Raw genomic sequence first — 72,089 nt, 5'->3', positions numbered from 1 at the left:
ATGGAGTAGGATCTCTAGCAAAGAACAGGAGCAATGCAGAATTAAATTGGCACAAGCATTTAAATTGACTGTGCGGTTTTTAAATGTGAGATGGTAGAGATTAGCTAAGGAAGTTATCATTTTCTTAATTGGATGATTGGCAAATGTTTTGCTGGTTGGATGCTAATGACACTCTAATTGAAAAAAACAGAATCAATAGTGTAGGTATCGAAAAGTTTGTACTCATTAAACTTGAGATAACTATGATCTACATAAGTAAATGGTGAAGTAAGTAGCTGAATATATACATATATATTCAAAATAGATATAGTCATCTCAAATAAAGGTCACTCTTTGAGAATTATTCCCTAAATACCCTAAAGAGAAGAAAGAAGAAAGGAAGGGTGGGGCCGAGTCCTGAATAACACCACTTTTTGGAGAGAGAAAAGTCCAAATCTACAGAAGTTTGGAATGTGGCTAAAAAACCTCTAAAGAGTGGTAGCAAGCCATACAAAAGAAGAACAATTTCTTGAAGGAGTGATTAATTCAGTTAAGGGCTGCTGAGATACGTAAATTTAAGTCAGTTCGTACAGTCAAATGGTGGTGACTGGATTCCATGGAAAGACAGTCTTGATGGAGGGATAGAAGCATCACCAAGTTTGTGACATCTACAATATAGAAGGATGATATAGGAAATAGAAACAGTGTGTAGAAGAGTAGTTTAAGGGAATAAAATAAAAATAATGAATGAAATGGAACAGTTGTAGAAGAATGTGGGATTAAAGGGTTTTCGTTTTATTTTGTTTCCTTTTGAAAATATAGGAGTTATAATCTAGGCCACTGATAAAAAACGCTGCAGAAATGAAAAACTTACAATAAAAATGAGAAAATATCTGAAAAAGAGAAACCCTTGAGCATGTGAAGTGGGAGAAGAATTTGTGGACAAGCTGGCAATTGACAGGAAAGGAAACTTTCCTTCCTTTTAACGATTGAGAAAAAGGAATCAATAACAAATGCAGGAAGAGTAAATTCATTGATTGGCAAATGAAGGACTTCCTTGTCAATTCCCAAAAGGACTGGAAAGCAGGAGAAAATTTGAGAGGTGAACTGATTGTTGTGGAAATGTGAAAAGCAGATCAGAATGGACCAAAAGAATGGAACTTAGTGGCAGCGGGGGGAATCTATCGGGACAAGCCATGAAAAAACATGGCTGTCAAACTGGTGTGAGAGACTTCCTTCCTGAAACTATTGCTATACTTATTTCCTTCCTGAAACTATTGCTACTGCAGAGTCAAGCTGCTGGACATTGCACTTTTAGAAAAGTGTTCTATAGTGTTTAGAATATCCTCTTCTAAATGGCAACTATCTTGGAAGCTTCATACTAAAGTAACATTCAATTATCCTAGACTTTTAAGTGAGCATAAGTTAGTATAAATACATATTATTTTCATAATCAGCTGAGATCATCAAAGTGAACAAGAGTATTGTGCTAGTGACTTGGAGAAGGAAGTACTGTGTACAAGAAGAAATGCTTTGGTGGGCTCTTCTTGGAATTGTAAAGTTACCTGGAAAAGGGGGAAGTAGCAAAATAACTATTTCCTATTTTTTGTGAAGTCTAAATCAGGAAGATAATAATTAGAGGGAATTAGGTAGTGTAAGTCACTAGTTGTGAATCCATGATTTACAATGCTAGTGTGATAATGGTGAAAAATCAAGTTTTTTATGATATTAGCTAGCACTGAAGATTTGGGCCCAGTGTTGCATGGGAATTAATAATATTTTACCTTTTGTCAGTACTTCTACAAGTTTATGACTTATATTAGAAAATGCTAAATAAGACTCTGATTAACAACACAGTTATATTATTAGAGTACATCATACTATTTTACCTTTCTAAGAATACTTGGAGCACGAATGTAAAACCCATTTTGAACTTCTGTTTCTCTCTAGCAAACATTAAAACATCTTGCTATCACCAGGTGCATAGTTCCAGTCTTGTGTCAATTGATTCATCAGTTACAAGGTGATACCTTACTGTTTTCATTATTCTCATAGCTACCATTGAAATTCAAGAGGTGGCAGACAATCAGAAATCAAGAAATAAATTCTTTTTTTCAAAAGGAAATTTTTTCTTTCTTCACAACAGAAGACAATTGTGTCCGTAGAATTAGAACCTAAACCTAACCTCAGATTCATGTAAACCATGGGAGTCCATTTTAAAAATTATTTTTACATGAAAAGAATCTTTAATGTTTAGACTAATTCCTCCATTTTAGATTTAATTTAAAAAAAATTAAAACGTGTTTGAAGTTCTTCCTATATTGTCGAGTATTTCCATTTAAGAAGTCAAGACAAGTAAAAAGTGGGAATTTTTGTTGTTGCAATTATTCAGATCCAATTTATTTAAAGTGGTTTATTGATGTAAGTCTGTTCTCTATTCAACAAATATGATGCTTGGTTGGAAGTGAAAGTGGGTTAGTTTTCTTGAAGTGTCTTGATTCGCTTTAATTAACTGACTGACTAAAAATTATGGCACTAGGAACAATTTGAAAACTGGCATGCTCTTCTTATAAGATGTAAAAAAATAATTTTGATGGTGGAAATAAAGCATTTAATGATACATCACCTTTTTTTCCTAAGCCTAAGTTACTCATTGTTTAATAAAACTCAAAATGAAAATAAGAGCCGCCTTGACATTTTGTGGCAAGATATTTTACACTTCCCCATTCTAATATTTTTCAGACTGATACTAGGGAATTTGAATTTGAATGCGCTTGTTCTCTCTCTCTCTCTCTCTCTCTCTCTATATATATATATATATATACATACATATATATATGAATGAATGAAGAACTTGGAGGTCAAGTGTATGTAAGTATGTAAATAACCTGGAGCTGAGTGCTGTGGACAGATTGTGTTCCCTTAAAATTCATATGTAGAAGCCCTATCCCTCAGTGTAATGTTAGATTAGGTCATGAGGGTGGGCTCTTAGGATGAGCTTAATGCCCTTATAAGAAGCACTAAAGAGCTTACTATTTCTCTCATTGCCATGCAAACACACAGCAAGAAGGTAGCCATCTATAAGCAATGAAGAGAACTTTCACCAGACTTGACAATGCTAACACCTTGAAATTGGACTTCCAGTCTACAGAACAGTGAGAAAAAAATTTCTGTTGTTCAAGCTACCTAGTTAATGGAATTTTGCCATGGCAGCTCAGATTAAGATATTGAACATGCTTCTTTATTGTTCCTTGGGAGAATCATGGTTGAAAGTTGACAAAATATCATAAAAGTTGCCTGTGATGCAGCAGGAAAGGCTAGACTCAAGACTAAAACTCCAATTATCAGAGGTACTTATTCTCAGTTATTGGATAAAAGCAATAGAGTGACTAGATCAGAAGACACCTTGTTAAATAAGTCATGAGCATCTCAATATAAACTGACATGGACAAAAATCTAGTGACGGTGTTTCACTCCATACCTGCAATGTGTATCTAAGGTGTTGAACCTAGATTTGATAATGCCTGTTACTTAGTTTCTTACTCTTACAGCAGAATGCGAGTTTAGGAGCATACTTGACATACAAACTATGTATCTATGTCAAACTAAAGAAATTAGACTTTTCTGGTATTCTTAAATTCATAAACTGAGATGCATATAATTTATATATGCATATCATTCATATATTATATTGGTTAAAATGTATTTTTATTAAAGAAATTCTATCCATTAGGCTTATCCTTTTATAAGCTCACTGAATATGGTCATAGGGAAATAATAGATATGCAGGAATTCTGTGGATAACATTAAATCAGACATTATAAAAACAATAATCAAAAAGTAGACTCAAATATAGAGAACAAACTGATGATTACTTGAGGGGAGGTGGGTGGGAGGGATGAGTTAAACAGGTGAAGGGGATTAAGAGTACATTTATATCGATGAGGACTTAGTAAAGTGTAGAATTGTTGAATCACTATATTGTATATCTGCAACTAATATAAACTGTACGTTAATTATATCAGAACAAAAACAAAAATAATAAAATGATTAAGCAATTAACCTTTTATAATCATGCATATATTTAGTGTTCCAGTGTGATATTTGTGTTATACTGGCTTGAACCAATAAATTTGTATTATTAGTGGCTTGAACCAAAAAATTTAGATTATTTAAAACTAATTTAAAAGAGAGACTTGAGTAACAAAAAACATGTATTTAAATTTAGCCATTGAAATGAGTAAAAATACATTATTCAATAAACCCTGAGATCAAAGTACATAAAGTTGAATTTTACAAAGGTACTGGCTAAGCTATATTTAATAATAATTTAGATTTAGTAGAACATTCTATTTCCTGAGAGCTCTCTCCATGGTGTCACGTATGTTCATAAACGTACACATATATTCACCAGTGGTAACTATACATTCATCTTTATTTGCGTGCATAGAACTATAACACTTTTTAATTGAATATGAAAATCCCAAATATTGAGTAAAACAATACAATTGTCATGACTATTTTCAAAGTAAAATACAAAGAAATTAACATGCCTGCAGAAGTTCACAGAAATAAGAGTCATGCCCTGCTTATTTTGGTAGATATCTCTTTAACTAACAGACTTATATGAAGTCATTTAACAGACTTGTGATATATTATCCAAATATATAAATATATGAAATAAACTATATGATCTTCGCATCACTTCTTTCTTTAAAATTAAACATTCTTACAGTGGAGTTGAAGACAGCTTCAAAATTTTCCTCTGTTCATACAGTGAATCACACATTTTATGTTATATGGTATATTTTCTATCTTTGACTTCATTGATTTTTTTAAACATATGAATTTGAGGGCACCTGCGTGGCTCAGTTGGTTAAGTGACTGGTTTTGGCTCAAGTCATAAACCTAGAGTCCTGGGATCGAGTCCCACATTGGGCTCTCTGCTTGCCAGGGAATCTGCTTCTCCCACTGACTTCTCTCCTTTCATGCTCTCTCTTATTCTCTCTCTTTCTCTCTCAAATAAATAAAATCTTTAAAAAATAAAAATAAATGAATAAAAATTTAAAAAATTTGAATTCGAGTTCCCTTCTGTAGTAATAATGATCCCAATTCTACACAAAGAAATAATAAAATATTCTGATGCATGTTAACAAGAAAAGTTAAAATAGTGAATATTATATCTCATTAGCCATTTATGAATAACCAAACAATAGCATATCCAGTGCACATTCTCAGAAGACAAACACATCATAGTCTTCAATAACTAAAAAGGGATTTAAGGGCTTAAGTTATAATCTTTCATCCTCATCTACTGTGTATTCGGCCACACAACTCAATAAAGTTGACAAATCTAATTTTCTAAAAGGCTGGATGTTATTTTTCGGTGCAACAATGATAGGAAGATTTGCCAGTGGGTGTCTGACTCTAGCAAGTCCTGCATTCTAGCAACAAGCTAGCAGATACAATGAAAGATATTCTGACCAAATGATTCCTTTTTATATCCTTAGTAGTGTTTTCTAGTCAGGGTAAATATCATTCCAGATCTTTTATTAATTTGCCAGCCCATATATTAAAATGTATACCTCAATCTCAGTCAATCCTTGAAGTAATTAGAAGTAAGCAGAAGTATATGAAGTACGTGATTAAATAATGGCATTAAGAAAGTGTTGGTTACTTTTAAAAGGTATAATGGATAGCATGAGCAGAAACTTCATTTTAAGCTGAAATCATTAAAATGTTGCCTAAGGCCATGTATCTAGTTCCACAGTTTGAAAAAAAAAACTGGCTCTCATTAAATTGTCACGACAAAAAACTATAAAAATAATTTTAAAAATATGATAATGGTAGAAGAGATAATATGAAACCTGGAGTGGCAAAACTTTGCTATAGGATCAGCTGTGCACTCAGGATTTTATAACAATGAGCTTCCATTTGGTATTACCATGGATCCATATACTATTGAACACTAGTCCAAACATACTACAACCTAAGAAGAAATTATATGTTATAGTTATATATTATATTAGCTAGCTGGTCAAATAACAAATGCATCCATTCAAAAACAATGTTAGTATCTAAGAATTTTGAAATAAGCTATTATTATTATTATTATTATTATTTTCAGTTAGCCCCTATATTGTACATTATTAGTTTGTGATGTAGTGTTCAATGATTCTTTAGTTGCGTATAACGGCCGGTGCTCATCACAAGGAAGACTGAAGTCATCTCTGTTATAATTTGCATCTAGGACTCAATAGAAAGGCTAAGAATAATTTATAATTTAAGAAAGAAGATATTACTTACAGCTTAAAAATTTTGATAACACAGTGCTTGGGAAAAAGTACTTTACTTTTCTACTCATCAAACCATGGAAAAAGATGGCAATATTTATCAAAAGAGGAGAAACGTGATGTGCTCTACAGACCAGTATAATAGGTGCATCTTAGATAAATAGAAAATAAAAAAAAAAGAAATGAGGCTTAGTCGTCACAGAAACATAAAATTCAACAAAGATTTATTGAGTTTATACTGCATCTATTCTAGATGAGAGGAATGCATAGTAAACAAAACTGACAATGAGACAGGAAAAAATATAAAATATTTTAGTAAAAGAGAAGCATTATGAAGAAAAATGGGTAAGAGAAGTACTATTTTTCCATGGGCTGATGAGGAAATCTCTCTCAGATAAGAAAGTAGAAAAATATGAATGAGATAAGAAGCTGAACCATGCTGATACCTAGGAAAAATATTCTAGGGGAAAGGAACTGAAAAGGTTCTTAACGTTTTTCATTTGAGGATTGCCACCTGATTCATGTATAATTATATTTGTACAAATATACAAGTATTTAAGAAATGATTAACATAGGGGCACCTGGGTGGTTCAGTCAGTTAAACCTGATTTTGGCTCAGGTCATGATCTCAGGGTTGTGACATCAAGCCCTGGAGCCCTACTTGGAGCTCCATTCTCAGTGGGGAGTCTTCTGGAGATTCTCTCTCTCTCTCTCTCCCTCCCTCTCCTCTTTCTCCCTTTCCCTCTTTCAGTGCCCCCTGCCCCACTTTCACACACAGTCTCTAAAATAAATAAATCTTAAAAAAAGGATTAATATGTATACATTTTAGTATGGGAGATTCTTTAAAATGAGCCACTTTACCTGGGAGTTTTGCAGTATTATTTAGCAGCATCTAAGATTATTTCACAATGTATACATATATTGAATCATTATGTTTTACACCTGAACCAATATGTTATATGTCAATTGTATCTCATTGTAAAACAAAACAAAACAAAACAAAACAAACAAACAAAAAACTGGGAAAAAACCTATTCCTAAATTAATAGGTTATAAGAAAACGAGTCATATAGAAATATATTAATTTGACCTTTTTTAAAATCATTGTACAAATTATAGTTTTTATTCAAGATTATTCAAGGTAATGTTTTGTATACCATGCAATTCACATATATCCTATACTTTCTTCCATAATTTCATGTGACACTCAGGTGTTCAATTGTATGACTACTTTTCTGGATCCTTGTAATTTTACTCATATATATATATGTATGTATACATATATATATGTAACATGTATTTGAATATATAAGAATTATGTATTTGATATATACATCATATTTCATAGTTGATAGATTAATACATGCCTGCTTGAATGAAGGAACAGATTAACTGATGATTTGAACTGGCATGAAAACTGGCACAGAAACAAAGACTGTATATGTACACATTGTATGTATTCTGGAAAGTTTTAACCATGATTGAATGCCCAGAACAGTAAATTATATTATAATTTACCTGATAGTACTACATTTTATAGAAGCCAATATTATAGAATACTATAGTCTTTGTAGTTGTACTAATTAGGAAAATATAGATTATTCTTCAAAATTGTGCATTAAATGAAAAAATGGAAATTGTCACAAGTATATTTAATACAATCTATATTCATTTTATAGATGTCAGCAAAAATGGTGAAGGATGGACCCTCCCCTCCAATTCTCTCCTCCATAAAAGCAATAAGAAAACTAGCAGAAATTGTCATAATCAACTTTTTCAGAACTCTGGAAGTTAACCAAAGGCTTGCATGAGCTGAAAAATATTCATTCATGGTGAAAACAGGCAATCTTAAGGACATTGGAGGAAGAAGTATAGGGCTCAGCCCCTTCTAAATTCACTCTAAGAGAACTTTTTTTTTTAAGATTTTATTTAGTTATTTGACAAAGAGAAAGAGAGAATGAGAGAAAGAGAAAGAGCACAATCGGGCAGACCTGCAGGCAGAGGGAGAGAGAGAAGCAGGCTCCCTGACAGCAAGGAACCTGATGTGGGGCTCAATCCCAGGACCCTAGGATCATGACCTGAGCCTAACATAGATGCTCAACCTACTGAGCCACCTAGGCACCCACAGTAAGGTTATTATTTTACCCATCTGTTTGTTTCCCAATTGCAAGGTTCTTTGCATTGAATATGACTTAGAGCTCACTCTGTGTGAAAAACTTTTTCCCCAGGGGCATTTTTCTTAAAAACAATTACAGTCAATTTTTAAACTTTACAGCTTAAGACTGCGAATAAGAGTTGGAACAAACAATTAACTAACCAAAAAACTTTAACAGAAAATCAGGATAATGAAGTATTCACAATGACTCATAAAATTCTATGTATTCCTGGGAATCAAGAAGGACACATGCACAAAGAAATCTTTTTGCCTATCCAGGACTGTACATGGATTTAGGAAAATCTGAGAAGGCCCTAATCTCTACTCTTTAGCTAAACTTTAGAAGACACCTGAGTAAGAAGTCAAATCTAAGGCAGGATTGTCAGGCTGAATATTGAAGAGATAACCTATGACGAGGATAACAATGGCAAAAGAAGTGGAGATAAGATTAAATTTCCTTACAACTTTCATCCCATTGATAAATACCTGAGACAGGCATAGTAGGACATTCCTCAAGAAATTCACAACTGCCTAATGTTAATGCTTTCCTAGAGGCAAAAAACAACCTTAGCTTGACAATAGCCAGGCCTCTAGGATCCTATAAAATTTTTCTTTAATATATGGAAATCTTCTTGGAGATTTCCTTTAACTCTATTCCTCCAATTTAAAAGTATATAAACAGGGCGCCTGGGTGGCTAAGTGGGTTACAGCCTCTGCCTTCAGCTCAGGTCATGATTTCAGGGTTCCTGGGATTGAGTCCCGCATCGGGCTCTCTGCTCAGCAGGCAGCCTGCTTCCTCCTCTCTCTCTGCCTGCCTCTCTGCCTACTTGTGATCTCGCTCTGTCAAATAAATAAATAAAATCTTTAAAAAAAAAAAAGTATATAAACAGTCACTCCTCACAATCAGGACACAGTTCCTCTGCCCAAGGGTACTGTTGCCTTACTTTAATTAAAACATCTTTTTCCACCGAAAACATCTCAAGCATTCTTTCCTGACCAGTTCACTTCTGGCCCCTATCACAACTTACATTCATAAAAATTTGTCCACAAAATTTGCAGAAATTATTGGTTCTAGAAAGTTAAGAAACTTTTTGCTCAATCATTAGCCAACCACTAAATTAACTAAACCACTAAATTAACTAAACAGAGACTTCAGTAAACACATATAATAAAGAATACAGACTTAACAGAATCATTATAGAAAAGTCCCTAGACCTAACAAAGAAACAAAAAACAAACCTATAATAAACAGCAATTAAAAAACAAAACAAAACAAACAAACAAAAAAACCTTGTGGAGATTATGTCAAAAGTAATTATCTTCTAGTATTTAAAGTGCTTATTTTTCTACCAAAAACTATGAGACATGTAAAAACAACAAAATATGGCCCAAATAGAGAAAAATCTATTCCATAACAGCAGTCCCTGAGCAGTTAATTAAAAAAACAGAAACAAAAACAAACAAACAAACAAAAAACTTTAGATCAGTTATTTTAAATATCTTTAGGGACTAACAAAAGCAATACCTATTGAATAAATAAAAAAAAGAGAGACAAACAAAAAGACTCTTAAATATAAGGACCAAAGTGGTGGTTCCCAGAGGGAAGGTGAGGAGGATGGGTGAAATAGGTAAAAGGGATTAAGAGTACACTTATCTTGGTGAACTCTCAGTAACATATAGGATTATTGAATCATTATATTGTACACTTGGAACTAATATAACACTATATTTTAATTATACTTAAATTAAAAAAATTAAAAGTCTACTGAAGTAAAAGAAAGTATGGGGATAGAGTTTCAACAAACAATTATCAAGGAAAATAGTAAAAAATAAAGAAGCAGATAGAAATTCTACAGTTGAAAATTCCAATAACTACAAAGAAAAATTCACCAGAGGAGGTCAACTGAAAATCTCAGCAGGCAGAAAAGAAAAGGGAAAAAAAAAAAAAAATCAGTGAACATGAAGATAGCTCAATTGAAGTTATCCATTCTGAAAAATAGAAAATACTAAACAATCACAGTATTTTCCAGACTATAACATCAGTACACTAAAACCAGTTGTATTTCTAAACTACCAATGAATAATTAAAATTATAATTAGTACTTATTTTTACTATAGCATCAAAAATAATGGGGTGCCTGGGTGGCTCAGTGGGTTAAAGCCTCTGCCTTCGGCTCAGGTCATGATCTCAAGGTCCTGGAATCAAGCCCTGCACTGGGCTCTCTGCTCAGCAGGAAGCCTGTTTCCTCCTCTCTCTCTCTGCCTGCCTCTCTGCCTACTTGTGATCTCTCTCTGTCAAATAAATAAGTAAAATCTTTTAAAAAAATAACAAAATACTCAGGAATAAATGAATCAAATTATACATTCATTTGTAAGCATAAAACTACAAAACATCATTGAAAGAAACTGAAGAACACCTAAAGAAATGGAAAGACATATCACATTCATAATTGGCAAATTCATATTGGTTAATGGAAGATAATCCCCAAACTGCTTTACAGATTTAATGCAATGTGATACTGGAACAAGGGTAAAATTATAGACTATTGAAGTAAAACTGAAATCCAGAAATAAACTCTTACATTTATTGGCAATGGATTTTCAACAATGGTACAAAGATAATTCAATGGGGAAAAGAGTTATCTTTCCAAGAGTGGTATTGGACAATAAGAAATCGACATTCAAAAGAATGAACTGTGATCCTTATATCACATCATATAAAAAAAATTACTGAGTTTCATCACAGTCAGAATAACTTCAGGGATCAGAATAACCCACACATCATCAAAGTAAGATTACAGTCAAGATACCAGTTCTTCCCAACTTGATTCAGTGTAATCCCAACCAAAACCCTAGCAAGTTATTCTATGGAAGTTGTCTGATTTTAAAGTTCATATAAAGAGGCAGAAGAATTGCAATAGTCAACACAATATTGAAAGAGAAAAACAAAGTTGGAGGATTGATGCTATCTGATGTAATGTTGACTTACCATAAAGCTAACAGTAATCAAGACAGTGTGGTTTTGATAAAAGAATAGACAAATAGATCAGTGGAACAAACAAAGAGAATTCCATAAATATAAGCAACTGATCTTTGATAAATGAATAAGGACAAGGGACTAAAGATAGTCTTTTCAACAAATGGTGCTGAACAACTGGAAATCCACATGCAAAAAAGAAAATCTAGATGAACACCTTACACCCTTCACAAATATTAACTCAAAATATATCAGAGACCTAAGCATAAAATACTAAACTATAAACTCTCAGAAGATAACACAGGAGGAAACCTAAAAACCTTGGGTATGGTAATGTCTTTTTAAAAAGGCAAAACACCAAATACACAACCCATTATACAGATAACTGATAAGCCAGACTTCCTTTAAATTAAAAACTTCTGCTATGCCAAGGGCAATATCAAGTTATTTTGAAGACAAACCACAGTCCAGGAGAAAATTTTGGGGGGAAAAATTGATAAAGGCCTGTACACAATATACAAAGAACTCTTCAAACTCATCAATAAGAAAACAAAAAACCTGATTGAGGAATGGGCCAAAGACCTTCTTGACACTTAACAAAAAAGATGTACAGATGACAAATAAGCATATGACAAGATATTCCACATCACATATAATCAGAAAAATGCACAATGAGATACCAATATAGTCAAATAACAATGGACAATATCCAGAAAAGTCACAACACCAAATCCTGGTAAGAATCTGGAACAACCAGAACTCTCATTCATTGCTAGTGAAAAAACGGAATGAGATGGCGACTTTGAAAAACAGTTCAGAAATTTCTTACAAAGCTAAGCATCCTCTTAGCATATAATCCAACAGTCATGCTTCTTAGTATTTACCCAAAGAAGCTGAAAATTTATGTCCATATAGAAGCCTGTGCATGGATGTTTTAAAAATGAACTATCAAATAATGAAAAAAATATGAGAAATCGTAAATGAAATTTAGTAAATGCAATAAGCCAATCTGAAAAGCATACATACTAGATTATTCCAACTATGACCTTCTAGAAAAGACAAAACTATGGACACAATAAAAGATGAGTAGATATTTGGGGTTGGGAAGACGATAAATAGGCAGAGTACAGAGAATTTTTAGGGCAGTGTAATTACTCTATATAATACTACAATAATGGGCATACACCATTTGTCCAAACCCAGAGAATGGGCAACAATTGTGAATCCTAAGGTCAACTATGGACTTTGGGTTATTATGATGTGTAAATGTAAAAAAAAATGTACTATTCAGGTGAATGATGTTGAAAAAAAGGAGGCTATGCATGGATATAGTATAGAGGAAATATCTGTATCTCCCTTTCATTTTTCATTGCAAACCTAAAATTTCTCTAAAATGTCTTAAAATGTGATTACATATAACATATGATGCAACATTTTTGTTTGTTGTTTCTAAGGAATACAACCATGTACAATTTTAGAAAGCTTAGAATTTATTTTTCTCTCATTAATTACTTGTGGGACTGTGTACATTTCTAGAAATCTCCTTGGAATTCATCATTTTCCTGGAAAAGAAAAAGTGAATTGACATCTAAAAATTATCTCCAGACCAATAATATCTTTGTTCTGTCTTTTTTGTTTTGTTTTGTTCTTTTAAGATTTTATTTTTGTATTTGAAAGAGATCACAAGTAGTCAGAGAGGCAGGCAGAGAGAGAGGGGTGAAGCAGGCTCCTTGCTGAGCAGAGAGCCCAAAGTGGGACTCGATTCCAGGACGCCAGGACCCCAGGACCCTGGGACCACGACCCTAGCAGAAGGCAGAGGCTTTAACCCACTGAGCCACCCAGATGCCCCAAGTTCTATGACTTTCTTCAGAGCAATCTTGTGTGTGTGTGTGTGTGTGTGTGTGTGTGTGTATTTTGTTTTTTTTGGGTTTTGACTTTTGTTTTGTTTTTAAGAAAGGAGACTGCCACAAATAGCACCACATTTGATTATATCTGGAGTTTGGAAGCTTGACTGTATTCTCCTACAAATGGATTGTATGGAGGTTCTAACAAGGAATGCAGCTACTCAAATACCCTTGACAAAGACTGAGTTTCCTCAATAGGGGAAAGTTGTTCTCTTCAATACAACATACAACTTCATCAGGAACACACATAGAACAGTGAGGGAAATTGGACACCAGTTTAGCCAGCCAGATCTACTGAGTCAATCCTGGAGATCAATGGAATGATAGATGTTATAGACTGCCTTCACATCCAAAAGTCATTCTTTGATTAAAGTCCCAGAATTCCCACCGCACCTACATAAAATAGTGGAAGATGATTTTTTATTCTTCCTTTTTCCATTTTTTTTTTCTCTCCTGTTAGATGACCTTACCTTTTGTTGACCAATACTCCTGGTAAGAATTCCATATTCGGAACCTATTTTTTACCATCTTTCCCATAGTATCATAATGGTTTACTTTCAATTCCCTATGATTAATTGAATTATTAATTATATGGCTTCTATCTTAATGTCTAGCACACCAGAGTTGAACTTTCCTTTGCATGTGGCTTTATTTTCATCCTTCCCAAGTCCTGTGATGCTAAAATAGAACTCTTGAAAGTCAGATTTCCCCAAAACCTCCATTATACATTTTTATTTCCTTTGCTCACGTTTCTCCATCTGCCTGTGATGTGTTCAATATGTCATACTTTCACACTTTCAAGACTCAGCTATAAAGTCTTTCCTAGGTTTCACAGATAAATATAAATGACTTCATATTCCTTAAGTCACACATTATATAGTGGCACAGATTTTTATGCCATTATAATATGTTTTATTAATTTATCTTCCTGTTCCAGATTATAGAGACCTAGAGGATGGTATGCAAATAGTCAGCTTCTTAGCACTTGACATTAATAGGCACATAGTAAATATATGTTTGTGAATAATATGAAATAATTAAATTAGAAAGCAATCAGGTATGCTAATTTATTCTGAACCATGTATTAATAGCGTGTCCATTTATTTGTTGCTTATTAGCGTGTCCATTTATTTGTTGCTTATATTGTTATAGATACCTTGTAAGGTGTAAAATGTGTGCCCTAATATATTAGAAGGTGCTGAGGATAAATAAGAGGAAAGATCATAGGTCCACTTCTGAATTGTTAATGAGCTAAAAAGCATGAAAAATCTGGAAAAAGTCATTGTTATTATAATGACTATGAAACACATTATAGGAAAAATTCTAAAAACTCTAAGATTAAAGGAAAAAACAATAATGGCAGAGGAATTTATAGAATGGCTGGTGAAACTCTATTTTTAAGACAACTACTTTTGTCCAGCTACTATTAGACAATCTATTTTCCCCCTGTGATCATTTCATATTGAATCTCAATTTTTAGATGGCAATGTATACATTTTTTAAATTTGTTGGGAAGTAGCAAACAAAAGTAGCTTTGTTCTGTGTAAGAATATAGTCACAGATATTCAATAGAAAATCACTGGTTTTGCCACAAAAAGTGAAAAGAAAAAACTATGCTCTGCATTCAGAGTGTAATTCTGGGTAGCTCTAAAAAGACAACTAGTACTATAAAAGAGATTTTACGTTCAGGGTATCTTCAAAATGCCTTTTCTTCAGGTGTCATCTACTTTTTGACTTTTAAACTGAAATAAAACTATTTTTTAGAGATCCTGATTATTATATGTGTAGAGATTGACACTTCAGGTTCAAGATATATCAACACATCCACCTTGAAAGCCACAGAAGGTATTGAAATAGGAAATACTTATGTTTGACAGTCAGTTGCCCTCTGGACCTGTGACTATCACTTTGGGTCTGGGCAATGATTATACAATGTTAGACAAATATTTACATGAACTCTGTTGGATCCCTTTTATTATTTATGCTTTGTTATTTGCTTTTTTACCTGTAACCCAAAGAACATCATATATTTTTAAAATCTTCTTGTTTAGCATTATAGATACTAGATGAAATATACATTTTCCACAAGTGCTGTGATCATCTACCCTCTTCTATTAAACTGTTGGCTTGCTCTTTCCTAAAAAAAATTATTTCAAATAAGTAGAGTAACTTTTTATGTTCTGATGTACTTTTCTCCCTGAGGGAAAGAATATCCAGAAGTATAAAAGAATTTTGAAAATTGTGGACGAGGGGGCACCTGGGTGGCTCAGTGGGTTAAGCTTCTGCCTTCGGCCCAGGTCATGATCTCAGGGTCCTGGGCTCGAGCCCCCGTCGGGCTCTCTGCTCGGTGGGGAGTCTGCTTCCCCCTCTCTCTGCCTACTTGTGATCTCTCTTTCTCTCTAATAAATGGATAAAATCTTTAAAAAAAAAAAGAAAATTGTGGACAAAATCTCTGCAGGGTAAGTGGACAGAAGAACTAAGTGAGTTCCCTATTCTACACTTCCCAGTATACGTGCCCTGTATGGTCACAAAGGGACCTATTAGTAAAGAGACACAGTCTCTGCTTGGAGTTCCTACTGGTGTCCATTAGGTGGATGCTGAAAGGCTATGAAGTTATTTATCTGTTTTACCCAAACTCTGTTTCTGTCACATATATTGTTACCATTTCTCTGAACAACTCCATGTTATCTTATAACAGTTAGTCATTTGTGACATTGTTTTCTACAGGGGTCCCCAGATGGTTCATTATACCTGAAGATATCCTTCACATGTAGCATTTATCATGTATGTATGGAGTGTACCCTAAAGCACAGTTTCCTGTCATACTCCCTTGTCCCTCAGCATCAGAGGTGTTGGTTTCAGTGTTGGGAAACACAGCTACATATGATATAATACCAACCAAGTCAACTGAATCAGACCTAAAAACTTAGCTGCTATAAAATATAGTTACTTACAATTTTGAAAGATATTTAAAGAATTAGAATTATTATTTCCTATGTTGATTAAATTTTGACTATCCTCACTTTTTATCCAATCAGATTCTAAGTCAGAAAAAACAATATACAGTATTGAATTAACATAAATAAGGATATTACTGATACTACTCTGATATAAATAATGAAGAACTCACTATATGTAATCTCTGCTTCTCATTATTATATATGAATAAAACATTAAGTTTCTTTTACTCAGTTATTTTATGTAATCAAAATACATGTATTAAGGACTAGTTCTATGCTAGTCACTCTTCAGGACACTTGGAACACCTTAGTTAACAAAACAAAAAGTTATTAATATTAAATTTTAAATAGGGAGACACATAAAAAAATAAAACATATAAATTGTGTAGTAGTTAGACAATGACAAATGTTTGGTGATAAAATGGAGCTAAGTAAGAGGGATGAGAATGCTTGGTTGGGTATAGAGAAAGGTAAAATTTGGGTCAAGACTATAAAGAAATAAATAAATATCCAACAGATATCTCAGAGAGAAATATTCCAAGCACAACAAAAAGCCAGTGTCAAGTCTCTAAATTAGGAACAAGCCTGGTGTTTTTATTCCTTAAAGAGTTGGAAAGGCACTATTGTTGGATTAGAGGGAAGAGTAGTGGGCCAGACCACATGGACATTGAAGACCATTGCCAGGACTTTGCCTTTTACTGGGAGCAATGGAGAGAAACTGAATGATTTTGAATGCAGGAATTATTATGGTTTGACCTCATTTCTAAATGTAATACCACAGCCCCTGTGTTGAAAATAGGGGACAAAGGGATACTAGTCATTAGCTATTGTACTAATGTAGATGCTAGATGATGTCTGTATAACCAGTGATGATAAAAGTAAAAGTGAGAAAAAGTAATAAGACTCTAGATATATTAGTGGTTGCAGCCAATTTGCTACATGATTATATTTTAAAATGTAATGTATCAAGAAATATATCGATACCAAAGGGTTTTTTTGTTTTTTGTTTCAGTCATGTAATACTTTGACAGAATTTGGAATTTAAACTATTCATAGAAGATAGTCTTAGTCTACTGTTTTACATTCCCTCTGGTGGAAACAATCTTTGCCAAATATTTACTATATTTTTCTCTTCTTATTTAGACCTCTGTTCTAATATTATCTCCTTTCCCAGCCATTCTCTTTAGAGCATCACTTTCCATCACTCCTGTATCCCCCCTTAATCCACTTTTTTTTCTTCATAGTCTACATTATTAACATATTTCTATTTCATGATGGTGAGGATAATTTTTAAACTTTTTTAAATTACCATGTCCCTAATGTTTTAAGTAGTGCCTATCATATAGCAAATGATAATATGTTAAACAAATATATTTCTAAATTTCTAAAACAAACTATTTTTATTAGCCTTTTATCCTTTTATTAGATCTTTATATTACATAGAAAGCATATTTTTTCATAACTGGTACTACAACTAAAATTATTGAACATGGTAAGCTCCTATATTTGTGCTTTCTGAACATTGTCTGAGTTCTGATTTGCAACCATATTCAAAGGCATTCTGCACCAGCTAGGTAAATAATTCAAGTAGAACAAAATCTGTGAATATCTTCCTTACAGAGTATACTTAATAAATAATCATGAGATGTTAGTAGTATTTTTTTTTAATTCCATAAACATTATGTTTTGGCAAGGCTTATTGTTGGTCTTTTTAAATATTTTACACAGTACTTCTTGGTGTAATTATTTTCATATCACATAAAAAATAGCATGTATCCAGCCAGCCTTTTCAATGACAAATATCTGATGCAAAATTTATTTTAAAAGAGCTAAGAGAAAATGAATCTAAAAAAAACAAAATATCATGCTGAAAATTCCATTGATGGGGCATGTAAGCCATACAAAAATTTTAAAATATTTTTATTATTGTTATTGAAGTAGAGTTTACATAGCATGAAATGTACAGACCTGACAGGTATAGTTTTATTTGTTTTAATGAATGGAAACACCTGCGCAACCTCCACCACTATTCTATCACTATATTGTTGAATGTCTTTACCTGGAATATTTTTAAGCTTGTTTGAGATCAGAGATTATTTCTATTTAAAATGTTCATGAGTCCTTAAAATGTCTGAAGTCCCAATGATATCCAGGTTCAAGATGATATTAGAGTCAGGTGGTGGCTGATGACTGCAGAAAGATCCTGGGCAATTCTTCACCTCAAAAATTTTATCGTATATGAAAGATGGTGTCTGCTTTGCTTAATACAAGTACATCAACCAGTGACAAAGAAAACACAATGTTGTCTTTGCAAGGGAGAAAATTACATGATCAAAAGATAAAACACCATCAAAACACTGCTGAGTAACAGTATCATTGCTGCCGTAGAGAACAAATAGAAGTATACGTAAAATCTGCATGAAAAAATTACTTGCATTATTCTTTGAAACCAGGTCCTCCAGTTTGAAAACCTGGGATCATGATGAGTTTTAGCTGGTATTAAATGCAGCTCCCACTGACCCCGCCGACATTAATAGGCAAACACTCTTCAAGATAGAAATCATTGGGGCGCCTGGGTGGCTCTGTGGTTTAAGCCTCTGCCTTCGGCTCAGGTCATGATCTCAGGGTCCTGGGGTTGAGCCCCGCATTGGGCTCTCTGCTCAGTGGGGAGCCTGTTTCTCCTTCTCTCTCTGCCTGCCTCTCTGCCTACTTGTGACCTCTCTCTGTCAAATAAATAAATAAAATACTAAAAAAAAAAAAAAGATAGAAATCATTACCTGCATTTCACACCAAAGTAAGAAATCCTTAGCAAATTGTTTCAGCTATCAGTTTTTCTTGGTTTGTGGTAGGTTCTTGGCATACATTGTTTAACATCCAGTGGTTGCTCCTGAAGAAAGCTGTGGATATTTAAAAACAAAAACAAAAACAAACTTCTGATATAAATATTACATGTCTTCATGATATATAATATTAAAGAACTGGAGATCTAATGAACTAAAGATCATATTTTTGAACAGAAAATTATGATTTAACTTGGACATAATAGTTTTCTTAGAATGAAAAGATTTATATATCCATTTGGATAACTTAAAGGAAAAGTTCAGCTAATAAATATGGGCCAAAGCCCTGTAAAATGATGCACCAGGTTAATTTTCTTTCTTTTGATGTGAATGGATGAACAGAAAGGCTGATTATCTCTGTCCTGAAAACGTTGCTAAGGCTAATAAATAATGATACACTAAGCAATTATTGAAATTTCCTTTTAAAGCAGCCAATTTTCCCAATATTCATTTCTCTTTTTTTAATATTTTATTTATTTATTTGACAGACAGACATCTCAAGTATGCAGAGAGGGAGGAGGAAGCAGGCTCCCCGTTGAGCAGAGAGCCTGATGCGGGGCTCGATCCCAGGACCCTGGGATCATGACCTGAGCCGAAGGCAGGGGCCCAACCCTCTGAGCCACCCAGGCGCCCTATTCTATTCTTATAAAATGTAACTTTGGTTTCTGTGTCCACACTTTTGTGTAGAGGTTTTGGAACTGTAGAAAATTATGAACTTGATTTAAATTGATGACGTTCTTGAAGGATGTTTGTCATCATCCTGTGCTTGACAGTAGCCTCCTTAACCCTCTAGAACTTTTGAAATACTACCATAAATTCAAACACTTACACAAATCAATATAGCCAAAGAAACAATGTCAAAAATATATGAGAGCATATGGGGAAGTTCTTGACAAATAACTGAAAACATGGAAATTCTGCTGAACTCGATTTGTATGTGTGTGTGTGTGTGTGTGTGTGTGTGTGTGCATGTCTGTAGACCTAAAAACTTTTGCTAAATATTAACAGTATCATAAGTGTTTTAAAATAAACAGAAAAAATGAATAAAAAGCCTCTTAATGTTTTGAAAGACATATGAGAAAATAAAGGTATTTTACTAAAAATAAGGCAACTTAAAATATATCTAGATATGTATGATATGAAGTAACAAAAAGTAATAGGAAAGAAATCATGTGGCCAAATCTCCAAGGGAAATAAAATTTAAAGATGAAAGTAACACATACAAATCTGCAAAAAGGAAGTTAATCTCTATATGCTCTCCAAGCCCTTATTTTTGGCTGTCTGCAAGATATCTCTACTTGAATATCCTGCTGCCACTTTAAACTTTACATATCTATAGCCAAGCTCATTATCTTCTCTGTTTTCTTTGTGTTCCTATCACTGTCAATATCATCATTATACTCCTAGCTCACCAGGCTATTGGACAGTCATCTTTGATTTCATCTTTTCCTTAGTCAGCCATATCTCATCTATCAAAAATCTTCCAAATCATTTTTTTTCAAATTTTGTATCTACTTTAGAATATTAAAATCAGAACTTTTCCCATGTCATAACCACCCTTCTAGAATAACAACTATACAATTGCTTTTACTGTCAAATTACATATTATTTTATTTGGCCAAATAGTAAAACAAATATAATTTTAATCTAATACTGCTGAAGTCTAAATGAAGCCCCAATTTATACCATTAATCAGATTAAAACCAAAATTAACTGAAAAGAAATTAAAATCATAATAAATTTCCCCAGGTTTCACCTTGGTTCTCCTTACACATTTTCTTCTTGTGTAATTCTAAGAAGATCCTAAAATCTCAACTAATTGAATAGTGGTGACAACAAAATACATTTCCCCTTCTCATATCCTTCTTTTAAGTTCTAGAAGCTCCACAAACAAGAGCTAGCAGTTGGTCTTGCTTTATTATCACAGTCCTTTAAGCTATTTTACAGATAATACTCAACTGTTTAACTTAGGTATTATTATTATCTATATGATGGAGAAGAGAAATAAAGGCCCAACCTGATTAAATTAATAGTGGTGGAGACTAGATACAGAGTCAGAAAGGACAAGTATCCACAAGTTATTAGCAATGTGCTCTTCTCCCTTTCCTTTATTCAGGAGAACCTATAGCTAGTTTCCTATGGAACATCTCCATTTGATTGTCCCATACAATTTTCTAAAAAGCTTTATCCAGATTAAATCTACTATCTTCATAGACACCCTACTTATTTTTTAAAATGTTTTATTTAAGGTCAATTTAATTAATATATACTGCATTATTAGTTTCAGAGATCGAATTCAGCGATTCAGTTGCATACAGCACCCAGTGCTCATTACTTCAAGTGCCCTCCTTAATGTCATTATGCAGTTATCCCATCTCCCCACCCATCTCCCCTCCAGCAACCCTCAGTATGTTCCCTATAGTTAAGAGTCTTTTATGGTTTGCCCCCCTTCTTTGTTTTTGTATTATTTTACCTTTCCTTCTCATTCCCTATGTTCATCTGTTTTGTTTCTTAAATTCCACATATGACTGAAATAATATGGTGTTTTTTTTGACTGACTTATAAAACTTACCCCTAGTTCCATCCACATCATTGCAAATGGCAAGATTTCATTCTTTTTTTTTTTAAGACTTTATTTACTTATTTGACAGAGAGAGAGATCACAAGTAGGCAGAGAGGCAGGCAGTGGGGAGGGGCAAGCAGGCTCCATGCTGAGCAGAGAGCCCAATGCAGGGCTTGATCCCAGGACCCTGAGATCATGACCTGAGCTGGAGGCAGAGGCTTAACCCATTGAGTCACCCAGGCTCCCCAATATTTCATTCTTTTTGATGGCTTAGCAATAGTCCTCTGTATTTGTAGATCAACATGGGGATTATTGCCATCCTCACTCTATTAAGTCTTCTAGTCCTTGAACATGGAACTTCTTTCCATTTATATAGCTCTTTAATTTCTTGCAGCATGTTCTAGTTTTCAGCATAAACATCTTGCATTTCTTTTGTTACATTTATTCCAAGTATCTTATTATTTGATGCTATTATAAATGGAATGATTGAAATAACTACAATTTTGAATGTTCATTTCCAGTGCAAAAAAAATGCAAGTGATTTTTATATATTAGTATTTTATCCTGCAATCATACTGAACTTTCTTAGCTCTCGTAGTCTCTTGTAGATTCTTTAGGATTTCTCTATATATGAAGTCATGTCATCTGAAAATATAGTTTTTATTTCATTCTTTGGAATCTGGATGCTTTCTCTTCATTTGGTTTTCTCTATTTTTCAGACTAGAACTTCCAGTACAATCTTGATTAGAAGTTGTGGCAGTAGATGTTGTCATATTCCAGGTATTAGAAGGAAAACTCTCAATCTTTCACCATTAGATATGTTAGCTAAGGGCTTTTCATAGATGATATTTATCTTACTGACAAAGTTTGCTTTAATTCTAATTTTTATTATGAAAGGTATTATATTTTTGTCAAGTGCATTCTTCTGCATAAAAATAATCATGTGTTATCATTTATTCTATTAATATGGTATTTTCCACAAATTGATTTTATGACATTAATCTATTACCTATTTTTGCATTGATGGCAAAAATCCTATTGGTCATAAAACATAATCCTTTTATTGTTGCTAGTTTTCTAAAATGTTGCTGAAAGTTTTTGAACTATACTCATAGGGATATTTATCTGAAATTTGCTCACTTTTCTTAGTAATATTGGCTTCATAGATGTATAGGAAGTGTTTCCTTCTGTGTTTTTGAACTAGTATATGAAGTAGCTGTTGATTCTATGTTTGTTAGAATTTACAAATGAAGTCATCAGAGATAGCTTTTCTTTGTGGAAAGTTTTGGTCTATAATTTAATTCTCCTTTCTTGTTATAAGTCTTCTCAAACTTCATATTTCTTCTTGGGTCTATTCTAGTGGTTTGTTTCTTTTAAGAATGTGTTAATAGCATCAATGTTACTTACTTTTGAGGACTATAACTGTTCATAGTATTACCTCAGTCTTTTTTTTCTGCTTTTTAATTCACATAAAGTAGTGATACCACTCTTTATTTTTTTATTTTATTTTATTTTATTTATTTATTATTTATTTATTTATTTATTTATTTATTTTATTATATTTATTTTTTAATTTTATTTATCTGACAGAGATCACAAGCAGGCAGAGAGGCAGACAGAGAGAGAGAGGAAGGGAAGCAGGCTTCCCGCTGAGCACAGAGCCAGATGGGCTCGATCCCAGGACCCTGAGCCACCCAGGCACCCCAGTGATACCACACTTTCAATCCAAATTTAAGTAATTTGAAATGTGTTTCTCTTTTTCATGGTGAGTCTAATTAAAGGTCTCAACTTTTTGGTCACATCAAAGAACAAACTTCAGTTTGGTTGATTTTCTCTATTTCTTTTCTTTTTTTTAAATAAAAATGTATTTTTAAGTCAAAGTATGCAACAAAAAAACCCTGCAGAAAACCGATATTTCCATCACAATTTGTTGTTTTACCAAATAATATTTTGAAAACACTTTCCTTCAGTCATTATAAAGTTCTTAAATACAAAAGAAATTAAATCTGTAAGAAAGTTGAGTAGCGGGGCACCTGAGTGGCTCAGTGGGTTAAAGCCTCTGCCTTTGGCTCAGGTCATGATCCCAGGGCCCTGGGATCAAGCCCTACATCAGGTTCTCTGCCCAGCAGGGAGCCTGCTTCCTCCCCTCTCTCTCTGCCTGCCTCTCTGCCTAGTTGTGATCTCTCTCTGTCAAATAAATAAATAAAATCTTAAAAAAAAAAAAAGTCTAGTAGACCAGACACTATTGTCAGGATTTTTATGTTGGTGGTTATGCTCGGTTATGCTTTAATACATGCTACACCATCTAACTCCACTCATGCCCCCTTGCCTATAGTAACTACCACTGCCTCCATGACCATGGTCATAAGCCATCAGGAGTACCATATTCTCCACTATAATTGTTACCCATTCTCATTCTTCCAAAAGATCCATAACCTCCCTGATTATCCATTCTGTCTTTGCTGTAGCCTCTCATTCCAGAAACTCCCATTCCAGAACTGCCTCCAGGAGTAGAATTCAAAAAGTAGAATTCATGTAGAGATGTTGCATGTTATTCTTATCTTTAGACGTGGCAGCTACAGCATCTACATGTGTCACAAATTCTATATCTGTCTCTCCTGTTTCTTACCATCAGTTCCAATATCAATATGCAGTCATATTGGATTCAGTGATGAGAAGAAATTAGCAATGAATTTTCAGTTACACAAAAAGGTAATCCTTTCATATGTACAAAATGGCCACCATGAAAACCTGAACTTGCATCACCAGCTCCACCATAGCCATGTCCTCCCATAGCTCTTCCATCTCTCATTCTTTCATCAAAGCCATCATTTCCATAGCCATAATTATTATAGCCAGCATAGTCATCAAAACCTCCATAACTTCTATGTCCAGCTCCATAATGACCCCCTCTTCCTCCCATATTGTCCCAGTCACTGGCCCGGAAATATTCTTGGTGGGTCATAAAGTCCTTTGATTTCACTCCTGCTACTTCTGAAGATCTCAACATACCTGTGTCCTATTCTTTCCTTGCTTCCTCAGAGCATTTTCTGCTATCTCCTTTGAAGCAAACTGCACAAAGATCTCCTCCGTGCTTCTCCCCTTGTAGTCCATTGCCAGTGTTATCCCATTTGGAACGATTTGCAATCATCGAAAGAACTGAACTATTTCTTCTTTGTTTTGCATCACATCCAGTGCTCCATGCAATATGTGCCCTCCATAATATCCACCACCAGGCTCACCCATCCCCCTACTCTCCTCCTCTCCAAAACCCTCAGTTTGTTTCTCAGAGTCCACAGTCTCTCATGGTTTGTCTTCTCTCTGATTTCCCCCATCTCACTTCTCCTCTCCATCTCCCAATGTCCTCCATGTTATTCCTTATGCTCCACAAGTAAATGAAACCATATGATACTTGATTCTCTCTGCTTGACTTATTTCACTCAGCATAATCTCTTCCAGTCCCATCCACGTCGATATAAAAGTTGGGTATTCATCCTTTCTGATGGAGGCATAATACTGCATTGTATATATGGACCATATCTTCTTTATCCATTCATCCATTTGTCCATTGAAGGGCATCTTGGTTCTTTCCACACTTTGGTGATTGTGTCATTGCTGCTATGAACACTGGGGTACAGATGGCCTTTTTAAAAACTGTATCTTTGGGGTAAATACCCAGTAGTGCATTTTCAGGGTCATAGGGTAACTCTATTTTTAATTTCTTAAGGAATCGCCACACTGTTTTCCAAAGTGACTGCACCAACTTGCATTCCCATTAACAGTATAAGAGAGTTCCCCTTTCTCCACATCCTCTCCAACACATGTTGTTTACTGTATTGTTAATTTTGGCCATCTAACAGCTGTAAGTTGGTATCTCAATGTGGTTTTGATTTGAATCTCCCTCATGGCTAGTGGTGATGAACATTTTTCCATGTGTCTGTTAGCCATTTGTGTGTCTTCATTGGAGAAGTGTCTATTCATGTCTTCTGCCCATTTTTTGACAGGATTATCCGTTTTTTGTGTGTTGAGTTTGAGGAGTTCTTTACAGATCTTGGATATCATCACTTTGACTGTAGTGTCATTTGAAAATATCTTCTCCCTTTCCCTGGGTTACCTTTTTTGTTGTTGTTGTTGACTGTTTTCTTTGCTGTGCAGAAGCTTTTGATCTTGACGAAGTCCCAAAAGTTCATTTTTGCTTTTGTTTCCTTTGCCTTTGGAGATATACCTTGAAAGAAGGAGGAACTACAGAACACTTATGAAAGAAATTGAGGAAGACACAAAATGATGGAAGACCATTCCATGCTTTTGGATTGGAAGAATAAACATTGTTAAAATGTCTATACTGCCTAGAGCAATCTATACTTTCAATGCCATTCTGATCAAAATTCCACTGGCATTTTTCAAAGAGCTGGAGCAAAGAATCCTAAAATTTGTATGGAACAAGAAGAGACCCTGAACTGCTAAGGAAAAGTTGAAAAAAGAAAAACAAAACTGGGGCATCCCATTGCCTGGTTTCAACCTTTACTAAAAAGCTGTGATCACCAAGACAGCATGGCACTGGCACAAAAACAGACATATAGACTAGTGGAACAGAATAGAGAGCCTATATATGGACACTCACTCTATGGTCAAATAATCTTTCTTAAAGCAGGAAAAACTATACAGTGGAAAAAAGGCAGTCTCTTCAATAAATGGTGCTGGGAAAATTGGACTGCTATGTGTATAAGAATGAATCTCTATTTCTTTTCTACTCTTTATTTCATTTACTTTAATGTAGGCATTCTTCACTTTATTGCATTTCATTTTATTGTGCTTCACTACATTTTGTTTTAAACTGAAATTCAAGACTATAATGGAGAAATTCACTGCCGATGTAGCGGAAATGGCAACAGAACTAGAAATTAAAATTGGTGCTTAAAGATATGACTTAATTGTTGCAGTATTGCAATAAAACTTCAATGGTTGGGGAGCTGCTTCTTATAGATGAACAGGGTAAGTGTTTTTTTAAGAAGGTTTCTACTCCTGGTGAAGATGCTGAGAAGACTGTTAAAAAGACAAAAAAAAAAAATTAGAATATTACATAAACTTAGTTGATAAAGCAATGATTGAGAGGACTGACTCCAAATTTCAAAAAAAAATTTCTACTGTGGATAAAATGTTACCAAATATGCTAGAGAGACATTTTCCATGAAAGTAAGAGCCAACTCATGTGGCAAACTTTTTGCCTTATTTTAAGAAATTTCCATGGCCACTCCAACTTTCAGCAACCACTTCCTTGATGAGTCAGCAGCCATCAACATCAAGCCAAGTCTCACCACCAGCAAAAAAAAAAAAAAAATATATATATATATATAATACACTGAAATCTCAGATGATGGTTAGCATTTTTTTTAGCAATAAAATATTTTAAATTGAGGTATTAATGTACATTTTAGACATAATTATGTTGTGTAATTAATAAAGTATAGTATAGCACAATTTTGTGCTTTTATATACACTGAGCAACCAAAAAAGTTATTTGACTCACTTTATTGCAATAATTACTTCATCTTGATCATCTGGAGCAATATCTCTGAGATATGCTTGTATTTATTATTTCCTTCTTTCTGCTAGCTTTGAGTTGGGTTGCTCCTCTTTTTCTACTTGCTTGTGGTTTAAGTTTATGTTATTGATTTGAGATCTTCCTTCTTCCTTGTTTTGTTTAACATAGGCGTTTACAGCTGTAAATTTCCCTGTATGGACTGCTTCATCATCATTGTACTAGTTTTGATAGGTTGCATTTTTGCTTTTGTTTGCCTCGCATTATTTTCTAATTGTCCTTATGATGTCTTATTTGACCCACTGATAACTCAGGGATGCATTGTTCAATTTCCACATATTTGTGCATTTCCTAAATTATTTTTGTTATTGATTTCTAATCTCATTCTTTCACTTTTGGAGAGCATATTTTGTATAATTACAATATATTTAAAATTATCCAGGCTTGTTTATGGTCTTATATTTGGTATATATTGGGCTGTTCCATGTACACTTAAGAAAAATGAATTCTGCTGCATTTGATATAATTCTTTTTTTAAAGATTTTTTTAAAATTTATTTATTTGTCAGAGAGAGAGAGAGTATAAGCAGGCAGAGTGGCAGGCAGAGGCAGAGAGAGAAGGTGAGCAAGGAGCCTAATGTGGCACTCAATCCTAGGACCCTGGGATCATGACCTGAACCAAAGGCAGTGGCTTAACTGACTGAGCCAAGCAGGTGTCCCTCTGCTGCAATTGAATAATGTGTTATATAGATAGCTATTAAATCCAATTGGATTATGGGGTTATTCAGGTATTCTGTTTCTTTGATAAACTTCTGTGTATTTGTTCCCCTATTATTGAAGAGTAGAGTATTGAAATCTCCAACTATTATTTTTCAAATCAACCATTTTACCTTTCATTTCTACATTTGGTCTTCATATAATTTGGGGATATGATGTTAGATATATGTTCATAATTCTTAAAGCTTTATGTTGGATCAGCACTATTTTTTAAAATATTTTATTTATTTATTTATTTGAGAGAGAGAGTGTGTGTGCATGACATGAGTAGGAGGAGGGGCAGAGAGAGAGGGAGAGGGAAAATCAAGCAGACACCCTGCTGAGCACAGAGCCCAATCCATGGCTTAATCTCACCACCCTGAGATCAGGACCTGAGCTGACATTAAAAGTTTGTTCCTTAGGCACCTATGTGGCTCAGTTGGTTAAGCAACTGACTACATCTCCAGTCATGATCCTGGACTCCCAGGATTGAGTCCTGCATCAGGCTCCCTGATAAGCAGGGAGTTTGCCTTTCCTTCTGACTTTTCTCCCTCTGATGCTCGCTTTCTCTCTCTCTCTCTCACTCTCTTTCTCTCAAACAAATAAAATGTTAAAAAAAAAAAAAAAAAAAAGTCTGCTGTTTCACTGCCTGAGCCACCCAGGCCATGGATTGACATTAGTATTATAAAATGTCTTTGGCCCTAGACAATTTTTCTCAAATTATCTCTTTGCCTAATATTTGTATAGACTCTTTAGTAGGTTACTATTTGCTTGGTATATCTTTTTCTGTCCTTTTATTCTCAATCTATTTGTGAATATGAACCTAAGGTCTCTTTTAGACAACATGACATTGGATATTATTTCTTTTTTCATTCACTCTTCTGGTCTCTCCTTTTTGACTATAATTTTGAATACATGTTTATTTCATGTAAGTACTAAGATATGATTCATACCTGTCATTGTGTTATTTTTCTATGTTTTATGTCTTTTTTTTCTATTTCTGCATTAGTGCTTTATATTGTGAACAATAGATATTTTCTATTATATATTTTAAGTGTTTATTTTTTATTTTAATACATATTTTTGAGTATTTTCTTATCTTCCCTGAGGATTACAATTAACATCTTAACTTAAACAACTTACTTCAGGAGGCACCTGAAGGTTAAACATCCAACTCTTAATTTTGGCTCAGGTAGTGATCTCAGCATTGTGGGATTGAGCCCTGCATTGGGCTCTACGCTAAGTGGGGAATTTGCTTGAGGTTCTCTCTTTCCCTCTCTCTCTGCCCCTCCCCTGCTCATGTGTGTTGCCTGCACATGAGCTCTGATTCTCTCTCTCAAATAAATAATGTTTAAAAAAATATTCCATATTAATACCAACATAGTTTCTAATAATATTCAAATACTTTGATACAATATGACTCTATTATAACCCCTTTATTCATGTTAATATAGTTCCATGTTACATATGTGTATGTTCTGAACTCATTAACACAGTTTTATAATTACTGCTTTTTTTTTCAGTTTCCTTTAAAACAAGAGAAGAAATTATTTACAAACTAGATGCATTTTTGTGGTTATTATATTTATCTATGTAGTTATTTTTACTGGTATTCTTATTTTTTAGTGTGTTTGACTTGTCTAGAGTCTTTTCATTTCCCCCTAAAGGAATGTATCTCTTTAAGGCAAGTCTGCTAGTAATGAGTTATTCCACTTTTTTTTTAAATCTTGCATTGTCTTACTTTCTCCTTTGTTTTTGAAGGTTAGTATACTAAATATTTACCAATATTACTGGTTGGCAGTTGTTTTCTTTCCACACTATGAATACATACATCATCTCACTTTCTTTGTTCTCCATGGTTTCAGATGAGCAGTCAGCTGTTAATCTTATTGAGGCCCGTTTCTACATTATGTTTCACTTTCCTCTTACTGCTTTCAGGATTCTTTGTTCTGTTCTTTCTACTGAATGACTATGATAAGATATATCTAGTTGTGAATTTCTTTAAATTTATCCTACTTTGAATTCATTAAGCTTCTGGAAAATGCAGAATGTTTTTCATCAATTGGAAAGTTTTCAGCCATTTTTTTTTTTCAACTATTCTTTCTGTCCCTTTTTCTTTCTTCTCTTCTCTGTGGACTCTATATGCATATTTTTATGCTTGATGGTGTCTCATAAGTCTCTGAGGCTCTTTTCAATTTTAATCATTTATTTCTGTTTCTCATACTGAATAATATCAATTTACCTATTTTATAGTTTGTTGATTGTTTTTCCTACCACTTCCAATATGTTATTGAATACCTATAGTGATTTTTAAAATTTAATTATTGTATTTTTAAACTGCAGAGTTACTTGGTTAATTTCTACAGATGAAATTATTTTATTTTGACAATGTTTGTCAGTGCTTTTATAGTCACTTTTGTACATGAGCAATTTTTAAGAGGTTATTACTCCATTCTGGAAGTGCTTCTCAATATTTCTATTTTGAATGAGATAATTCTTTGTGGAGAACTATTGATACATTCTCAAGTATTTAACATTATCCTTGGCTTCTACACACTAGAGGCCAGTAGAATTCCATTTTCCAGTGATGGCAAACAATAATGTCTCCAAATACTGCTAAATGTCTTTGGGGTTAAATTCATTACACGTTGAGAGCATTTAACTGAATAATCCTAAATATACTTTTCTGAAATATTTTTCTCTTGCAGTACTTATCAAAATTTAAATTTGAATGATTTGTTAAAATGTTCTAATGTCTTGCTACCTCAGTTAGTTGGAAGCTCCAAGATTAATGGAGGCAGGTATGTCTGTTTGATTACTCTAATACACGCAACCAGAAAAGAATCTCTGAGAAAGATATTGAATATATACTATTTAATATGTCCATTTCTTCATCTTAGATGCACATTTTTTTTCCTGTTTCCTTATTTAAAATCATGCCAAAACTTCCACCCCCCAAGGGATGTTAAAATCTTTTTTACATTTTTTTGTAAATGACATTGAACTTTTTTTTTACATCCTTGTCCTCTTGTTTTGAAAAATGAAAATTACCAGTCCAATATGAAAATTTGTGTGTAACCAAATACTTATTCTACAATGCTATAGACTACATAATTGTAAATATGAAGAAGGTTCTGAAGCAAGATTCAAAATATAACTTTAATTTTAGGGAACAGTAGACTTTACATTTTATCATAATATATTGGAATTCTGCAAATATTAACAACTTATACAATATTTCTAATTAAAAAATAAGATATTTATTAATGATAATGTAGGGAATTTTGATTTTTTTTTTTAAGATTTTATTTATTTATTTGACAGAGAAAGATCACAAGCAGGCAGAGAGGCAGGCAGAGAGAGAGGAGGAAGCAGGCTCCCTGCCGAGCAGAGAGCCGGATATGGGACTCGATCCCAGGACCCTGGGATCATGACCTGAGCCGAAGGCAGTGGCTTAACCTACTGAGCCACCCAGGCGCCCCGGGAATTTTGATTTTTGCCTAGTTTTAGTAAGTTATTGTAAACACATTTTTTCACAAGTTTGAGAAGTCCATTTTGGTGAAATATCTGTTAAATATTGATAGCTCTAATTTTAAGATAAAATTATACATATAAGATTCTAGGCTCTCTACTGAATTTGATTTATGGCAGTTCCTACTCTCCTTCGGACTCCCACAAGCAACAATGTTTTCCCTAGATTTTAAAAGCCAGTATTTTTTTTTGATATTTTGATAAAAGAGACTACGAATCTAAATAATTTTCAAAAATCATGTGTGATTTTATCTTTCAGAAAAAATACTAGATCACTAATTCTTGATGCCAGCCAGAGTCATGTATAATGTTATAGTTATTGAAATATTTCATCAACTAGAGTACAAAGAGCTTATACCACATTCACATGTGAGAATGTTTCACTTTCCTTTTACCACAAGGGTAAAATTTCTTTTAAATTCTATAATAATTAGCCAAAAGGCCTTATTTTTAAGTTTGATCATTTTATTTTTTAATGAAATTTTACATATTTGAATATTTTACTTTAATGGAAAATATCTATATTTAAAATGTATTTTCAATGTATTTTTACTTCTAAAAGATCCAATACTTTAATATTTCCTATATCAAATTGCCAGAGTTTTTATGTACATTGCATATTTGGATGCTTTGGGTTTTCTCTCTTTCTTTACTAATTTTTCTTTTAAAATTGATTAATGATGTAGGTTTATGATTTTCTTTATGTTTCATGCATTCTTGCATACATAGGACCATCTTTCCTATCCCAATATGTTAAATATTGCATATAATTTCTTTATTTTTCATGCATTTTATAATTTACATTTTTACTATTTTATATTTCTTATTAGTCCAAGATATGAGATAAGGACTTTTTTCCCAAATATTCCTTGACATATATATCCTATTGTCTCATTTGAACTTTCCTTCATTCTTAGAACATGATTTCTATTCTTTAAAGTACGGTTTCTTTACTTTCATGCTCATATGCCAATAATGGAAACAATGGCATACTTTTTTAGGAATTCTAAGTTACATATGGTATGTCAATTATTCTAGATGAACATTAAAATTGCATAGCTCAGTTTTACAAAACTTCCTGTTAGTTTGATTAAAATTATGTGAAATTTTAGATAAATTTACATGACAGAGTACAATGGTTATACAGATCTGGCTATGCTTGAATCCCCTTCATCCCTTTCCAGTTGTAGGAAAGAAGTTAGTTCAACTCATTCTGTAACTCCATTTTCTTATTTAAATTAGGGATCCCATTAACATCTGCCTCATAGGACTGCTTAGAGTAATACATGTATTAATTGCTCTAAGTCAAGGAGTTTAATTTCTACCACAGTCCAAAATCAGTAAGTACTACCTGTTATCATTATTATAAATTATTCTCATGTTAACTCTTTCCATTTAGTTACACAGACTATCTGTATATACAAATCACTTGGGGTTCCAGTAATGTTTGTAAGTTTTTGTCTAAGGATTTCCAAATATTTCTCATGATTTTCAAACTAGTTATTTTGTGTAACTAGTTTATTTATTAAATCTTTTATATTCCCTGATCCTTTTTTAAAAAATAGAGAAATTTTATTTTAAATATTTGATTCAATACTTTCCTTACTTTCTAATCAGAGTGACTATATCAGCAATTATAGCTGTAAGATTTTTAAAAATTTATATTTAAGATTTATTTTAAATTTATACACAATCAATAAAAGACTTTTCTAGCTAATTTTGAAATTTTAGTCTACTATTCTGTCATATTGAATTTTATTAGACAGGTATTTTACAACAATTGAAGGTGATAATGAACAACCTTAACTAAATTCTGATGTTAATGAGAATCACTATAATTTGTATTTTACAGTATGAATGAAGTGACTGATTATTCAAGTGATTATTTACTTTTTTAAAGAAAACTTTATAAGAATGTATTCTGTATATGTAAAAGCATTCTAAACTTGGAAAACATGTTAGATTTTGTTCAGAGAATTTGCTTTTTGACAATTTGATTACTTTTTAAATTTGTACAGTAATTATTTATACAGTAAAAGTGTTGTTTTATTCTTTCTAAAATATTTTGATAGTTTCCAAATTGTGTAATTTAAAATTAAAGAGAGAAAATGCTAACATGTACTTGGCTGACAATACAAATGACATTTTCAAAGTATTTTATTCATAGTCTAACATCTAAACTTGAGGCAGGTACAACCATAATTTTCTCCACTTCACTAAGGAAAATATTGAGACACAGGTGAAAAAACAAAGCAACCCCCCGCCCAAAAAAATGAAAAAAAAAACAAAAAACTCGCTCATGGTTGTAATAAGTGATAGACCCAAGAATTCATCATCAAGTAGCTGGATTCTAAGGCCATTATGCCATGAATAAACCTGTATAAATGTTATAGATTTATCCTTTCATTTAACTAATGGTAATTATGTGCTTCATGTCAACAAGGAACTTTGCAATGTCCAAGCAATACAGAGATAAATGTTTTCACCTTCTTTAAGTGTTTTCCCATATAGAATTGCACTAGTTTATATCACTCTATAAAATGTTCTTACTCTGTAAAATTTTCAAGTCACACTGTAAGAAAAAAAGAAATGAAAATTATATTTTGAAGGTGACATCCAAAGAAAAGGACCCTGTACAGTCTCTATCTTGATTTTTTTCTATATTGCAGAAGAAATTTGTTGCACGCACAGGTAACAAAGCCCCTAGTGAAAGCCTTTAATCATCAAGAGCATTTTAAAAAAGAGTCTGAAACGCTTGCAGAAAAAAAAAAAAAAAAAGTGTTGTCAACTTCTGGCATGATAATGGAATTTGAATGTCTCTGTTTCTTGTTCTGTAATACAAGACATGTAAACCCATACTGGAAACTAAAATATATCCTACCAATAAGATTATAATAGTAAAGATTACTTGATTCTTGACGCTATGTATATTTTAATGGTGTAATGTTTTAATTACCTGGAATCACATGAGAATATATCACATTTTAATAAATTAGAATGCAATGCAAGTTGTTATATGTGTTCTATAATATGTAGTATTATTATATGTCCCTAGTAACTTATTTTCTTTCTTTAAAAAAAATTAGTATTCTTCCAACAACTCAGTTCAAATGAAGACTACAAGAAAAAAAAATTTTAATCACAATGAGTTTTTCTATTCAGTTTGTACAGCTTTCTTTCTCAGCCTTATTTTTTTTCTTAAAGTCACCATGCTGATACTTTTACTTTTTAAGAGGATTTTAGGAGATAGAAAAGCTAGATATAAATAAACAGAAGCTCAAAATAAGAAAAAAAAATGCCAACCTCTGGGGCATCCAATTATTTTCACTGTGGGATAACCTCTTGGCATTCATCTGTAGACCCTTCAAAACAGTGTTTTGTACTGCATAGTTCTAAAATGAGTGTTTTTAATTTTTTCAGTTTATGAAGCAGTGAGAATAAGGAGAACATATGGCCTCAAATAAACTTTATCCTTTAACATTCTTCAGAATAAACTGCCACTGGGAAATGTTTTCTGCTTTGTAATAATTGATTTGATTTTTTCCCCCTACCTACTCTGTAAGTGAAGTTTTATTGAAATGGTCCTTGATACTAATTTATCACTTTGTATTGTGTTTAAAAAAGTACAAGAACCTATATTATTCTTGATACCTTATTTGTTTCACATCATGGCAAGTTCTTTCAACAGAATAACTTTTTTCCCAAAAAACCATAAATGTGCAATGATATATAATTTCTATTATATATATCAAAATTTTCCTACAACTACAATTGGGTTATGAGATATGAAATGACCTAAAGTAAGCCAAAAGACATTCACTAGTAAAATCCATCCAGTCTTAAAAAGACAAACTGTCCTATTAGGGCAACTGACTTATAGTTATTGATAGAACAAAATAAAGGCATCTATTGGCACTCTGACAATTTTTATTTGAATATTATTATTTTCATATCATTTTAAACTTTTTTTTTCCAGAAATAGGAGATACTTTTAAATCATTGCTGTTTAGATCTCAGCATTATTTGTACAGTGAAGATTCCCAAAATACCCTTGTTTTTCCTTCTAGGGTACTATACACTTCTGGGTTTTTTTCTTTGCTCTCAGAAACCTCAATTTGCCTTGCACTTTTCTTCCTCCTAAACTTAACTCTTAACTACTATTGCTCCTTTAGGTTCCATTCTGAGCATTCTCTCTTACCCTATCTATGATTTAGCTCTTAGTAGTCCCATAAATTCCAGATGAATTTGTACCCACTAACTTTTAATATCTCTCAAATGTGTGTCTTAAAGTTGTATTTATCTTCTGAACTTTATATCTACTTATTAAGTTGCTTATTAAATATTACCATGCATATGTATCTAAGGTATGCCCAAATGATACTTTAGATCTGCACACATGCTCATAAAACTATGTTCTTCACCTTAGTAAATTTCACGTTTATATAACCATGTGTGTAAACCAGAAACCTAAAACTTTCCTTTTCCTTTTCCCTCTCCTGGACTATGATATACATAACTTCCGAAATGTTCTAATTTTTGTTTTTCTATCTTTACAAAAAAAAAATAAATAAAGAAGAAGAAGAAGAAGAAGAAGAAGAAGAAGAAGAAGAAGAAGAAGAAGAAGAAGAAGAAGAAGAAGAAAAGAAGACTGTATAACTATGTGGAAGAGACAAGCTGTTCACCAATTTTGCTTTCTCTTAATAAATAGGAAATACATAGGAAAAGTAAATTTCTCAGCTTCCTGTACAGATGAGAAGGTCTATTGGACTGATACCCACTCAATGGAATGTGAAATAAAACAATGAACCTCACCTCTAGATTGGGCCATACAAAATCTTACTAGATATTAATGACTCTCTTTATTTGTTAGCTGGCAAGAGGGAAGGAATCAGTGAGGAATTTTAAGAGATTCTAAAGAAGCTCATAATCAGAGAATTTATTGCAATGAAAGAAGAATTCTGTAGCTGCACTGTTCAATATCTTCACCACACTGTTCAATATCTTCACCACATGGTGTGGCACTTGAAATGTAGGTAAGGACACTGAGGAGAGAAAACTAACTTATTTTTTTTTAATGTTATGTTAATCACCATACAGTACATCATTAACTTTTGATGCAGTGTTCTAAGATTCATCATTTATGTATAATACCCAGTGCTCCATGCAGTATGTGCCTCCCTTAATACCCACTGCCAGGCTCACCCATCCACCCACTTCCCCTCAAAAACCCTGTTTGTTTTTTTGGAGTTCAGTTTGTTTCTTAGAGTCCACAGCCCCTCATGGTTTGTCTCCCCCTCTAATTTCCCCCATTTCACTTTTCCCTTCCTTCTAATGTCCTCCATGCTATTCCTTATGGTCCACAAGTAAGTGAAACCATATAATTGACTTTATCTGATTGACTTTTTTCACTCAGCCTAATCTCCTGCAGTCCCATCCATGTTGATGCAAAAGTTGAGGATTCATCCTTTCTTATGGCTGAGTAATATTCCATTGTATATATGACCACATTTTCTTTATTCTTTTGTCTGTTGAAGGGCATCTTGGCTCTTTTCACAGTTTGGCTATTGTGGACCTGAGCATTGGAGTACCTATGGCCCTTTTCACTACATCTGTATTTTGGGGGCAAATGCCCACTAGTGTAATTTCTGGGTCATAGGGTAGCTCTATTTTTACTTTTTTAGAGGAATCCGCACACTGTTTTCCAAAGTGACTGCACCAACTTGCATTCCCACCAACAGTGTAAGAAAGTTCCCCTTTCTCCACATTCTCTCCAACACATGCTGTTTCCTGTCTGGTTAATTTTGGCCATTTGAACTGTTGTAAGGTGGTATCTCAATGTGGTTTTGATTTGAATCTTCCTGATTGTTAATGATGAACATTTTTTCATGTGTCTGTTAGCCATCTGAATGTCTTCTCTGAAGAAGTGTCTGTTCATCTCTTCTGTCAATTTTTTTTAATGTGATTATGTTTTGTGTGTGTTGAGTTTGAGGAGTTCTTTATACATCTTAGGTAGCAGCCCCTTATCCATAGTGTCATTTGTGAATTTCTTCTCCCATTTTGTGGGTTGCCTCTTTATTTTGTTGACTGTTTCCTTTGCTGTGCAGAAGCTTTTGATCTTGATGAAGTCTCAAAAGTTCATTTTTGCTTTTGTTTCCTTTGGCTTTGGAGACATATATTCTAAGAAGTTGCTGTGGCTGATGTCAAGGAGGTTACTGCCTATGTTCTCCTCTAGGATTTTGAAGGATTGTTGTCTCACATTGAGGTCTATAATCCATTTTGAGTTTATCTTTGAGTATGGTGTTAGAGAATGGTCGAGTTTCATTCTTCTGTATATAGCTGTCCAATTTTTCTAGCACCATTTATTGAAGAGACTGTCTTTTCTCCACTGGATATTTTTTTCCTGCTTTGTTGAAGATTATTTGACCATAGAGTTGAAGGACCATAATCTGGGCTCTGTACTCTGTTTTGTGGGTCTATGTGTCTGTTTTTGTACCAGTACCATGCTGTCTTCGTGACCATAGCTTTGTAATAAAGCCTGAAATCAGGCAATGTGATGCCACCAGCTTTGTTTTTCTTTTGCAACATTTCCTTGGTGATTTGGGGTCTTTTATGGTTTCATACAAATTTTTAGGATTGGAATACCAGTGGAAAAACACCACTGGTATTCTGATAGAGATGGTGTTGAAAGTATAGATTGGTCTGGCAGCATAGACATTTTAAGAATATTTATTCTTCTGATCCATGAACATGAAATATTTTTCCATCTTTTTTGTCTCCTTCAGTTTCTTTCATTAGTATTCTGTAGTTCCTCGAGTATAGATCATTTACCTCTTTTATTCCAAATCAATCAGTGTGATAGAACAAATTAATATAAGTAGAGAGAACCACATATATCTCTCACTTGATGCAGAAAAAACAATTGACAAAATGTAGCATCCTTTCCTGATTAAAACCCTTCAAAGTATATAGATAGAGGGAACATTCCTCAACTTCATAAAATCCATCTATGAAAAACCCACAGCAGATATCATTGTCAATGGGAAAAAGCTGAGGGCCTTCCCACTGAGATCAGGAACTCAGCAAGAATGCCTACTCTCACCAGTATTATTCAGCATAGTACTAAAAGTCCTATCAACAGCAATCAGACAACAAAAAAAGAAATAAAAGGTATTCAAATTGGCAAAGAAGGAGTCAAATTCTCTCTTTGAAGATGACATGACACTTTATGTGGAAAACCCAAAGACTCTACCCCCAAGTTATTAGAACTCATACAACAATTCAGCAATATGGCAGGATACAAACTCAAAGCATCGAAATCAGTTGCTTTTTCATACACTAACAATGAAACTGTAGAAATAGAAAACTAAATTTTAAATTTTTAAAAATTTTAATTAACAGTTGCATGAGGCTAGAAGCTACTGTAGTAGATAACACAGCTTTAGAGGATGGTGCATCACAACATATTAAAAACTTAAATCCTGGGGTGCCTGGGTGGCTCAGTGGGTTAAGCCACTGCCTTCGGCTCAGGTCGTGATCTCAGGGTCCTGGGATCGAGTCCCGCATCGGGCTCTCTGCTCAGCAGGGAGCCTGCTTCCCTCTCTCTCTCTCTGCCTGCCTCTCTATCTACTTGTGATCTCTCTCTGTCAAATAAATAAATAAAATCTTTAAAAAAAAAACTTAAATCCTTTAGTTTTTAATCACTTAAAGGAGAACTCTCTGTGAGAGCTACACTATACATATCAGAAAGTGACGTTAGTGAGAAACAAACCTTGGTTATATAAGTCACCGAGCTATGAAACTGTTTATTATTGCAACAAGTATTAATTTACTATATAAGAAATTTATTTTTAAAATGAGGTATAATAGCGACTAAATATAAATGAGTGGTACAGGTTTAGCAGTTGAATTAGAAGTAAGGAAGGATGGGACACCTGGGTGTCTCAGTCAGTGAAGTTGCTGCCTTCTGCTCAGGTCATGATCCCAGGGTCCTGGAATTGAGTCCCTCATTGGGCTCCTTGCTCAGCAGGGAGTCTGCTTCTCTCTCTGCCTTTGCCTGCCTCTCTGCCTGCTTGTGCACTCTCTATCTCTCTGACAAATAAATAAATAAATAAATAAATAAATAAAATTAAAAAAAAAAGAAGTAGGGAAAGCAAGGAAAACAATATATCAAGCTTGAAAGCTAGATATCAAGATTATGCAGTGAACAAATATTGGGCAAATAAGCAAAAGCCAATAGAAACAGAACAAAGATCATCTGAAAATTGAAGATAATCAAACTACATGAAAATAACTACAGCCATTCAGTACAAGAAAATATATGGAAAGGAAGATTTTTCATCAAAAACTGGCTCTTTAAAAAATAAAAACGTAGAACTGATTATTTTTTCTATTTTTTAATTTAATTTTTACTTTCATTGATTAGAAATTATATTTTAATGAAGTTTTCTTTCCTTTTCTAATCATAATAAAAACCTATCAGAAAACTTTCCCACATGAAACAACTCTCTATCCAAATAAATTAGATAAATAATAAAAAATGGCTCTGGGGAAGTATGTATCTAGAAGAGCTAACGAAGAAATACACAGTATAACTTTCTGCATTATGCAGCTTTTAGCTTAGAGTTGAGTGCAGGAACATTGCACTTGAAGCAGAGGCACAAGGATACCAGAAAAACAAAAAAGCAAAAAACCTTCAGTCTCCTTACTGTGAGAATCAAAAATGTGAATAAATCTGTAGCAGATGGAAATCCCAGAATGAAAAGGGCTAAACATGAATACCTAAGTAATGATCTTTCAACCACGATGTATGTGAAATAGAATTACAGATTCTCTTGGAAAGACAAAATTATGTATTAGTGCCTGTATTGGACTTGCACATGGACTTGCACTTCCAGTCCAAGAAAGATTATTTGTCAACTGAACAAAAGTAACAGCACTTATCAGAGAATACTAACAGATCCACAATATCCACAAGTTATACCACAAGGTTTAGATTATAGTTCAAAATACCTGATATGTAAAAACTAAGAGAAAATATAATCAACCATGTCTGAAAATCCAAAGAAAACACATATTGAAACTACTAGACACAAATCTTAAAGTGGTTGTTACAACAATCATAAATCAATAAAGCAAAGCAATATAAATAAATATAATAAATAAGTAAATAAATATCCTCAATTAATTCAAGAAAGTTTATGGGAGTTTAAGCAAAATAACTATAAAGAAAACAAATTAGAAATGACAGAAAACGTAATTCAATGGGAATTCTAGAAAAAGAAAATTATCTGAAATTTAAAAACTCACTACATGGACTTAATATCTGAATAAAGATTTCTGAAAAATGAGTAAATGAAGATAGGACAAACATTATTCAATGTGAAGAATACATAGAAAAAATAATGAAAAATATAAAGCCTCAGGTACATGTTAAATGATAACAAATAGTCAAATATACATGTAATGAGAATCCCAGGAGAATTTTGAGAGAATAAAAACAGTGGTTGAAAGTTTTCTAAATGTGATTAAAGCAAAAAGATACAAGATACTCAACAACAACAACAACAAGAACAACAACAAAATAATAAGAATAGAAAGACACCCACACAAAGAGGTAACACAGCAAACCTGGTGTAAGCTAAAGAACAAGTCATGAAAACAGCTATAAAAAAATGACATAAATGACACACATGAGTATGTCACTTATGTCGTGTGTGTGTATTTTGGTAAATGTTCAGTTCTTATCCGAAATTATAGACTGAAGACATGAGTGTACCAATACTTTTAAGTGACAAAAAAATATTTTCCCAGAATTCTTGTATAAACATCCTTCAAAATAAAGAAGAGATAAACACAATTTCACATAAATTAAACCTAAATGAATTTGTTCCCAGTAGCTTTACTTTCTATATACCACTACATGAAATTCTTCAGGCTGGAGAGAAACCATAGTAGGTGGAAATGCTGACCCTCAGAAAACAGTAAAGTGCATCAGAAATAATAAATATTGAAGTAAGTGCAAAAGACCATTTATTGTCTCTGTTTTTATCTTCTTAAATTTTTAAAAACAAAATAATCTTTAAAACAAAAGTTTTAGTATTATTTAGTTATTTAGTATTTACAAGTTTAGATGCAATCTGTATAACAATTATAGTTTGGTGGGAGGTAACTTATTAGTCTACAAATTATTTTATATAAAGTGGTACCATATTAATAACAAACTTGTATGTGAAGTTAAGGAGGTATACTGTAATCATGACAGCGTTCACTATCATTTAAAGACATACAGCACAAAGATAATAGGAAGAATTAAAATAGAATTCTAAAAGTATTCCAATAATTAAGATGAAAAGAAGAGGAAGAGACATTAAGAAGCAACAACAACAACAACAACAAAAAGACAAGTAGAAAGCAGACAAACAAAAAATGAGATTCAAACTCAAGTGTGGCCATAAGTGCACTAAACATTATCAGATTAAGCTATCTGATTAAAATACAGAGATTATCAGAATCAATAATTATCAATAAGTCAATAAAAATAATAAGCTCTAACTCTTTATCTGTAAGACTTATTTCAAATGTAAATCACAGAGGGAAAAAACTGATGGAAAAATACTTAAGTGTTAAATTTAAGAAGGCTGGAGTAAGTTTTCTAATACCATGAAACTATGTCTAAAGAAAAAAGTTTCCCAAGGATCCCTGGGTAGCTCAGTCTGTTTAGTGCCTCCCTTGAGCTGATGTCATGATCCCAGGATCCCCAAATCAAGCTCCACATAGAGCTCCCTGCTCAGTGGGGAGTCTGCTTTTCCCTCTTCCTATATCCCTCCCCATATTTGTTCTCTCTGTCTTGCTCTCTCTCTCAAATAAATAAAATATTTTTAAAAAGGTGTTTCCCAACATAAAGAGAAACCCTTTATTATAATACATTTTAATACAAAAGTCATCAGAAAGACATAATAATTACAAATGTGTATGTTAATAAGATAATGTCAATAGTTAATAGCAGAACTTCAAATTATTATTATAATAATTATATGTAAGTATAATTTTATGCTTCATATATTTATAAACTATCAGTTATTCAAGATATATACTATATATAACTATAAAATATATATTATTCAAGTATGTTATAAACATAAATTTACATTATATTATAAAAATAAATATTATAAATATGTAAATATAAACAATTATATAATAATTAGTAAAAAAACTATAGAAAAGCTATATATAGCATAATATTCCAGTGAAATATTATCATTTCCTCAAGATAAAAAGGAGCCAAGATGTCTGTTTTTACTGTAACTGAAATTGCACTTAAAGTACTAGCAGTTCAATAAAGCATTCAATAAATAAATAAATAAGACATATAAGTGAAAAGGATGATATAAAACTTTTTATTGAGGCACCTCATTGGCTTAGTTGCTTAAGCACCCAACTCTTGATTTTATATAAAATCATGAACATGATTTTATATAATTTTATATAAAATCATGAACATGATTTTATATAAATGGCTCAGATCATGATCTTGAAGTTGTGCAATAGAGCCTTGTGTCATGTTCTGCACTTGGAGGGGAGTCCACTTGGGATTCTGGCTCTTCCTCTTCCTCTCCCCTCCCCACCACATGCATGGTGTCTTTCTTATTCTCTCTCTCTCAAATTAAAAATAAATCTTAAAAAAAATAAAAGATAAGTTTATTTGCTGGTCATATGATCATTTATGCAGAAAACTCTAAATAACATACAAAAAAGCTACCAGAACTAACAAGTAAATTTAACAAGATCACAAGATTGAAATATATATTTAATACATAAAACTAATTTATATTTCTAGGTACTATTAGTAAGCAATTAGGCACTGGAATAAAATATACAGTAGAATCAAAATTAGTAGTTTTGTTTTTTTAATTCAAAAACTCAACTAAAAACTATAAAGCATTTCTATGAGAAACCTAAGATCTAAAGAGCCACAGCATATCAATGGATTTAATGGATTGGAAGACTCAGTATTATTAAGAGGGCAGTTCTCCACAAAATGGTCTATAGATTCAACTAAATCCTAGCCAGTGTTTTTGAAAAAGTCAGCAAGCTTCTCTTTAAATGTATGTGCAATGTAAAGAATCTAGAATAGTCAAAACAGTTTCAAAAATGAATAAGATTGACTTATACAATCTTATAATAAGATTGACTTATGAATAAGATTGACTTACTCTAAAGCTACAATAATAAAGGCAACATGGTTTATCTGGTACAAAGGTAAACAGATATAAATGGGACAAAGTACCTAGTTTAGGACTAAACCTACACTTATAAGGCCAATGAATCGTCCACAGAAAAATCACAGAAAATATCATATACCTGAGTTTACTAAGGTTCTAAAAGGAAGCAGAAATCTTTGTGACATTGGATCTGGAAAACATTTTTCAGTTATAGACACCAAAATTTTAAAAAGATGAAATCAATGTAATCACATTAAAAATTTTCTACTCAAGGTATCTTGCTTAGTGAAAAAAGTCAATCGGAGAAAGACAACTATCATATGATCTCCCTGATATGGGGAAGTGGAGATGCAACGTGGTGGGGTTAGGGGGGTAGGAGAAGAATAAATGAAACAAGATGGGATTGAGAGGGAGACAAACCATAGATTACTCTTAATCTCACAAAACAAACTGAGGGTTGCTGGGGGGAGGGGTGTTGGGAGAGGGGGTGGGGTTATGGACATTGGGGAGGGTATGTGCTATGGTGAGTGCTGTGAAGTGTGTAAACCTGGAGATTCACAGACCTGTACCCCTGGGGATAAAAATACATTATATGTTTATAAAAAAATAAAAAATAAAAAATAAATTAAAAAAAAAAGAGCCTATGTAAGGACAGAGAACTCTGTCCTTACAATTTGCAAGATAATTGTATCCAGAATATATTATAAACATTTATACACATTGAGAAAACAAACCCCATATTTAAAAAACCTGATAAAATAACTTAAATAGTAAGTTTATAAAAGCAGATATACAAATAACTAATAAGCACATGAAAAGAGGTCAATATCACTACTCACCATGGAAATGTAAATTAAAACCATAATAAAATAATTCTACATACTCACTGAATAGCTAAATTAAAAAAAATTGACGCACAATTATGAACAAGATGTGGAGCTCTTTTATTTTTCTGACTGGAATCACATTTAGCAACTTTTAGAATACAGTTATTTTAGAATACTTATTTTATACTTATTTTAGAATACTGTATTCTAGAATACAGTAATTGACACTGTATTTTAGAATATGGTTATCACAGTAATTGATAATTTCTACTGTAAAGCATCTACCTTCCATTTCTTTGAATTGCCAGAGAAATAAAAACAATATATGTCATTAAGTATTGTACACAAATATTTTGAGTAGTAATATTAGCCAAAAACTAGAAACAACTCAGATATCCACTAATTGGTAACTAAATTGTGGGCTATCACTACTGTGGAGTACTACTAAGTGATTTGGTGTGGGGGAGAGGAACATTAACACATAAAACAACATTGAAGAATGAATGAATGAAGTTGAACACAGAAAATTTATATACTGTATGATTGCACTTAGAGGAAATTTTAGAAAAGGCAACAATAGCATGGCTGAACACAGATCACTTGTTTTGGGTTAGGGCTTAGGAAGGTTACTGCAAAAGGCATGAGGGATTTTTTATCATGATGCAGCTCGCCTGTATTGGGTAGTGCAGGTTATATGATTAGATAAACTTAGCAAATCCATTAAACATTAAAAAATATACTTAAAGAGTGATTATTGAATGGATATTATACATATTAAATGAGAGTTGCTATCTACTTGTTATGGAGTCAAACTTTTCCATATCTAAATATAAATCCTGACCAGAGATTCCTGTCTCCATGCAATTCTGTCTTAGACATACACAAACTTAAAATTATGTAGGAAATACATATATTGAATTCCATCACATGTTAGCAGTTAAGAAATGTAAATATCATCCATTTTTCCTTCAACACATCTCATAATCACATTTTACTAGCATTTGTAAGCATGCATGTATACAACTGTATAGAGTAGAATTTAAGGCTCCTACCCATGTTAAACATAAGTTTTTTTCTTAGAATTTCTTAGAATTTATTTAGTACTTAGAATTTCTTTAATACCACATCAAATTTATCTATTTTTCTTTATTTTTAACTTTTTTTTTTGAGGATAGGTTCCCACTTGTTGATATTTATATTCTCTAATCTTAGTGTGTTTTTCATGTGCTTTTCATTCTATGTACACAGAAAGCTAAGAGCCTATGCTGAGCCCCACTTACATAAAATATGAAAAGATTTGCCACTGTGATATCTATTTATCAGTCACATACTACTTCATTTATGTTCACTTACTTAATTGATTCTTGATTGGCTGAATTTGACAGAATCTGGACATCTGAAAAATATTTTCTGAAATTTACTATTAGTAATATTATTAGTGTTGCTTTAAAAAGTATATCATATAGAATTTTTGTGTCTGTGTTCATCAAGGATATCGGTCTGCAGTTCTCTTTTTTGGTGGGATCCTTGTCTGGTTTTGGATCAAGGTGATGCTGGCCTCATAAAATGAGTTTGGAAGTTTTCCTTCCATTTCTATTTTTTGGAACAGTTTCAGGAGAATAGGAATGAGTTCTTCTTTAAATGTTTGGTAGAATTCCCCTGGGAAGCCGTCTGGCCCTGTGCTTTTGTTTGTTTGGAGATTTTTCATGACTGTTTCAATCTCCTTACTGGTTATGGGCCTGTTCAGGTTTTCTATTTCTTCCTGGTTCAGTTGTGGTAGTTTATATGTCTCTAGGAATGCATCCATTTCTTCCAGATTGTCCAATTTGTTGGCGTAGAGTTGCTCATAGTATGTTCTTATAATTGTCTGTATTTCTTTGGTGTTAGTTGTGATCTCTCCTCTTTCATTCATGATTTTATTGATTTGGGTCCTTTCTCTTTTCTTTTTGATGAGTCTGGCCAGGGGTTTATCAATCTTATTGATTCTTTCAAAAGAACCAGCTCCTAGTTTCATTGATTTGTTCTATTGTTTTTTTGGTTTCTATTTCATTGATTTCTGCTCTGATCTTTATGATTTCTCTTCTCCTGCTGGGTTTAGGGTTTCTTTCTTGTTCTTTCTCCAGCTCCTTTACGTGTAGGGTTAGGTTGTGTACTTGAGACCTTTCTTGTTTCTTGAGAAAGGCTTGTACCGCTATATATTTTCCTCTCAGGACTGCCTTTGCTGTGTCCCACAGATTTTGAAACATTGTGTTTTCATTATCATTTGTTTCCATGAATTTTTTCAATTATTCTTTAATTTCCTGGTTGACCCATTCATTCTTTAGAAGGATGCTGTTTAGTCTCCATGTATTTGGGCTCTTTCCAGCTTTCCTCTTGTGATTGAGTTCTAGCTTCAGAGCATTGTGGTCTGAAAATATGCAGGGAATGATCCCAATCTTTTGATACCGGTTGAGACCTGATTTGTGACCCAGGATGTGATCTATTCTGGAGAAGGTTCCATGTGCACTAGAGAAGAATGTGTATTCTGTTGCTTTGGGATGAAATGTTCTGAATATATCTGTGATGTCCATCTGGTCCAGTGTGTCATTTAAGGCCTTTATTTCCTTGTTGATCCTTTGCTTGGATGATCTGTCCATTTCAGTGAGGGGAGTGTTCAAGTCCCCTACTATTATTGTATTATTATTGATGTGTTTCTTTGATTTTGTTATTAATTGGTTGATATAGTTGGCTGCTCCCACGTTAGGGGCATAGATATTTAAAATTGTTAGGTCTTCTTGTGGGACAGATGCTTTGAGTGGGATATAGTGTCCTTCCTCATCTCTTATTAGAGTCTTTGGCTTAAAATCTAATTGATCTGATATAAGGATTGCCACCCCAGCTTTCTTCTGATGCCCATTAGCATGGTAAAATGTTTTCCACCCCCTCACTTTAAATCTGGAGGTGTCTTCACGTCTAAAATAAGTTTCTTGTAGGCAACATATAGATGGGTTTTGGTTTTTTATCCATTCTGATACCCTGTGTCTTTTGATTGGGGCATTTAGCCCTTTAACATTCAGGGTAACTATTGAGAAATATGAATTTAGTGCCATTGTATTGCCTGTAAGGTGACTGTTACTGTATATTGTCTCTGTACCTTTCTGATCTACTACTTTTAGGCTCTCTCTTTGCTTACAGGACCCCTTTCAATATTTCCTGTAGAGCTGGTTTGGTGTTTGCCAATTCTTTCAGTTTTTGTTTGTCCTGGAAGCTTTTTATCTCTCCTTCTATTTTCAATGATAGCCTAGCTGGATAGACTATTCTTGGCTGCATGTTTTTCTCGTTTAGTGCTCTGAATATATCATGCCAGCTCTTCCTGGCCTGCCAGGTCTCTGTGGATAAGTCTGCTGCCAATCTAATATTTTTACCATTGTATGTTACAGACTTCTTTTCTCAGGCTGCTTTCAGGATTTTCTCTTTGTCACTAAGACTTGTAAATTTTACTATTAGGTGACGGGGTGTGGACCTATTCTTGTTGACTTTGAGGGGGTTTCTCTGCATCTCCTGGATTTTGATGCTTGTTCCCTTTGCCATATTAGGGAAATTCTCTCCAATAATTCTCTCCAATAGACCTTCTGCTCCCCTCTCTGTTTCTTCTTCTTCTGGAATCCCAATTATTCTAATGTTGTTTCGTCTTAGGGTGTCACTTATCTCTCGGATTCTCCCCTCATGGTCCAGTAGCTGTTTGTCCCTCTTTTGTTCAGCTTCTTTATTCTCTGTCATTTGGTCTTCTATATCACTAATTCTTTCTTCTGTCTCATTGATCCTAGCAGTGAGCGCCTCCATTTTTGATTGCACCTCATTAATAGCTTTTTTGATTTCAACTTGGTTAGATTTTAGTTCTTTAATTTCTCTAGAAAGGGCTTTAATATCTCCAGAGAGGGTTTCTCTAATATCTTCCATGCCTTTTTCAAGTCCAGCTAGAATGTTCAGAATCGTCATTCTGAACTCTTGATCTGACATATTACCAATGTCTGTGTTGATTAGGTCCCTAGCCTTCGGTACTGTCTCTTGTTCTTTTGTTTGTGGTGATTTTTTCCGCCTTGTCATTTTGTCCAGATAAGAGGATATGAAGGAGCAAATAAAATACTAAAAGGGTGGCAAAGACCCCAGAAAAATGCGCTGTAACTAAATGAGAAGAGACCCCAAATTGTGGGGGGGAGAAAGGGGATAAAAAGAAGTTCAGAAAAAAAAAGAAAAAAAATTTAAAAAATAAAACAAATAAAGAAAAAATATAAGAAAGAAAAAATATATATATTTAGATAAACTAGTCAAAAAACGTTAAAAAAGTAAAGGGTAAAAGTTTTAAAAAATTTAACAGAAGAAGAAAAAAAATTGAAAAAAGAAAAAAAAAATTGAAGTAGCCGCAAGACTAAAGAATCATGGGGAGAAAGCCATGAGTTCCGTGCTTTGCTTTCTCCTCCTCTGGAATTGCGCTGCTGTCTTAGGAATTGAACCTACTTTTCCTTGATAGATGAACTTCGTCCTGGCTGGATATTTTGTTGATCTTCTGGGCGAGGGGCCTGTTGTAGTGACTCTCAAGTGTCTTTGCCCGAGGCGGGATTGCACCGCCCTTACCGGTGGCCGGACTAAGTAATCGGCTCGGGTTCGCTTTTGGGAGCTTCTGTTCCCTGAACTCTTTCCGTAGAGTTCCGGAGGACGGGAATGAAAACGGCGGCCTCCTAGTCTCCGGCCCGGAGGAGCCAAGAGCCTGGGGCCCCACTCCTCAGTGCTCCCCCAGAGGACAGCACCCAATCACTCCTGTATCCCCAGCCTCTAGCCGCGCTCCGAGCTCACCCAGCCCGCGACCAGTTCAAGGTAACCCCGAGCTGAGAGTTCAGGCCTCGGCTCTGTCTCTGCAGCTGGCTTCTCCATTCTAATACCTGCAAGCTCTGCGACACTCCGACACCCCTGATCCTTCTGTGACCCTGCGGGACCTGGGGCCACACTGACCCCGCGTGGGCTTCACCCTGGTTTAGCCTCTGGAGCAATGTCCCTCAGTGGAACAGACTTTTAAAAGTCCTGATTTTGTGCTCCGTTCCTCCGCCGCTTGCCGGGAACCGGCCCCTCCCCCCGTGGTCTATCTTCCCGTCGTTTTAGATTCACTTCTCCGCCAGTCCTACCTTTCAGAAAGTGGTTGATTTTCTGTTTCTAGAGTTGCTGTTCTTCTTCTCTTCAATCTCCCATTGGATTTGTAGGTGTTTGCATTGTTTAGATAAGCTATGGAGCTGATCTCCTGCTACCTGATGTAGTCTCAGCCTGCTACTTCTCCGCCACCTTGACTCCTCCTAAATTTTTTTCTTTTTTTTTTCTGAACTTCTTTTTATCCCCTTTCTCCCCCCCACAATTTGGGGCCTCTTCTGATTTGGTTACAGCACATTTTTCTGGTGTCCTTGCCACCCTTTTAGTATTTAATATGATCCTTCATATCCTCTTATCTGGACAAAAAACAAGGCGGAAAAAATCACCACAAACAAAAGAACAAGAGGCAGTACCAAAGGCTAGGGACCTAATCAACACAGACATTGGTAATATGTCAGATCAAGAGTTCAGAATGACGATTCTGAACATTCTAGCTGGACTCGAAAAAGGCATGGAAGATATTAGAGAAACCCTCTCTGGGATATAAAAGCCCTTTCTAGAGAAATTAAAGAACTAAAATCTAACCAAGTTGAAATCAAAAAAGCTATTAATGAGGTGCAATCAAAAATGGAGGCGCTCACCGCTAGGATAAATGAGGCAGAAGAAAGAATTAGTGATATAGAAGACCAAATGACAGAGAATAAAGAAGCCGGGCAAAAGAGGGACAAACAGCTACTGGACCACTAGGGGAGAATCCGAGAGATAAGTGACACCCTAAGACGAAACAACATTAGAATAATTGGGATTCCAGAAGAAGAAGAAAGAGAGAGAGGAGCAGAAGGTCTATAGGAGAGAATTATTGGAGAGAATTTCCCTAATATGGCAAAGGGAACAAGCATCAAACTCCAGGAGATGCAGAGAACCCCCCTCAAAGTCAACAAGAACAGGTCCACACCCCATCACATAATAGTAAAATTTACAAGTCTTAGTGACAAAGAGAAAATCCTGAAAGCAGCCCGAGAAAAGAAGTCTGTAACATACAATGGTAAAAATATTAGATTGGCAGCAGACTTATCCACAGAGACCTGGCAGGCCAGAAAGAGCTGGCATGATATATTCAGAGCACTAAAAGAGAAAAACATGCAGCCAAGAATACTGTATCCAGCAAGGCTATCATTGAAAATAGAAGGAGAGATAAAAAGCTTCCAGGACAAACAAAAACTGAAAGAATTGGCAAACACCAAACCAGCTCTACAGGAAATATTGAAAGGGGTCCTCTAAGCAAAGAGAGAGCCTGAAAGTAGTAGATCAGAAACGTACAGAGACAATATACAGTAACAGTCACCTTACAGGCTAATAATGTCACTAAATTTATATCTCTTAATAGTTACCCTGAATGTTAATGGGCTAAATGCCCCAATCAAAAGACAAAGGGCATCAGAATGGATAAAAAACCAAAACCATCAGTATGTTGCCTACAAGAAACTCATTTTAGACGTGAAGACACCTCCAGATTTAAAATGAGGGGGTGGAAAACAATTTACCATGCTAATGGGCATCAGAAGAAAGCTGGGGTGGCAATCCTTATATCAGATCAATTAGATTTTAAGCCAAAGACTATAATAAGAGATGAGGAAGGACACAATATCATACTCAAAGCATCTGTCCAACAGGAAGATCTAACAATTTTAAATATCTATGCCCCTAACGTGGGAGCAGCCAACTATATCAACCAATTAATAACAAAATCAAAGAAACACATCAATAATAATACAATAATAGTAGGGGACTTGAACACTCCCCTCACTGAAATGGACAGATCATCCAAGCAAAGGATCAACAAGGAAATAAAGGCCTTAAATGACACACTGGACCACATGGACATCACAGATATATTCAGAATATTTCATCCCAAAGCAGCAGAATACACATTCTTCTCTAGTGCACATGGAACCTTCTCCAGAATAGATCACATCCTGGGTCACAAATCAGGTCTCAAATAGTATCGAAAGATTAGGATCATTCCCTGCATATTTTAGACCACAATGCTCTGAAGCTAGAACTCAATCACAAGAGGAAAGCTGGAAAGAACCCAAATACATGGAGACTAAACAGCATCCTTCTAAAGAATGAATGGGTCAACCAGGAAATTAAAGAAAAATTGAAAAAATTCATGGAAACAAATGATAATGAAAACACAATGTTTCAAAATCTGTGGGACACAGCAAAGGCAGTCCTGAGAGGAAAGTATATAGCGGTACAAGCCTTTCTCAAGAAACAAGAAAGGTCTCAAGTACACAACCTAACACTACACCTGAAGGAGCTGGAGAAAGAACAAGAAAGAAACCCTAAACCCAGCAGGAGAAGAGAAATCATAAAGATCAGAGCACAAAACAATGAAATAGAAACCCAAAAAACAATAGAAAAAAATCAATGAAACTAGGAGCTGATTCTTTGAAAGAATCAATAAGATTGATAAATCCCTGGCCAGACTCATCAAAAAGAAAAGAGAAAGGACCCAAATCAATAAAATCATGAATGAAAGAGGAGAGTTCACAACTAACACCAAAGAAATACAGACAATTATAAGAACATACTATGAGCAACTCTACGCCAACAAATTTGACAATCTGGAAGAAATGGATGCATTCCTAGAGACATAAACTACCACAACTGAACCAGGAAGAAATAGAAAACCTGAACAGGCCCATAACCAGTAAGGAGATTGAAACAGTCATCAAAAATCTAGAGACAAACAAAAGCACAGGGCCAGACGGCTTCCCAGAGGAATTCTACCAAACATTTAAAGAAGAAATCATTCCTATTCTCCTGAAACTGTTCCAAAAAAATAGAAATGGAAGGAGAACTTCCAAACTCATTTTATGCGGCCAGCATCACCTTGATCCCAAAACCAGACAAGGATCCCACCAAAAAAGAGAACTACAGACCAATATCCTTGATGAACACAGATGCAAAAATTCTCACCAAAATACTAGCCAATAGGATTCAACAGTACATTAAAAGGATTATTCATCACGATCAAGTGGGATTTATTCCAGGGCTGCAGGGTTGGTTCAACATCCGCAAATCAATCAATGTGATACAACACATTAATAAAAGAAAGAACAAGAACCGTATGATACTCTCAATAGATGCTGAAAAAGCATTTTACAAAGTGCAGCATCCCTTCCTGATCAAAACTCTTCAAAGTATAGGGATAGAGGGCACATACCTCAATATTATCAAATCCATCTATGAAAAACCCACCGCAAATATCATTCTCAATGGAGAAAAACTGAAAGCTTTTCAGCTAAGGTCAGGAACATGGCAGGGCTGTCCATTATCACCACTGCTATTCAACATAGTACTAGAAGTCCTAACCTCAGCAATCAGACAACAAAAAGAAATTAAAGGCATCCAAATTGGCAAAGAAGAAATCAAAGAAGAATCAAAGAAAGAGAAATTAAGGAGTCAATCCCATTTAAAATTGCACCCAAAACTATAAGATACCTAGGAATAAACTGAAGCAAAGAGGCTAAGAATCTATATGCAGAAAATTATAAAGTACTCATGAAAGAAATTGAGGAAGACACAAAGAAATCTAAAAATGTTCCATGCTCCTGGATTGGAAGAATAAATATTGTGAAAATGTCTATGCTACCTAAAGCAATCTACACATTTAATGCAATCCCTATCAAAATACCATCCACTTTTTTCAAACAAATGGAACAAATAATCCTCAAATTTACATGGAACCAGAAAAGACCTTGAATAGCCAAAGGAATATTGAAAAAGAAAGCCAAAGTTGGTGGCATCACAATTCCGGACCTCAAGCTCTATTACAAAGCTGTCATCATCAAGACAACATGGTACTGGCACAAAAACAGACACATAGATCAGTGGAACAGAATAGAGAGCCCAGAAATCGACCCTCAACTCTATGGTCAACTAATCTTCGACAAAGCAGGAAAGAATGTCCAATGGAAAAAAGACAGCCTCTTCAATAAATGGTGCTGGGAAAATTGGACAGCCACATGCAGAAAAATGAAATTGGACCACTTCCTTACACCACACATGAAAATAGATTCCAAATGGATGAAGGACCTCAATGTGAGAAAGGAATCCATCAAAATCCTTGAGGAGAATGCAGGCAGCAACCTCTTCGACCTCAGCCGCAGCAACATCTTCCTAGGAACATCGGCAAAGGCAAGGGAAGCAAGGGCAAAAATGAACTATTGGGACTTCATCAAGATCAAAAGCTTTTGCACAGCAAAGGAAACAGTTAACAAAAGCAAAAGATAACTGACAGAATGGGAGAAGATATTTGCAAACAATATATCAGATAAAGGGCTAGTATCCAAAATTTATAAGGAACTTAGCAAACTCAACACCCAAAGAACAAACAATCCAATCAAGAAATGGGCAGAGGACATGAACAGACATTTCTGCAAAGAAGACATCCAGATGGCCAACAGACACATGAAAAAGTGCTCCATGTCACTCGGCATCAGGGAAATACAAATCAAAACCACAATGAGATATCACCTCACACCAGTCAGAATGCTAAAATGAACAAGTCAGGAAATGACAGATGCTGGCGAGGATGCGGAGAAAGGGGAACCCTCCTCCACTGTTGGTGGGAATGCAAGCTGGTGCAACCACTCTGGAAAACAGCATGGAGGTTCCTCAAAATGTTGAAAATAGAACTATCCTATGACCCAGCAATTGTACTACTGGGTATTTACCCTAAAGATACAAACGCAGTGATTTGAAGGGGCAGTGTACCCAAATGTTTATAGCAGCAATGTCTACAATAGCTAAACTATGGAAAGGACCTAGATGTCCATCAACAGATGAATGGATAAAGAAGAGGTGGTATATATACACAATGGAATACTATGCAGCCATCAAAAGAAATGAAATCTTGCCATTTGTGACGACGTGGATGGAACTAGAGGGTATCATGGCTTAGTGAAATAAGCCCATCAGAGAAAGACAACTATCATATGATCTCCCTGATATGAGGACATGGAGAAGCAACATGGGGATTAGGGGGATAGGAGAAGAATAAATGAAACAAGATGGGATTGGGAGGGAGACAAACCATAAATGACTCTTAATCTCACAAAACAAACTGGGGTTTGCTGGGGGCAGGTGGGTTTGGGAGAGGGGGAGGGGTTTATGGACATTGGGGAGGGTATGTGCTATGGTGAGTGCTGTGAAGTGTGTAAACATGGTGATTCCCAGACCTGTACCCCTGGGGATAAAAATACATTATATGTTTATTTAAAAAAAAAATTGGAAGGGGAGTTGAACCATAAGAGACTATGGACTCTGAAAAACAACCTGAGGGTTTTGAAGGGTCGGGGATGGGAGGTTGGGGGAACAGGTGGTGGGTAATAGGGAGGGCACGTATTGCATGGAGCACTGGGTGTTGTGCAGAAACAATGAATACTGTTATGCTGAAAAAAATAAATAAATTTAAAGGAAAAAAAATTAAATGAAACGACACAATTAATATCCTTGCAATTTTGTATGTCAAATATATGTCCTAAATATATCTTTGCTTATTGTTATAACTATTATTATAGTTCTTTAGATGTCCACCATCTATTTGGCAAATTATCAACTGAATTTCTTCACCTGAAGAAATCACAGAAGACAGAGTATTTCCTTTGCATCTGGCCACATTCAGTAGGAACCCAATGAATAGTTGATACTTTTTGTTGACTTCTATGATTTTTTTTTTTTTTTTTTTTTTACATTTTGGATATTTCTTCTGTCAAAGATGTATTTTGTGAATTGTTTTTAATGACGACTTGTCTCCTCCTTTTTATACTGTGGTCATTTTGTAAAATGGATATACTTTATTTTGATTAATCTAATTCATAATTTTGCACTACTAGTGCATTTTGTGTGCTAAGAGCTCTTTGTCTTATCATGATAACAAAAACAATCTCCTGTATTTCTTGTACAAATTTGGATTTACATTTTTATTTATGGTCGTGATGGCAAGTAATTTAGTGTGAGGCAGGAGCCAATTTTTTATGTAAACCTATTTAGTATAATTTTTGAAAAGAGTCTTCTTTTCTCATTATATGTTCTGGCACATTGGTTAAAAAAAGACCGTATATCTACCTTCTTACCTATATCTATATGCTACTTGTTTAAGGCACTTTTTGGACTCTCCATTCTCTTCTATATATTTATTTTTTATACTTATGTCAGTACCACAGTATTTTATTTATTATAACTTTTTGTAAAACATGAAATCAGGTAGGGTGCATCTCCCAATTTTGTTCACTTACAAAAACAGAAAGTATCCTCTTTAAGGTGCTTTGCGATTTTATATATGTTTTAGAAGGAACATAAGGAATAACACGGAGGACATTCGGAGAAGGAAAGGAAAAGTGAATTGGGGGAAATCAGAGGGGGAGATGAAGCAGGAGACTGTGGATTCTGAGAAACAAACAGGGTTTTAGAGGGGAGGGGGTTGGGTGGAATGGGTGAGCCTGGTGGTGGGTGTTTTGGAGGGCATGTATTGCATGGAGCACTGGTAATGTACATCAACAATGAATCTTGGAACACTGCATCAAAAACTAATGATGTATTTTATGGTGACTAACATAACCAATAAAAAATTTTTAAAAAAGAATAGAAAAAAAAGAAGGAGCATAAAATGCTTACAAAAAAAGAAAAATAGTGAAATTTTGACTAAAATTGCATTGAATCTATAGCTAAATTTGGGGGAGAATAGACATCTTAATTGATTCTTCTGATTCTTGTTCATGTCCTCCTTCTTTCCATAGTAACACTTTGTAGTTTTCTCTGCTGGAGTCATACATATCTCCCCATGCTTCACTTCTTCATTTTGTACAAATTTTTAGGATTTTGCTTCATTTTTACCTTCCTATTATTTTTCCTTCTCTGATGATTAGTACCCATTTTTAGCCCAACAATATTCAATATTCAACTGAAGTATCAGAACTGCACGCAAATATGTCTGTCTGTATATTCACACTGTTAACAGGATTTATTTTCGTTTGATGCCTGTGGTTCTTGGTCATGCTGCTTTAAAGAATGAAGATGTGGACCAGACAGAGTAATGGGCAGCAAAGCAAGACTTACTGAGCAATAGTTTCTTGAATGATGGAATACAAAGCTCTGAAAGAGGGAGGGGACCCACGATGGCTGCCACCAGAGCTTCTAAGCGTAGAGGTTCTAATGGGCTTGTTGGGCCATTTTAATCTGATAAACCCTCAATGCTCCTGTCACTCTGTCAGGTTTTTGTCATGTATCTATCATGTGGAAAAAGGTGGAGGGCTCCTTCCCTGGTAGTGTAAAATCCTTTTAAGGGTGATTTCCTATTAGGGTGGGATCCCTTGTCCCTGCCTGCCTTTCTTTCAACTATCCTTCATCAACATAAACTCTCCCAAGAATATTTCCATTTCTAAGGAAAGATATCCTTGAATATACATCTCCAGGCTGTCATTTTCCTATATGAATTTTGCATGCAAAGTTTCTGTGGTGCTGCTATTTCTGACTCTCATTTTCAATAGTTGCTGCTATTGCCTTTGTTATCATGTTCTCCTGGAGTAAAGATTCGTTGTTCCAGTGATCATCAACTCTTTGGTGATCCCAGTGATCACACCTTTCATGTAAGGTTTATCACCTACTTCTCATCTGCTATAAACAAACACTGAAACTTTTTATTTAGCCAGAATTGCTAATAATAATTTAAGCTATACAAGCTTCCTGATCTCCAAATTGTAATGATTAACTTTAAAATTTTTATAGTGTATCTTATCCCCTAAATCCTAAAAGTATTTTAAATAAAAAATCATAACTCTGTATTTGTTTATGTGGGAATACTTACATTAACTTTAAAATGCAACACGGGATTAAGATATCATTTAAAGTTATTTAAAAATATCACAGAAATACTATATATTGATATGAGATGGAGAAGAGTATGCTATCAGAAGTCATATCTGAGAGAGTATACATAATATGTGTTTGTGTGTTTGTGTTAATAAGGGATTTTTCAATAATTATATGTGGTAGATATCTAAACATTTTAAATTTATATCAAACTACTTTTAATCGTAATGGATATAGGACTTTTTATTTGCTGAATTATCTCCAATGATAGTTATTCTTCTCTTTTTTGCTCCATCATGTACTTGGCATCCTCAAAAACCAAACAAACAAACAAACAAAGAAACAAATGTGCAAATACTTAAGGTCTATCTATTTGAAGGCACAAGAATATATTATCCGGCCTTTCATGGCTATATAACCTCAAAATGAGAACTGGATTTAAAGAAAAATAGGCAAGTGTGAGAGAAAAATATGGAAAAATTATTTGATGTGTTGCATACAAATGTAAGATTACATATCCAACTATATTATATAATGGTGTTTCGATGTCCAATTCTTCTTTCTCTTGAGCAACTAGTAACTTGTACCATTGCAATGCAGAAAATAAAATACTATTTGTTGTTTAGGGCATGTTCTTTTTTTTAATTTTTAAATTTTTATTTAATTATTTTTTAAAGATTTTATTTATTTGAGAGAGAGAGAGAGGTCACAGGTAGGCAGAGAGGCAGGCAGAGAGAGAGGGGGAAGCAGGCTTCCCACTGAGCAGAGAGCCCAATGCGGGCCTCAATCCCAGGACCCTGAGATCATGACCCTAGCCGAAGGTAGAGGGTTAACCCACTGAGCCACCCAGGCGCCCAGGGCATGTTCTTTTTATCCAAGATTTTTCTTCCAGTGCTTCAATATGTTCCTGTAGCCAGAAATTTGGTGTCAGGATATTGCATTCTTCTACCAAATCTATTACTCTTATTTTCAGATAGCTCTTGGTCTTCATATCTTCAAATGTCCAAATTGAACTTTAAGAAGATTCTTTATATAGTTTTCCTTTTCTACTGTCTGAAAATGACTTTTGTATATGTTATATGTATCTGAATTTACACAGTATCGTGATTATGTCCATCTTAGTTTTTTTAGCTGCTGTAACAAAATACCATAGACTGGTTGCCTTCTAGACAACAGAAATTTATTTTTCAAAGACCTGGAGGCTAGGAGTCTGAGATCAGGGTGAGAGCCCTTATGTTTTCATATAGTAGAAAGAGTGAGAGAATGTTCTGGGTTTTTTTAACACGTCACTAATCCCATTCATGAGTGCTCCAATTCCATGTCCCAATCACTTTCAAACCCATCTCCAAATACCATCACACTGACAGTTAAGATCTCAACATATGAATTTTAAACATTCAGTCCATAACAATATTATTTTTATCAACTGTATTTTAGATATGTCCTGTCCAATATAATAGTACTGAGAGACATTTCTCCATGAATATGTTAAAGTTTCTGCATTGTTTGGGCTTTCTGAGCAAAAGGCATTGGCAACCTAATTGAGTGGCAATTATATATTGAAATTAGGGATAGTGCATCACTCTAGAATTATACAGAAACTTCTATCCCTACAGCTATTTGAAATTCCATGGTAGTAAAACTGTAGATTTTCCCTTTCACTCCCTGGAGATATCTATCTATCTATATTTATATTTATATTGTTAAATATATATCATATGTAATATGATATATATATATATGATATACACATATCATATGTAATATGATATATATATGTGTACAATACATATGCATTATCATATGTAATATGATATATATTTAATTCCAAAGTAAAAGTCTCTGCATATTGTCTTTTTCATTTTTATCACCCCACTCAGAGGAAACACCTTGCAAATATGATAATCATCTTATATGAATTTCAGTTGTCACAATTCTTGGCTTATTTTCTTGAAAATCACCCCCCCCCCCATACATGGAGGTGATGTCTTCATTCACATAATCCTATGGAAAATTGGGAACTTACAAAAACTGTAAATAATAACTATATTTTGTTTATTTTTTTTTAATTTTATTTATTTATTTGACAGAGAGAGAGATCACGTAGGCAGAGAGGCAGGCAGAGAGAGAGGGGAAGCAGACTCCCTGCTGATCAGAGAGCCCAATGTGGGGCTCGATCCCAGGATCCTGGGATCATGACCTGAGCTGAAGGCAGAGGCTTTAAACCACTGAGCCACCCAGGCACCCCTATTTTATTTTATTTTTTTAAGATTTCATTTATTTATTTATTACAGGTGAGAGAGAATGAGAGAAAGAGCAAGGATGATAAGGCCATGGGGAAGAGAGGGGAAGGAATGGGAGAGCAAGAGAACCTCCAGCAGATTCTTTGCTGAGTGCCAAGCCTGACACAGGGTTCAATCTCATGACCCTGAAATCATGACCTCAGCAGAAACCAAGAGTCAGGCCTTTAACTGACTGAGCCATCCCGGTGCCCAGTACTAGCTGTGTTTTAGTCTGATCCATAAAGCTGTGTCTCCTGCCAGAGCATTCTTTCTCTCTCCCTCCCCTACCTCATATATGAGATATGTCCATATAAGTTTATATGCATATTTTATAAATGCATATAATATAAAATATATGCATATTTTATAAACTTACATGGACTAATCTCACAATTCAATTTAAAGTTGTACTATACTATTCCTGAGGATCTGTTGTTCTGGGTATTTTACTTGCCACTAAATACACACACACACACACACACACACACACATACAGTTGTTAGCTATTTAGCTTGCAAGTAGCATACCATTTCAGGCCCTTCACAATTCTTGACTTAATGCAACCATTAGCCAGATGTGGCTATCAAGCACTTAATATGTAGCTGTTCCAAATTAGGATGTGTTCTAAGGATAAAAGACAACTTTATTTCTAAAACTTAGTATAAAAATGTAAAATATCTTACCCATAATTGTTGTATTGATTACATGTTGAAATGACAGCATGTTCAATGAATTAAGTTAAATAAAATCTATTTTTTTAAAAGATTTTATTTATTTGACAGACAGAGATCACAAGTAGGCAGAGAGGCAGGCAGAGAGAGTGAGAGAAGCAGGCTCCCTGCCGAGCAGAGAGCCCGATGTGGGACTCGATCCCAGGACCCTGAGATCATGACCTGAGCCGAAGGCAGCGGCTTAAACCACTGAGCCACCCAGGCGCCCCAATAAAATCTATTATTAAAATTAATTTAACTTTTACCTTTCTTCTTTTTCTTTAAATGTGGCTACTAGAGAACTTAACATATGCTTGAATTCTATTTCTACTGGACAGTGCTGCTCTAGACTCTGTGGCCTTGAGAAAGACATTTTAAATTAATTTTGGCTCCTACAAGATGTTATTTTTACTTGGAGAGAAAGATGAAAATAAAGTGAGTAATTCCATGGCACTTCACATTTAGCACTTTCAATACTTCTTGTTGGTAGTATTAGCATAGCAGCGGCTTATGAGTATTACTACTTAATTATTTCAAGTTCTCTACCCTATGGGCAGCACACATTCTAATTATACTTTTTTTCTCTTGCTTTCGTTTGCGTTTAAAATAAAATACCACAAAAGACACAGAGACATTTGAGGGCAAACTTGAATTGAAAGGATAAGAATTGTGGCAAAGTACAATTAAGAATTTAAGTCATTTTGGGAATTTTATATTAAAAGTTATAAAACTCAGTGAAGTTCCTAGTTACAATGAGGGAAAAAAAAACTGATTAAAGTCACTGTGAGAAATAATCTACCAGCTTTTTCATCATTAGGATCAACAAGTTAACACTGGAAGGTAAAGCAATAGTTTAGCATGTTAATGAGACAAAGGGCTCAATTACAGTCACTAAATTGCCAATATATATTTTTTTAATTTAATTTTTAATTTTTCTTCAGAATTATTATCTTAGATATATATTTTCCTATTGATACGTAGTTCATGCACTTTCCAGAAATAGTATTTTTCAAAACTTTTTAAGAGTCAGACTGCTAAGAAACAGAGTGAACACTATTAAAATAGCAATAAAAATAATGAATTATGACACTTTAAAAATGTAGTAAATATGGTATGAAAGTATACATATTATTTGTGTTTTATTCTGAAAATTGTGACAGATAGTTTTAGAACAAAATTTTAACTGAGAGTTATTTGGCTCAACAGAGTACCAATACTGACATCATACAATTTCCTTCCTCAGTGGGAATGTTGATATCCAAGAAATTAACAATGTCTAGAATATTTTTAAAAACTCACAAGTGATAAACTCTTAGTGAGAAAAGTATTTCTGAAATGAAATTAAAAAATTCAGAACATTTTAACCCATGCTTTGTTGTGTGAAGTGCTTCACAGAGCTCAGTACCAGAATTTTAATAAAAGTGATTTACAATGTTTATGCCCAATCCAGCTTTTAAATAATTAATGAGCATATGTTTTTATAAAATTAGATTTAAAGGATGTAAATGAAAACTAATTCATTAATGTTAAAGACCTTTTAAAACTTTCTTTGCATTGTGATTTTAAATAGATTTTCAATATAGTTCCTCATCAAGACTTTTTTAAGGGACTATAATTTTCATTTTTGTTATCTCATAATAGTCACACTGAAACATCAATGTTGAACAAGAATTCAATGTAATCTTATAATTTCATCTATTCACAACTAACAAGCACCGAGACTAAAAAAAGAAAAAAATCCTTTTTCATATCATTACAACATCTTTAATAATTTACCCAAGAAAAAATGGCATTTAATTTAAGAATACTAGATTTTGGACAAAATCGATTTTCAATTAAAATAAAGCAACACAGCAATGTGTATATATATACACATACACATACACACATATATAACATATTTTTTCTCAAAGCCCCATAGGTATATGAAGATTAAATCTTATTTCCTGTATCTTGCAGATACCAAATTAATTTGATACTTTCTATAGATAGATGGATGCCATTATGTATCACATTGAGTAACCATGACAGAAATGGTTGTATTATCAGTTGTCTTGGAAGTAAAAGCACACCATCAATTTAATTTAATTTAATTTAATTTAATTTAATTTAATTTAATTTAATTTTAGATGTCATTCTATCTTAGAGTCAACATGGTTATTAAATGATTTTTTTGCCTATATTGAAATAGTTATTCATTCATTCAACAAATATTTGACTATCAACTATGTATCCACATTTTGTTAGATGCTAAGGATATAGCATTATAAAAACAAATTCTCAACTTCATGGAACATAAAATTTAGTAAATGTGTAATAAATTGAAAATTATATACTTTTAACATTTTTATTGTGTATTATCAAGATGCTTATTTATTTAAAGCTGTAATAAATGTAGTAATTGTTGGTATACTATTTGGGCTCAGAGTAGAAGTACACAAACATGAAATCATTATTCTCAAATAATGTTTTTTCTAATGTGTGTTTTTAATCCTATGACTCTATTTTCACTTTACACATGTGTGCCATTAAATTTAAAATTTTACTCTACACTTTCCTGGAATCACTTATTATGGATATTTTAATCATGGTGATTAAATGAATCATTTAATGGATTATTTAATCATGGTGATTAAATGAATCATTAAATGGATCATTTAATCATGGTGATTAAATTAATTTTGGGTGGATTTCTATCTACTTTAGATAGATATTTTACTTCTTAAAAATATTTTATTTCTTTACTTCTTCAAATTATTTCAAGAATCTTCTGTTTCTGTCATTACTCTTCAGTTATTTTATTTGTCCCAAGCACTTAGTTACCTCATCAACAAATATTTTACTTATTCCACCATGGACGTGCAGTAGATTGAGCAAAATTCAATTAATTACATTTTTAAAAGATTTTATTTATTTGACAAAGAGAGAGAGAGAGATCACAAGTAGGCACAGAGGCAGGGGGCAGGGAGCAGGCTCCCTGCTGAGTAGAGAGCCTGATGCAGGGCTCAATTCCAAGACCCTGAGATCATGACCTGAGCCAAAAGCAGAGGCTTACCCCACTGAGATACCCAGACACCCCTTAATTAATTACAGTTTTAAGCACAAAATATTATTCTAACACTTTCCACATAAAAGGAAAAAATAATCCAGAGATTATGGCCTACAATTTGTCTGAGTTCAGAAACATAGGGAGTTAGAGAAACAAAGGGGGCAAAGATAGTATCACCTTCAGATTAGTATAAACTCAGGCTCTCCCCCAGCTAAGAATGCCACTTCTCACTTTCTTGCTGGTGTTGAATTTCTCCCCACATTCTTCAGTCCTGACTGAAAGAGTCAAAGAGAGTAATGGATTTAAACAACTTTCCAACTATATCTCCTCCCTATGGTTTCCCTGGAGGAAGTAAATTCACCTCTCTTGTAGAGAAATCACTTTCCAAAGTATTCCAATAGACACAGCTTCCTTTGAAGAAAAATACTAGTACTAGCTAATATATAGAGGTTATCTTCTGGGTGTCAAATATAAAGCAAACTCTTCACATACATTTTTCACATATAATCTTCTGACAGTAAGACCATGAGATCGATAATACTCAATTTTAGAAGTAAGGAAGCAGAGGTATTCATAGAAGAAATAACTTACCCTCGATCACAGACTCAGTATTTGAAATCAAGATTTATTTTTATTAACCTTTGCTGTTAATCACTACAATTATGGCATATACAACCAGTTATCATTTGCCAGCACATAAGCAAGTGTACATTTATTCTAAGACAACAAGAAAAAAACTTACTGGAAAGTCACTTCAGAAGGACTTTAAAAACTGGCAAAATTATTTTTGTCCTTTTACTCAAGTTACCTTTATCTATTCCTGGAGAGAAAGCACTATAGGATACTTAAAACTTACATTAGTAAAATAAATATGCATGTTTCACTAATTCTATATTTCCACATTTTACATTAGTGAAATTAGTGAATTACATAAGAACATTAATATTTATATTTATTAGTTGTTTCTTTCCTTTCTCTTTCCCCTATTTCCTTATTCAATTGATTCTTTTTTTTTTAAATCTGTCTTGTGTACAAAATTGAATAAGGTTAAAATGAGTTTTTAAAATATGTAACAAATGTTCTGAAGGGAAGAAAAATATGAAGAAAACACTGATATAGAGAGATTGAGTATGAAAGTGTCTGAATTAGTCAAATAAATGACTTGACTGAAATGAGTTATGCCTGAAAATTTTTCTCTAAGATGTGAGCTTATTTCGAAAGAAGCCTGTTATACAAAATGGAAAGAACATTAAGTGAAACGCTGAGATTAAAACGTAGAAAAATGGACTAATTTTCTAAGTATGGTAGGTCATTGAGTTTGGACAATAAAGGATTGTTGAACATCAGAAAGCATGGAATGTAGAAGTAGGCTTATATACATCGGTAAGAAGTAGATGATTTTTAAAGGTAAAGACTGTTTTGGGGAAAAAAAAATTGAGCAACAGTGTGCAAAGTGGATGAGAGTAGGAAGATCTCCAACTGTCCTTGGAGATTTAAGAATTTTCATTGGCATCATTATCACCTTTGTTATCTCCTTACCCTGATATGGTTAGAGAAAATGATTTAAATTTATTGCATTTCCTAATTAATTAGTGAACGTAAGAAGTTCAAATCACTGGCAAATGAAAGATCATAAAAATTAATGTCACCTAGTCAAAGAACATTTATTTTCTAAGACCACCACTGAAAAGCCATAAACAGGATAGTATGAAAAGTTTAAACAGTGTATGAAACATATTAGTATTTGTTTAAAGGCAAGAAATATTTATATATTTACTAAATGTCCTGTTTGCATAATTAACAGAAATTTTACTGTGATTTTAGTCTAGTGGATCTTAATTGAACTCTAAATCATAAGCAAATTCTAAAATGGAAAACATTAAAATAAACTAGTATTTGATTAAATCAGAGCATGCTGAGACCTAGTAAGATATTTAAATTATATTTTTCTCATCATGAACTTAGACCTCATATTCTAAAGGGGACAAAAAAGTGTATGTTGCAAGACATAAAATTCAGGAAAAAATCCCAGGACTATTTGACAACCTTTCCCAACATTTAACAGTAAGTAATTCATGGCAGGATGACATTTATTTCATGGCAACTCTTTATAAAAAATGTAAGTGTAAAATCATTTGATCTTTTAACCTATAAAAATATGTTTCATAATTAGCTATGACTAATTAAAAAAATTGAGGACAAATGAATCACTGAAAATTTAACCTACTTTCAGATATTTACAATCTATCATAATAAAAATATTCAAACATAAATATAAGAATCATCTCTTCAAACTCAAAATGATACTTCAGGTCAATATGGAATCCCACTATGAAGAATAAAAAATATATACTCTGTATGTAAAAAAAAAAAACAAAGAAAAACAATTTTAGTGTTTCTATTGCTTGAAATTTGCTTCTAGTCATTTTTGTACCTTCTTGATTTCCAGAACTGAAAATTCTAAATGATCTGTAAACACAGAGTTTAACTTACAAAATTTGTGTAGACTTCATTCTATGTCCAAAAGCATACACTGACAAAATTTTCTTTTTTTTAAATTCTCATTATTTATTATGACAATAATTTCACCTAAATGATGCTGAAGTGTTCCCCCATTTTATCTCTGACTTTAGGCTCAGAGTGTCAATCACTCTTAATGTAAAGAGAATATAGTAGAAATACATTAAGAAATAATTATGAACTAATTATTAAATCTATAAATGGCAGTAATATCTTGGAAGAAATCTGAGTAGCCCAAAATAATATTTTAAACATTTTAATACCTTATAAATCCTTTTAAATACCTTATAAATATTTTTAAAAATGCTATAAATTTCTTAACAACCTAGATGTTACAGAGTAAAAATAACAAAATTGGATTAATGGGAGTAATTCCACATTGTTTGTCAAATTCAATTTTGAATTGAATTTTGTTTTTTAATTGCTCACATACCATAATTTGTTTTGAAAGGTATATATTTTTTAACTCTCTCAACCATTCCGAACACCAAATTTCTGGTTCTTGAGTAAGCATGTTCATTTCAAAGGACCTGTTATATGTAATAGAGAACACAATAAGAGGAATCAATTATCGATATTAAGCAATGTTTAAAGTGAATATATTTTATTTATTTTTAAAAGATTTATTTGAGAGACAGAGTATGTGTGTGTGTGAGAGAGAGAGAGAAATCATGAGCAGTGGGGAGGGGTAGAAGGAGGAGCACACTTCCCGCTGAGCGGGGAGCCTGAAGTAGGTAGGACTCGATCCCAGAGCCCTGAGATCATGACCTGAGCCAAAGGCAGATACTTAACCTGCTAAGCCACCCAGGCATCCTAAATATATATTAAATATATAATATGTTTATTATATTTATTATATATAATATATATATTAAAATATATTTTAATAGAATTAAATATAAAATATTCCAAACAAATGTCTAATATTTCAAATTACACAAATAATGATTTATATAAAACAGGCACACACAAGAACAATTTTACCACATGACAGCCTTGCCAGTTAATATTTTAATTAGTTTAATGAAGCTTTCTTTTATTTTTTTAAGGTTTTATTTATTTACTTGACACAGAGAGAGAGAGCACACAAGCAGGGGGAGCTGTAAGCAGAAGGAGAGGGAGAAGCAGGCTCCCTAGCAAGCAGGGAGTCTGACGTGGGGTTCGATCCCAGGATCCTGGAATCATGACCTGAGCTGAAGACAGCTGCTTAACTGACTGAGTCACCCAGCTTCCCCTGAAACTTTAATTTTAATTCGTCTAATGAAGCTTTTTCTACTGGTATAAAGTTTTGGAACAACTCATTCAAATCTAATGTTATGTCTATTTTTTATATAGTCTGCATTATGACTTTGTATTTTCTTTATGCCTAGCATTATGCATATTAACCCATCAGTATTCTTAGCATTCCATACAATAACCTAGAATTCTGTAAATACCTAAAGAAATTCTGACAAAAGTAGTATGTGCATAAAAATATTCATTTATTAATTAAGAAATTTTCAGTTATTGAATATTTATTCTATTATTTATTAGACAATGAAGAAATTACCAATATTTGATGAAATGCCATTATGTCCATGACCCAAATATTTCATTATTGGCAAGTTTGGATTCTGACTGTACTACTTACTATATGTGATATCATACTCTTTACGGACTAAAGAGTTCAAGAGTCACTGAACTGAAAGTCATGAAATTTCTACTACTAGTCAAGGTAGAATACTGACATTTAACACACTGAACTGCAGAAAGTACAAAGCAATAATACCTGAGAAAAGGGCAGTAAACAAGTTGAGTTCTACAATTGCCTCAACTTGCTATCTGGAGAGAATTTGTGGAGGACAGGGCAGGGAGGGCAAATGTAGATGGATTCTGCAGTCTTCATGAATTGAAGAGAGAAGAAGGAAGAAAAAAAAAAGAAGGAAGATGGAAAAAAGAAGAAAGGAAGAAGAATGGCTAAGTAGCTAGAATCTTTAGGACAGATGACTGGAGAGAAGACCACTGCATATATGGGGAGAAGTGCAGATAGATAATTCTATAAATTTATATAAAAGGAACCGCTAAAATCTTCAATGAGAACTGATCAGCCTCAACACATGAAGAAACTACAAGTGCTGGAAGAAGAACCACCAGAAAAGGAGAAAGAGAAGACCCAGTCCTCTAGAAATAGTGTGTGTTCTACCTAGCAATTGTGGAAAAATCTCATAATATATGAAATATTGAATAGAATATTCAAAAAGGTATTATCTCCACCTATGAAAAATTATCCCTAAATTCTGCTCTATTTTTGCCAAATAGATAGATGATGGAGAGATAGATAGATAGAGCAAGCTGGTCTGAAAAGTATCACACTGTCACAATAAATTTAACTGCCTTCTAGTAAAAAACACAGACATATTTAAGATATTGCAAAAGTATCTCAAAGCCACTAAGGTAAATAACATTTGGAAACTAAACCAAATTAATAGGCACTTAAAGAAGCAGAAAAATATGACCTATATGAAAAATATCAATCATCAGTAAGATACCTAGATACAGATGATTTTTCAAATTAAAAATTACCCTGTTTAAATAGTTTTAAAAATATCAAAAGCAATAGTATTAGTGGTATAACTCTACCCCATGCTCTACTTTAAAAAGTAATAAAATGTCTTATTTTTCATATTGTAATCTAGATATCATTCAGTGCCCCTCCGTCCTTTGGGGAAACTTCATTCCCTACTTTTCCAAATCCTATAGAATTCTACATTAGAAGAATAAATATTGTTAAAATGTGTTACTCAGAGCATTCTACACATTCAGTGCAAACCCTATCAATACACCACTGAGGTTCACCTGGGTGGCTCAGTCATTAAATGTCTGCTTTAAGCAGGTCATGATCCCAGGGTCCTGGGATCGAGCCCCACATCAGGCTCCCTACTCCATGGGAAGCCTGCTTCTCCCTCTGCCACTACCCCTCCTTATGTTCCCTCTCTCACTGTGTCTCTCTCTCTGTCAAATATAGAGATAAAATCCTTAAAAAAATACCATTGACATTTTTCATAGAGCTAGATAAAAAAAAAAATCCTAAAATTTGTATGGAACCAGAAAAGACCCTGAATAGCCAAAAACAAACAAACAAACAAACAAAAAAACCAAAGCTGTGGATCACAATGTCAATCTTTAAGCTATCTTACAAAACTGTGATCATCAAGACAACAAGGTATGGGCACAAAAACAGACACATGGGTCAACAGAACAGAATAGAGAACGCAAAAATAGCCTCTCAACTATATGGTCACCAAATCTTCAGCAAAGAAGAAAAGAATATCTAATGGAAAAAAGACAATCTCTTTAACAAATGGTGCTGGGAAAATTGGACAGTCACATACAGAAGAATGACACTGGACCATTTTCTTACACCATATACAAAGATAAACTCAAAATGGATGAAAGACCTAAATGTGAGACAAGACTCCATCAAAACCCAAGAGGAGAACAAAGGCAGCAATCTCTTCAACCTCAGCAGCAGCAACCTGTTGCTAGATGTGTCTCCAAAGGCAAGAGAAACAAAAGCAAAAATGAACTATTGGGGCACCATCAAGATACAAAGCCTTTGCACAGCAAAGGAAACAGTCAAGTAAACTAAAGAGCAACCTATGGGATGGAAGGAGATATTTGTAAATGACATATCAGATAAAGGGCTAATAGCTAAATCTATAAAGAACTTAACAAACTCAAGACCCCAAAACAAGTACTCCAGTCAAGAAATAGACAGAAGACATGAACAGACATCTCTCCAAAGAAGACATAAAAATGGCCAACAGACACATGAAAAAATGTTCCACATCCCTTTGCATCAGGGAAATACAAATCAAAACCACAATGAGTACCACCTCACACCAGTCAAAATGGCTACAATTAACAAATCAGGAAAGAAGAAATGTTGGAGAAGAAGTGGACAAAGGGGAAATATCCTACACTGTTGGTGGGAATGCAAGCTTTATAGCCACTCTGGTAAACACTATGGAGATTCCTCAAGAAGTTAAAAAGAGAGCTACCCTATGACTGAGCAATTGCACTTCTAGGCATTTACCCTAAAGATACAAATGTAATGATCCAAAGGGGCACCTGAAGCCCAATATTTATAGCAGAAATATCCATAGCCAAACTGTGGAAAGAGTTGAGATGTCCATCTACAGATGTATGGATAAAAAAGATGCGGTATATATACAATGAAATATTACTCAACCTTCAGAAAGGATGCATACTTACTACTTAAATCAACATGGATAGAACTGGATGGTATTATGCTGAGTGAAGTAAGCCAATCAGAGAAAGACAAATATCATATGATTTCACTCATATGTGGAATATAAAAAACAATGCAGAGCATCATAGGGGGAGGGAGGGAAAACTGAATAGGAAGTCATCAGAGAGGGAGAAAAACCATGACAGCCTCTATTTTTTTTCCAGTGTTCCAAGATTCATTGTTTATGCACCACACCCAGTGTTCCATGCAATACGTGCCCTTTTTAATACCAACCACCAGGCTCACCCATCTACCACTCCCCTCCCCTCCAAAACACTCAGTTTGTTTCTCAGAGTACACAGTCTCTTGTGGTTCATTTCCCCCCTCCAATTTCCCCAAATTCACTTTTCCTTTCCTTCTCCTAATGTCATCCATGTTATTCCTTATGCTCCACAAGTAAGTGAAACCATATGATAATTGACTTTCTCTGCTTGACTTATTTCACTCAGCATAATCTCCTCTGGTCCCATCCATGTTGATACAAAAGTTGGGTATTCATCCTTTCCAATGGCCGTATAATATTCCATTGTATATATGGACCATATCTTTAGCCATTCATCTGTTGTAGGGCATCTTGGCTGTTTCCACAGTTTGGCGAAGGTGCTGGGAAAATTGGATAGCTATGTATAAGAGAATGGAACTTAACCATTATTTTACACCATACATACATGAAGATAATCTTGAAATGGGTGAAAGATCTCAATATGAGGCAGGAATCTATCAAAATCCTAGAGGAGAACATAGGTAGTAACCTCTTTGACATCAGCCACAACAATTTCTTTCAAGACATGTCCCCAAAGGCAAAGGAAACAAAAGCAAAAATGAACTTTTGAGACTTCATCAAGATCAAAAGAAACTGGGGGTTGCTGGGGGGAGGTGGGATTGGGAGAGGGGGAGGGGGCTATGGACATTGGAGAGGGTATGTGCTATCGTGAGTGCTGTGAAGTGTGTAAACCTGGTGATTCACAGACCTGTACCCCTGGGGATAAAAATACATTATATGTTTATTAAAAAAAAAAAAAATTGGAAGGGGAGGTGAACCATAAGAGACTATGGACTCTGAAAAACAACCTGAGGGTTTTGAAGGGTCAGGGGTGGGAGGTTGGGGGAACAGGTGGTGGGTAATAGGGAGGGTACGTTTTGCATGGAGCACTGGGTGTTGTGCAAAAACAATGAATACTGTTACGCTGAAAAAATAAATAAAATGGAAAAAAAAAAAGTTTCGCACAGCAAAGGAAACAGTCAACAAAACAAGAAGGCAACCTACAGAATGGGAGAAGATATTCGCAAATGACACTACAGATGAAGGGCTGATATCCAAGATCTAAAAAGAACACCTCAAACTCAACACACACAAAACAGATAATCACGTCAAAAAATGGGCAGAAGACATGAACAGACACTTCTGTAAAGACGACATACAAATGGCCAACAAACATATGAAAAATGTTCATCACCATTAGCCATCAGGGAGATTCAAATCAAAATCACATTGAGATACCACCTTACACAGTTAGAATGGCCAAAATTAACAGGACAGGAAACAAGTGTTGGAGATGATGTGGAGAAAGGGGAACGCTCTTACACTGTTGGTGGGAATCCAAGTTGGTATAGCCACTTCGGAAAACAGTGTGGAGATTCCTCAAATGAAAAATAGAGCTACCCTATGACCCTGCAATTGCATTACTGGG

Source organism: Meles meles, chromosome 2 (assembly GCF_922984935.1).
Source record: "Meles meles chromosome 2, mMelMel3.1 paternal haplotype, whole genome shotgun sequence".
NCBI classification, from domain to species: Eukaryota; Metazoa; Chordata; class Mammalia; order Carnivora; family Mustelidae; genus Meles; species Meles meles.
This window is presented reverse-complemented; position numbering follows the sequence as displayed.